This window comes from Euprymna scolopes, chromosome 4, assembly GCF_053919585.1.
Source record: "Euprymna scolopes isolate OS-2025 chromosome 4, ASM5391958v1, whole genome shotgun sequence".
Lineage (NCBI taxonomy): Eukaryota > Metazoa > Mollusca > Cephalopoda > Sepiida > Sepiolidae > Euprymna > Euprymna scolopes.
In genome coordinates, this window is record NC_136485.1 from 139618750 (window position 1) to 139690838 (window position 72089).

The 72089-nt window shown below is 34.4% G+C and overlaps 1 protein-coding gene across 1 annotated transcript; it reads right to left on the reverse strand.

Annotated features, from left to right (window-relative positions):
* Positions 1-2260: 2260 nt before the first annotated feature.
* LOC145269467 (protein disulfide-isomerase A3-like) lies at positions 2261-41721 on the reverse strand. Its single transcript, XM_080125173.1, has 13 exons — positions 41335-41721; positions 33939-34026; positions 30245-30362; positions 24082-24189; positions 16909-17032; positions 15462-15575; positions 11791-11913; positions 9451-9633; positions 8843-8945; positions 6932-7060; positions 4228-4307; positions 3957-4014; positions 2261-2683 (listed from the first exon to the last, which is right to left on the reverse strand). The coding sequence occupies exons 1-13, from the start codon at positions 41475-41477 to the stop codon at positions 2579-2581; spliced, it is 1476 nt and encodes a 491-aa protein (XP_079981299.1). The 5' UTR covers positions 41478-41721; the 3' UTR covers positions 2261-2578.
* Positions 41722-72089: the final 30368 nt, after the last annotated feature.

Sequence of the window (72089 nt, forward strand, 5' to 3'; positions counted from 1 at the left end):
GTGTGGGAGAGAAAGAAGGGTAAAGAGATAGAATATGCTACACTTTCGCCCTGGACAATGCCGGTAGCCCTGCTATAATGCAGTTATTCATGTGTATGTCCAGCTAAAAAAATAAAAAATAACCTACAAGTTCCTCATCAGTGTGGCCCTGGATGAATAATATCTAAGATTTAGAAAAATACACTTTGATCCTAAACTGGCAGATAAAAAAATAAAGGAGTTAATTCCCCAATGTCGACTCGTTCTTTAACTTGTCTAGAGAAAAAAATTGGCTGGGCAAAAGAGGAGGAGGAGGAGGAGAGAAAGTTAGACGGAGAGAGAGAAGTAAAAGTTTTAATAGAAATAGGTTGCACTTTTGCTCTGGGCAACACCAGGTTGCTCTGCCAGTTGTAAAGTAAAAGCAGCAAAATATTTTCAAGGGTTTAATTATTCTTAATATAGTACACCATCTTATACATATAAGAGGGGTGTACAATAAGTGATGATGCAGCCTTGATTTCTGAAGTCACGTCATGGTTGGAGGACCAACCTGGGGTGTTTTAAAAAAACGGTCTCCAGAGCTCCATCAAGCGATGGGAGAAATGCATAACTCTGGGTGGTTCCTATGTAGAGAAAGACTAATAACTGTGCCAAGTTTCGTTGCTCTACTGCTATGGGAAGTGGGTCAGGGGCATTACTTATTGCACACCCCTTGTACATAAAAAAAATTTAAAAATACATCAGTGAAATATGACACTTCAAAATAAAAGAAAATGTATGGATATACTTAGTGAAAATAAAATAGAAAAATTATGAAGTAGAATTTTAATAAAGAATAAAATTTATTTAATATTCAAACACCATTAGCATTCACAAAGATTATCTCCATTCTAATGAAAATTAGATGTGATTTTGTCCTTCACAGTTGACTGATAAATTAATTTTAGGTTTTAAAATTTCTCTCCATAATTTTCGGTATTATTTGGATTCTTCACTACTGTTTTCATCTTGATTACCATTTGCATAACATTTCAGTAGACGTAATCTCTGACCTTCTGCAAGTGTATCTTGTCGAACTCTGAAATCTGCATGGAATTTCAAACGGGACCTTTTATTTAATTCATGGGGCTAACATGCTCTAGTTCTGCTAGCCATGACTGGATAGAAGTCTTAAAAATTCAGAAACGTAATAATTTTAGGTATACACTTATTTTTTCACTATATAAAGTAAATCTAAAGTATAAGGATTTGATTCTGAACAGCCATATTTTGTATGTGTCTCAGTCTCTCCGTAGTGAATGACCATCTATGCATGGCAAAATCACACCCTTCAACAGGTAACCCTGTTAATATGTGCGGGCATAACAGATCTAAGAGTAAACCTCAATAAACAATGCTGTTATTCCAATGGGTAGCAGAAGTTCCTGTGGCATCCAACGCAAATGTGGTATTAGGTCAGAGAACAGCATGGTTGAGCGGAGGATCATAATCTTGGCAACTGATAAGCACAATGGCCCAGTTAGCAGAAAATTATAGCGAGATAGTGTCTCGATGAAATACTTGTCTATTTGAAGGGGTTGGTGTTAGGAAGCACAGTCATAAAATTTCTGCTCCAAATTATGGTTGTTCTAAATAAGTTTTAACAAACAGATGTCCAGACAGTTACCAAAAGGTTTGTGTGTGCAAGCCATGGTAACCTGTCAACAACTGAACAGTCAGTCAGACCAAAATTATTATTTGGAGTTCACATTCTCTGAATAACATTCGCATTCAAGGATATTATCTTCCTAATATAAAGATGTCACATTATCTTGTCTTTTGAAGTTTGACTGAATAGTAAATTTTCTTTTTTCAAATTCTACTTGTTGATTTTCCGTAATTTTTTTAAGTACATCAAAATTTTCACTGGAAAGCTTTTTTATTTTGAATTGGCATACAGTGCAACTCTGATATAAGAGACCCTAATATAAGGAAAACGGATATAAGAGATTTTCTCTGGTCCCAAATTAGAGCCTGTGTTAATGTAGTGTAACCTGGATATAAGAAGCCATGATATAAGTCTAACCAAGATGTAAGATGGCTGTAGGCGGGGGTGGGGGGTTTGAACGAGAAGTCTCATAGCCGGGTTACCCCGTATTTGCATAAATCTACAAATAACTTTCTATTTTGCTTGATTATAATTGTTTTTTCTAAAAAACAATAACATTGTCACAATATAACTCGCACATTTATGTTAACTAAAATATTCAAAACAAGTTGAAAAATTACAACAACGACAGCATTAAAAAAAAAAATGTTTTATTAGCAAAAATTAAGTATACACTTGTATTGTATAAGATCACTTTTCATTCATACCTAGAGTTGGAAATCATCCAAAATCTATACGTTTAATTAACGAACATTTACATCCTCATACCATGAACATTACAGATGGTACTGAAGAATTGACCACCAAATCAGAGCAGATGGAGAAAAAAAAAAAAAAAAAATTAAAAAAAAATAAATAAAATATGGAAGCCCACCCCCAAATGGATTTTTTTAAAGAAATAAATTGATAAACTTAGATGTACTGAGCAGGAATAAAAATAAAAAAGTGGTTCTACAATTCTGGGTGTTTCTTCTTTCCATCCTTATTGAATCCTTTCAATCCACCAGTGGCTTCCTTTGCCAAATATTTGATGAAGTCATCAACTTCACGTCCACCCTGTAAGAGAAGAATGAGAGCTTTTGATAGAATCAAACTAAACATTACTTAATTTGATAAAAAGATCAGTTGCATTTTGTAAAGATTATTACAGTTCTTATATTGAATCTACACAATCAAATTTAATTCACAAAATGACCAAGACATCTAAGCAGAAGTTTAAATTAGACTAGACCAATTATCAATCACAAGTTAGGGTAGTCTGCATAAGATCGTTTAAGGTCTGTAAAAAAAAAAAAAAAAAAAATTACATTATTTAAACAGACAAATTTGTAGTTTTTTGGTTCTTGTTCAGAATTTCCTCTCTTCAAAACATTTTGACTATACAAAAACAAATATGCTTCACGATAAGAAAGCAATGAAAATGTTGATTCCATTTCTAACACATTTGTCACAACAATTAAGATGCTGTGTTTACTTGAAATAAATACAGTTTTCCTCATTGGAGACCAAAATCCAAAATGATTGCAAACAAACAGGAGCATATATCAAAACACTAAAAATGTGTAATGCTTTAATCAACTTAAAAATTTTTTTTATGTTTTAGTTAAATCAGTACTTATGCAGAATATGGACCATGCTGAAATATTTAGAAACCTATTTTTAACATGGGGGAGGATTTTCCTTTTGTTGACTATTCTGTACTTTTTCAAGTTAAACAGATAACTAACATTCGTGATGTATACAAAATCAATTTGCATATGACTCATTGGATTAGTGTGGAATTAAAAGTTGACAATCTAATCACTTTCACTAGATTAGTGTGGAATTAAAAGTCCACAATCTTTAATCACTTTACATTAAACAATGTGAATCTACTTTACCATACAGTGACAAGCAATAATCTGCCACAAAAAAATACTTTCACTTATAAAAAAAAAAAAATTATAACACTAACACTTTACTAGCTACAACCACTATCAACAATTTCACCCACTCTAAGTGCACCTAAATCTAAACAGATTCTATGAACAAAGCTTCTTTCCTAGAGCTACCAGCCTTTGAATCAGTTCTGTTGGCCTGCTTCTTTCTGGCTGACAACAATTGTTTTCAAGTCTAAAATGAACAAGTTCTTGTTGAGCCATTCCCTTAAATAATGAAATTATACCCAATTTATACCCCAAACAATTACTACTAATTAGTACCGGTGACCACTATTCACTCTTAACCATTATCCTCAAGTGGCCTTCGGGCCTTAATCAGTGGTGAATTCCTTTGATAAAAAAATTTTTTAAATTAAAAATTACTATGTATAAAAATAGTCAATACTTACATTATATCTTTGTGGAGATTTCTTAGAATTTTTAGATGCAAAATAAAGGGTAGGGAATCTGAAAGAAAAAAATTGAACAAACATTAAAGTTTAGTAAAAACCATAAAGATAGTTATTCAAATTTATTTGCCACCCTCCCCCAAATATATATAAATAGATAAATATCATTGAATACAAGACATTTTTTTTGCCCCCAACCACCTCTCATAATTATTAATCGTTAATTAAAATGACCGAAAGAATATTTTTATGAATTTTAAATTTTTCTTACCCTGTAACTTCAAATGGTTTTGGAACATCATTGGCAGTTGCATCCATCTTGGCAATAGTGATTCCAGGCTCATCAGCCAACTAAAAATAAAATTTTTTTAAATTAAATTAGGTCACATTTTATTTGAATCAATGAAAGTAAAATTTTTGCTATCATGAAATATATATATATATATATATATATATATAAATAAATTGGAGGAGGAATTAAATACAATTCCAGATGCTTTGTCCAATAATGGGTATCCTTTAGATGTAATTGAAACCACCATTAAAAGGAAAAGAGCAGATTTTTTACGTACTAAACCCAATATGGTGGATAAATGCCCGGTTTATATTCGATTGCCGTGGTTGGGGAAAGTAAGTTAAAAATTCACCAAACAAATTAGTTCAACTGTTGAAGGATGTTATTTTGCTTCAAATGTTCGTGTTGTATATAATACAAAACCATTAATAGCTTCCAATAAAAAAGATGTTTTACCCCCTTATCATATTAGTAATGTCATTTATTCATTTAAATGTGGTTGCGGTGCCGACTACATAGGTCGAACGTCTTTAAAATTGGTAAGTCGCATACAACATGTACCAAGCAACATCAGGAATGGAACATTTCTACCTATTGACGCTGTAAACAACACATATGGATACACTATAATAGAACACTTTATTAAATACCGGGATTGTGCAACAAACTTCAGCATCAACTCTTTCTCCGTATTGAGTCGAGCTCACTCCGTATATCATCTAAAAGTCTTGGAGGCTGTTCACATTCACGTTAGGAAGCCTTCTCTTTGTAAGCAAAAGGACTGCTTGATGGGTTTGAACGTGATCAGCCTCTAAAATCCCCATACGATTGCTCTTGCTCCCGTCTCTTTTTAGATTTTATCATTAAGGAAAACAAATTACTAAAAAATAAATCCCTCGATCCCAATTTTGATGAGGGAGGGCAAAACATGTCAATTGACTCGTTTTTATTTATTTTTTATTTTTTTTCTATTTCCCTACTTTTATTTATTTTTTTTTTTAGTCGCTATCCATTTTCCTGCCATTTTTTTTTTTTTTTTTTGTCTAGCATGATTATTTAAAGGCATTAATGAATTTGTTGTGTAGAGTTCATGAAACATTTTGTAAACTCTATGCAGCAAATATTTATGTTATTTTAATAAACTTTTTTATTCAATCTGTGTCTAAACCTTGACACAAGTTTTACTTAAAGGGATGGTTAGAATCTTAAGATCTATCAGTTGGAATTAATGTAGAAGATGGCGAGTGAATGTTTGCCGTCCAGTGGAATGCCCCATTCCCAACTAAAACAAGCAAAAAAAAAAATTCTTTCAAGACATAGCAACCTGCAACCCTTGTAAAGAGTGGCAACCCATGACAGATTTGAAACAGACGTGTCCACAAAAAGCACAAACATCAACTTAGAGAGGACAGCAGGTTTTCAAATTACTGTGCCAGAGAGTTGCAGTGAAGTAGATTTAAAAAGCCACATTTAATATGCCCATGTAGAGTTGAATGAACAAGCAATGACAAGACTATAGAGTTTGCAGCACACACACAGATCAGTAACCAAAAAATCGTACACCAAAATTCATGTAAATTGATCAGTTTTATTTTATGGTTAATCAATGCCATTTTGAAAACAGCCTGAAAGAATAAGGGAGATAACCCCAAATAATTCAAACTTGTAAGATTATAAGAAAGCCATTCTTGACATGGAAAGAGTGGTATTGAACAAAAATCTTTAAAAATGATTTGCTTTATAAAAATATAACTACTTCAAGATTAATTTATGTAATGTTTGGTGCATGATAGGTTCTTAGTCACAGATATGTACATCATGCAGATTTGTCTTTATTTTTGTTTTTTTTGGGGGGGTTGATATAGGGAAATTCTGGAAAGGTACCTATGCTTAAATTGTACTATTGTATAAAATTGAAGGGCTTTCAGTTTGGAAAAATTAGCAACAAAAAATCAGAAAATTCTACAAAATTTTGAATGTTTGAACAGTCATAAAAAGTTAGTTTTAAATTGTACAATTATTTTGATACACGAATGGAATAATTTTTGTACAGAATTCATCAAAATCTATTGAAGTGAAATTACCTTAACCTGCAGGGAATTTGTGAATTAATTCATTTCTCAACAATTAACTGAATTTTAATTTTGGGTGCTTATTTAAAATTACACTTCGTTTAAAAAAAAAAAAAATCTATGTGCAGAGTCGTTACAAAACAAAGACAACATATTCCAAAAATTATGTAAATTGATCAAGTAGTATTTTTTTCCCTTAAATTAAGAAAATCAAACTTCAGTTTTTAGCAATTAAAAAGTTATTTTAAATACAAACAAAATCTTTGTAGTTGAATTGAATTCTCGTGATTGAATTTTGACAAAATTTAAAACAATATGGTCCTCCTAGGTTCCTCATAAAATTTGATTTTTGGAAAACATCTTCGTTCCATGACGAGTACATAGATCATAGATCTTTTTTTGAAGAAAAAAAAAAAAAAAATCAAGTGTGATTCTAAATAAGAACCAAACTTTGTCAGCCAATTTCTTGGACTACATCGGGAACCAGCAACATCAGGAACTAGCAATTTACACTATCTCTCTCACCACTATGTTCAGAAAAAACTTCAAAAAATTGTGATTATAGTAAATTTTAACAAACAATGTTGACGTAAAAATTAAGCTCAAACCTTTTCTGCGAGTTCTTTATATTTGGGTTCTAAAGACTTGCAGTGTCCACACCAGGGTGCATAAAATTCAATGAGAACATCTTTTTCTTTATTATTTACAATTTCATCAAAATTCTTGGCAACCACCACCTAAAAAAAAAATAAAAATAAAGTAAAAATAATTGCAAAGAATATAATATACTAATACCAATCAGATGAAAACAGTTTATGCCGTTTACAAATTCCATGCATCCAATTTTTTTTTTTTTACATTAGCTACTTTTACATAAAAATTGTCAAATTAAAGCATCAAGATAAATATTTTTCATGGAAAAAAAAAATAACTATCAAGTTTTATTATAATCTTTCAGCATTTATCCAGAAATTAGTCACAAATGTTTATATCATATACACTCAAAAAACTTGCCATCTGGCAGCCATTAATCTAATAAGTATTCTTTTTAAATGTATAACTTGTATTGAATAATGTTAATAAAAATCTTTTGTAGTTTTAAATGAAAAAAGTTTTTACTTAAATTACCTTTTTGCAAAATTAATGGCCATATTTTAATGCTTTGACAATTTAGCCTTTTAAAAAGGAAATTATAGATTTACTAAACTATTACACATATATAGGAAAATAGGACATTTTATTATAAACGGTTTAAAAGAGTTATGCAAAGTAAGCATACAAAAATAGCTGTTTGTTTTCTAAATTAAAACAGTTATATTACTGATTTATAATCAGCAAGCCATTTTAATGGTAACAGAGGTGTAATTAAAAATATTTTAAAAAATTTATCATTGAGATTATGCATATAGCTTTACAGAACCGTTAAAAAGACTACACTAAATATAGTAATGGTAAAAAAATATTAATAGCAAGTAAGGTATACAGAAATTGTTTTGATAAGTGTAGCTTTAAAAAAAGACAATATCCGAAAACAAATGTAAGAATTTGAAAGCCATTAATTGCTTTTATGTACTGTAATCACTATTCAGTTACTAAAAATAAAATTAGCTGATAAATGAGATTTTTAAATATTTTATGCTAATTAAAATAGCATTTTAAAATTCCTTATTTTGGGAAGATTCTCATTAACTAAACTATTTACTAACTATAAATGGATAATTCATAAGTCAAGAAAATATTTTTTAAGCTTAAATGTGTGTTTAATATAGCTAAAATTAAATTTGGTGTTTTACAGTGTAATGAAGACATTAAAAAATGAAAATATAAAAAAAAAAGGTTATATTATATGTATCCGTTTTGAACTGAAGATCTCTGAAAAAAAAAAAAAAAATTTCACTTAATTTGATCAAGTAGCTTGTTTTTTTTACAGTGGAAAAACACGTTTTTATAACAGCACATTGAAGGTAGACATGTTTGAATTTCTTTAATTTTTGTTTGGATTTTAAAAACGCCACGGGGGAGATAACTCAGTTTAAAGCGCCGACACTCCCTCCCCATCTTTAATACTAGCTTTTCTTCCTAAAAATCGAACCTTTTGCTTGGTATCATAAATTGTTTTTTTTCGGTGCAAAACAAAAACTGCTTGATGAAATTAAGTGAAATTTTTTTCCGAATAACTTCATTCCATAACGGATACGTACAATTGAAACTTTTTTTCGATATTTTTGTTTTTTAATGTCTTGATTAAACTGTACAAGTACCTTAAATTTATTTGTTTAAACTTTTATTCTAAAATTAAATGATGCATTTTAAGCCAGATTCTTAGTTTCATAAAACAAAATATACTGAAAAGATTGACATGATTTTTTTATGCCTCTGATTTTATTTACTACAATATCAGCAAAATGTATTAATTACTAGAATTTCATATTTTTCATTTAATCTCAAAAGACAAATTAAAATCCTGCATTCTTCAAAATAGAAACTAAAAAGACAAAATATAAATATGACCCACTTACTTTTACTGGGTCAGAATTATCAGCAGGAACCTCTTCTGATTTTAAGTATGGCTCCAATTTATCAGCCATGAATTCAGTCACAAATTCTTCTAAATTATCCATGCTACAAAATAAAATATTTCATAATTTGACTAAAATAATATTTATGCAGTTAATATCTTTTATCATAATTCAAAATAAATATTAAAAATAATTCTTAAATAACCACGTGAATAAACTGAGAAAGCAAATCATTAAAAAAAAAATTTAGCTGCACAAAATGATAAAGGATTTTGTTATAATACTGTCAATTTTGTCCCTTACATTGTTAAGGTTTTTATTTTTTAATGAATTACGACTTAAATGATAAATTAAAAATAAAATTTCAAAAATACTTTTTAACACATTTAAATAAATTGGTCAACTAGTCAAGGGCAACCCTAAGGCTCCTAAGTCATAATTCTGACTGTTTAGCAAGAAGACATCAAGTAACATTTTTGAAGTCTTTAATATGATTCAATCGAGGGTTAAACACCAAATGTGCCCATTTATCATTTTGTGAAAATCAGTTACTAAAGAGAAAAAATTTCTAAATGTAAGCTGTAGAGATTAAAAAAATATAAACTTACGAAAACTCTTTCTTCATGACAAATTTTCTGTCTTTAGAATCTCTGGCAGTAACAACTGGTTTCGTAACACTCAAATCAGTAATTCCAAATTCACCCAGTTCATAGCTGAATTCATCAATGTTACTAACAGCAAAGTTAACATCCATACCTCCATCTTTTAATTTCTTGGCAACTTTCATTACTCTGCAAAAGACAATTAAAAAAGTTATGTAGAATTTCCAACACAAAAATATTTACAAAAAACAAAATTTTTCAAAGATATTCACTTACTGCAATTTCATAAATTGTCTTGGATTACCAATACTTATAACTTTTGTTCTATTGTGAAATTATGTCATAAAACCTTAAACCCTAAAACATTATGTTTTCATTTTTAAGTAAATGCTTTAAATAATTGTTCCTTAGTCATAATTATTATATCTAGACTGGATATGGATACGATGCTGGGGAGAAAAAAAAAAAAAAAAAACTTGAAGGAAAAAGTTTTATAAAAATAAATTCAACTTTTAGCCGTGTATTATCGTAATATTTCTATTTACTTGCCATCTCATGAGGGAAGAGTTAGACACAAGGTCAGTTTTTAATGAGGGGAAAATCCAGCTCCTCAAAAAGGGGCACTGGATAGGAACAAAAAAAAATAAAAACTGTCTTAGTCATGAAGGATTTTCTCGTCCACTGACCAAGGACAAAAAAGGTGATGCGCAGCATCAGAACAGATACTACATTGTGATCTTGGCATAAAGACCAAGGGAATGAACTATCGTATATTACCACTAGCATCATTATGAAATTCAAGGGAGATAATTCAAACTTTTGGGAGAGAAATCTAAAGGAATTATGGTGCTTCTAATTGTAAGAGTGAAATCCAAAATCGAAATACTGAATTTCAAGTAAAACAAATGGTATTTACATAATTGCCATGCCGCAAATAGTAACAAATTCAAAAATTATAGAAAACAATAAAGTAAAACAACCTACTCGTTTGTAGTTCCTCTCTGGTGCTGCATTTCAGATGACACCACAAAAAAATAGTGAAAAAATGATGAATGTGAGAAACATGAAGGGCCAACGTTGCCTTCACATTTTTACCAAGTTTCAGAAAAATCTAATGGATGGGGCAAAAGTTATGGGGTAAAAGTTATATTTTTGGCCATTTTTGACCCCTTTTGAGCTCCTGGGGTGCGGAATCCCAGTGTAAATGGATAACAGTGCAGTTTCAGGCTGTAACACAAGTATATTTGAGTTGACCACCGTGAAACACCAATATATAATCAAACATATCAAGTTTTTGTTGAGAAATATGAAAAAAAAAAAAGCCACAAAAAGGGGGCATTTTTAGCACTTAAAGTCCCCGGGGATGCGAACCAGAATTTTTCCAGGGTCACCCATACTGGATTTATATTAAGAATAATGAGCTCCACATTTTGGCCAAGTTTCGGAAAAATCTAATGGATAGATCAAAAGTTATGGGGGTAAAATGTCTCATTTTTTACCTCTTTTTAACCCCTAGGGACACAACGGGAATTTTTGCAAAAAAAATTTTTTTACTGTGCACATTTAATGAAGTACAATTTGTGGCAAAATTTCAGGAAAGACTAATGGACGGTTATTTGCCAATCATTCGGACTAACGGATGCCACTGAAAACAGATCCCTCTCCGATAAATTGGGGGACCAAAAATAATGAAAAACAGTTTCGATAAAGTTTTTATGGGGAACAAATTCATCCGGCATTTTGAATTCCATTACATCAGCAACACAACTTGATTATCTCCCCTGTCAACTGGTGTTTTTCCATAAGCAAAATATAAGGATTTTACTCAATTTTCCTTTTTCATTAATAACTATTTTTCTGCCTTATTTTTTTTTCATAATTTTTGGATATGTTACGACATGACAATTACGTAGGTACCATTTTTTTTTTTTTTTTTTACTTGAAATTGAATATTATGATTCTCAAATTTCCCTCTTACGAGATATAGAGGCATCAGAATTACCTCCCTGGAATATCATTATAATGGTAGCAATATTTCAGATATGTCTAAAAGTTGAATTTATTTTATAAACAAAACTACTGGATAAATTTCCATAATTTCTTTTGAACTGTATTCCCCCCACTCCAAGTAAATACATAAACATTTACTATTTTTTTTTATGACATCCATATTTAACCTAAATACTATTCCAATAGTTCAATTGATATCTTAAAAAAAAAAAAAAAAAAAAAAAAAAAAAAACCTTTAGAGAGAAAAGAAAAAAAAATTAATGCTAAATATAAAAATGTTGACATTTAAAAGTAAGACATGATCTATTAAAAACTTGCAAAAGGAATATGAATTACCTGTTTCTCCAATAATTACTTCCTTTTACATTCTTGACGTAATCAACTTGGTAATAAGCGACCACTAATGGCTTTTTAAATTCCTCTGCATTGCTTTGCACTCTGTGACCACAAAGACCCAAACTGTAAAAAATAAAAATGTTTGCATTTTAATGTGTTCAAATATAAAAAAATAAAAAACATTTAAAGTGTAAGCTTACGACAGAAATTCATCCTCATTGTAGAAAAAAGGAAAAAAGTCTTCCTAGTAGTACTAAATTTCTGTAATGTTAACTATTTTAAGAAATTTTGATATTTGCAAACAAAAATTTTTTTTAAATTAAAAAAAAAAAAAAATTCAATATCTTTCGAAGTTTAATTGTGACATTAATTGATGATCACTGCCCTTTTCTTGTTCATCCATTAAACTATTTTAACCAATCTCACAAAAATATCCATGGTATCTAAATATAGAGTAGCTATCTAATATCCTCAGGTCAACATTTTAAAAAAGAGTATTAGGGAAGGGCAGATCAAGATGGTGCGCAAAAAATAAAACCAAAATTTATTCTGAAAAAGTTCAAGAAAATTTGTTGTCAAAATAACACTGTTCTCTCTGAAAATGTATTTTCAGAAACATATAATTGAAGAATACAGATATGACACAAAAGTTACTTGTAAAAGTAAAAGTTAGTTTTAGTTCAATATTTTATATAAATAATGTATATACAGCTATTTAAAAAAAAAAAAAAAAAAAAAAAAAGGATAAATAATAGTGATAAATTTGCAAAAGAAAATATCAAAATTTGTATATTTTCTAAATAATGGCTTAAATACACAAACTGTTTTTTTAATAAATCTCCACTCAAGAGTAAGGGTTAAGTCTGACATGGTGCAGCATTCATTAGAGAAAGATTGAGATGGTTTTATCTAAAGGAGAAAGCCTCTAGGAAAAAAATTCACAAGTGAATCCCAGTCACATGTACAGAATTGTACAGGGATAGATGTTTTTTTTTAAGTTGACTGATGATTATTATAAAATTTAATGAATGGAAAGAATAAAATTTATTATTTATGAGAATGGAATTAAAAATGACCATGTTGTGGCCTACAGGGAAACAATTCCATGGTAACTGTTCTACAGCTGGGAAGTTTTTGGAAAGGAACACTATACTGAAATTAAGTTTGATGTTAAGCACATTAAAGTTCTTTTCAGTCTTGACTAATTTTTGTTGTGAATGTTTTATAAAGAGGAACCAGAAATTGAAGCTTGGCTGAACACCTTTCATAAAAATAATAGAGCAGAAAAAGACTAGCAACATTTCTTAAAATTCATGATTGGTTATTCAGTTTAGGAGTGAATCTTGTACATAAAACATACTTAACTTTCCCCTCCCCGTTTTTTAATTTTTTTTTTTTAGAATTCACCTATACATCAATTAACAAACATTTGAGTTCAATTAATGTTTTTATTTTTTGGTTTGGGGGGGGGGGGGGGTAAAAAAAAAAAAAAAAAAAAAAAAAAAAAAAAAAAAAAAAAAAAAAAAGAAACACACATAATCCCTTAAATTATCCGGACTACTGTTCATCTATTAGCATTATTCACACGTTTCAGCATATGTAACCTCCAAACATGTTTTTTTGTTTTAGATATATCTTGTCAGGAATTACATCAGCTAAACCCCCAGATTAAAACTCGTGAGAACACTGGTCTGAATAATACAAACTTAGAATTTTTATCTAAAAAAAATTCAGAAACTCAAATTCCCCAACAGATCTAGTAGTTTGATAAGTTTGGCCAGGATCAACACATAGTATCTGTTCTCGTATCAAACTTAATCCGTGCCATCCTCGATTCATGAAGGATAGGTTCCTTCTAGACTGAGGTAATTTTTATTCTTGTCCAACTCTGGAATTCCATTTTAGGAAGATTTTCTCCACATTAAAAACCAACCTCATATCTAACTATTCTTATGGGTAGCTAAGTACAAGAAAATAGAGCATTATAATAAGTAAATCATTGCACATAATGATCAGGTGCATGACAATCGCTTAAAAGTGTGTAGGAAAATAATGTGTACAGGTGACGATATGGCACAAGACAATAAGAGGTGCTTCTTTTTACACGTCTTTATATCAAACTTGAGATTGATAATTTTATCAACATTGTGGCATAGTAAGTAGCCAATCAGAACTTCTCTGCTCGTTGAAGAGTCAGCCATCTCAAAATAACCCCGATCATTTAGTAAGAGAAAGCTAGATGTCAAATCACATGAAAACTGACAGCGGTGAGGAGGAGAGTAGCAAATGAAGTAAACAGCCACAGGTAATTTTTTAATTCTTTTTGTCGATTTTTTCTGATGTTAAAAGTTGTCATAAAACAGACAAGTTTTCACAGTGTTGATGATTTAGAAGTTTTAATTTGGGAAATGCAATAAGAAAAATACTTAAAGGATGTCTTGGACACTTATAAAGTCTCCTATTTTCATCCCTCGAGTTAAATTCTCCAGAGGATTAATAATTAATACAATCAGTTATTTTCAGTTCGGACAAACAAAAAATTACAAGTTCTTGAGGATCTTAAAATACAATACGGACTGAACACAAGGGTTACATACTGCTACCAAAGGAATTGAGGCTATCAATGTCAAGTACCTTGTGGCGCTTGCCAGCATAAAATTCCATCCAGGATACTTTCACAGCACAGCCACACCTACCAGGTCATAATAGTACAACATTATGTACATGTGCATAAGGGGAGGTTTAATTTTAGTTTTGGCAAATTTCTGGTAACATGAATTGAAATACATTGAGGACACTGCTAAGACTGTTGCAAAGGTGCACTCTCTACCATGTTAAAAAATTATACAAGAGTATTATATATATATATATATATATATACACACACACCTCTACAAGGCCACTATTCACCCATGCATGGAGTATTGCTGCCACATCTGGGCTAGTGCATCTACAACTAGTCTGTCCCTTTTAGACAGGGTTAAAAAAAAAAAAAAAAAAAAAAAAAAAAAAAGCCTCCAATCTAATAGGTCCCATACTATCCAACATCGGTACCATAGCTGCAATGTTGCAAGCTTCTACCTGTTTTACAAGTTCTTTGATGGAATGTGCCCTGATGAACTCTTAGCACTTGTGCCCCTCTCCAACATACATACCCCCAACTAACCTGACAAGCAGCAAAATCCCGCCCCTTCACTGTCGAGGTCCCTAGATGCCGGAAAGCCTTTTCTCTTTCCTCAGACTGCTAGACTTTGGAATTACTTCAAAGTTCCTTACTTCCCTGAGTATACTAACATGAAGTTTAAATACAACAAACACCTTGATCCCAATTAGTAACCCCTTACAGCCATGTGGTAATACACCTTGCTTTAGGATGAAAAAAAGCATAAGGATTTTAAAGAATACAATGTCTCAGAAGCAAACAACTGATGTAGAAAATTTGTTTTTTGCTCAACAATTCAGAGTACGAAAAGTTTTTCAAAGCCAGTTTTCTGTCAGCATGTCCATGTGTACATGTTAAGACACATGGAAATCAAAAAGTTGCTCCGATTTTAAAAAGTTATTTCTGGATTGAAAAGATTTACTTTTAATGGAAAAATTAAAAAAAAAAAAAAACAATTTACAAAACATTGAAAAAAATAAAAATGTTAAAATCTCAAAAACATACTCACATGCTTCCTTTAATAAAATTCTTAATTTCATAAACAGAATCATCACCTTTGTAGTGCAAAATTGGATCTTCAAATTTACTATGAAGTCTTTTCGGTTGGAACATGATAATAGCACTACAAAAGAAACAAAAAGATATTAGTATTTGATAGCAACCCCCATTTAGTACCGGAATGCTAATGATCAAATCACCTTTTTCTTTTTTCTTTTTTATATAGGCATCACCACACTATCAAGGCCAAGAGGCCACTCAAGGATAAGGGTTAAAGAGTGTACAGTAGAAATTGGACAATATAGTAATCATTAGTAATGAAAATTTGGTAAATTTGATAACTTATATGGAACGGCTCATCAAGAACTTATTTACGTTAGACTTGAACACAACCATATTGTAGTCAGCCGGAAAGCAGGAAAACGGAAGACAATTCCACAGGCGTGCAGTTCTAAGAAAGAAGCTTTGTTCATGGAATCTACGTTTAGGTTTAGGCACAGATAAAGAGTGGGGGGAATTATTGATAGTGTTTACAGCTAGACGAGTGTTTCTTGTGAAAGTTAGGCGAGGGGGGACCATAGACTGAAGCTCAGTTGAACACTGAAAGTCGATATTAAATGCTGAGAGCAGGTTGGGAAAGAGTCTAACAAATATTTTGTGCAAACAAATATTAACATAATTAGATTAGGTTTTCAAAGTCAGACTGAAATAACATGTAAGCTGACAATCATCATGTTACTAGACATTATAATAACTGACAAGATATTTAGCTAAAATTTAAAATTTACTTATTCCGGTTGACTGCTAATATAAAGCATTTTTAAAATTACCTAAAAATAAAAATCAGCAAGAGGGATAACTCATTTTTAGATTGAACATAAAAATTGGGTTCTTATCCAGAATTCCCCTATATTAAAACAAAAATAAAGAAAAATCTGTATGATGTACGTATCCATGAATGAATCACTTTTGCTGATCTTGTAAGTTTGAACTGTAAACTTATATACCCGTGTTTTTACAAGATGGTGACCCACAGCAGTCTTTTTGCTTACTCATAAAATTTGATTTTCTTAGTTAAAAATAAAACTACTTTTATGTGTTATTTGGAATATGATATCCTCATTCCGTTGCAGGTACGTACATCATAACAATTTTTCTGTATTTTTTTTTTTTTTTTAAACTAGACGTGGACTTGCCCTTCCAGATCAATGCCAGATAGGTTGTGGTAGTATACATAAAATGACTTTATGAAAATATCCAGAGAAGTTTCAATAGAAAAGTTACAAATGAAAGCATCAAGAGCTCAAATTAACAGAAAAGTCTGAAAAAAAAAAAAAAAAAAAAAAAACACACACACAAAACAAAATCCAGTTTAAAGTTGCATTACAAATTTGAATGTTCCATTTTAACTTTCAGAATATTTCAATAAAAACTTGGTCATTTGAACCAAAACTTACTCTTTATAGCCATATTTGTCCATTATAGACGTCTCAAATGTGTGAGCAAATCTAAAATCTGTACTAAGTGTATCTGCAACTTTCTGGAAAACCTTGGACATTTCATTTTCAGCAGTGAAGAAACCTAAAAAAAGAGATAAAGGATAAAAGGTTTTTAGCATTTAAAGTTTGAGCAGATTTAACACTTATGTACACATATCACTAATTATATATATAAACATTAGAAGTATATGCTGTATTTTTATGGACAACGGCAATATTACATACCTAATGTGCTTCAACAAGTCAACTTTTTTATTTTGGGGTCAATTTTTAAAAGAATTATATTGATGGAAAGAGACTAGAATAAACATTCCAATGATGTGAATTTATTTTGCTTTTATGTGTTCAATGTTTTTATGCTCCAAGTTAAAAATGAAAAAACGGTAAAAAATGATGACAGCAAAAAGGGAAACGTTTTCAATGTTTACATTTCATACGTTATGTTTGGATACAAATGCGTGAGGTCAAATTTAATTGAACATGGCTGAAATTTTACAGGTTATATAAACAAAGAAGTCCATTTCTACTGGTCTTTGATTTTTTTTTTTATGACCGCAGGAAGCAAAGTTACGACCAATCAAAGTTGACAAAGAATATTTCAAAATTGATAAGAAATCGGTATATATCATTCATTTCCATATAGATAATAGTTTCAGAATTATTTTCATGTATAATATGTAAATATTTAATTATAAATTGTGCAGAAATTTCTTTAAAATGTTATCTTTTATAGAAATTACAGAATATAGAATTTAACAGAAAACGGCTCGCTATGCGCTAATGTGTTGACTACAGTCAGCGTATTAATGAGTTTCGTTTTGTATTTGCTTAAAAATAAAGCTGTTTTTTCTGCTTTCAAAACCAAAGCAGAAAAAAGTTTCATTTCTTTATTCCGAATTTGCCAATTTAAAAAAATTAAGTTTTTCAAATTTTATTTCCAAACAATATTTTGTTTTTAATGTTTTTAGTACACATGTACTAAAAACGTTAAAAAAACAACAAAATGAAGTACATGCATTTCTGTTATTGTTGTGTTTATAACTTCTTACTTGTACTTTTAGGTAGAATTGTTTTTTAGTGGTCAAAAAAAAGTTTTAAATAAATGGTACCATGCTGAAATAATATTTAGAAACCCATTATTAACATGGGGAGGGAAGGGTGTTTTGTTAACTATTCTGTACTTTCACCTAACAATTAAATAAAAAAAAAAAAATTAAAAAAAAAAAAAAAGATATGAAACTTGAAAATACTATTTGAAAAATTAGCACAGTAACCTAAGTGCGTAAGCACCCAAATAAATATTACCAAAGGCAAGATAAGTTACTCTTCTAACTAGTTGGAAGAGTTTTTAATGTATTTATTTAATGTAAAATGTTTATTTCAGCAATTAGTGTTACACAAGCACAAGAAAACTAACAACATGATATCTAATGTCTTTGACATCTCAACAATGACTTAAAAATATACAAAATGCTGTTAGAAACCCAACCAATAAATGTCCTCGTGACATTTATTGGGTGGGTTTCTAATAGTATTTTGTATAATCTTTTTCACTTATTTTTAACTCATTGTCAAGACCATTTTTTCAAATCTGTAAAACAAAAGTTTTTTTTTTTTTTTAACTGAGGATATCTAAATAATAATAATAATTAGGCAGTTCGATAAAGAATTTCATTGATACATTTTGTAAATTTTTACCTTGTTTTCACCTTAACATTTTTCTTTAAAGTGACTACCTTTTAAGGTTTTCGGGTATGCTGAAAACGAATATCGCATTTAAATTTTCTGCAAATAAGTAGCTTTCCGGATATTAAGCAATGTCATTTCCTATGGTATTGCTGGTGGCCATCTTAGTACGTGTTTGCGTATAGTTTCTCATAGTTGCACGCTCCAAAATTTAAGAAATTATATTGCTTAATATCCGGAAAACTACTTATTTGTAGAAAATTTAAATGTGATATTCGTTTTCAGCATAACATAAAACTATAAAAGTAATCATTTTAAATGTTAAGGTGGAAACAAAGTAAAAAATTACCATTTAATTTCTTTGTTTACATTGTTGTTTTACTGAAAATTCAACGGAGTAAAGATGATGAAAATTACCATCAACTGGTGAATATATAGTTGTTGTTTATCAGGATTCTTGGTATCCTGATACTGTGGAAGCTATACTCGAGGATTCATGTAGAGTACGATTTATGGTTGCATCTCAGAAAATAGGGGGTATATTTTGGGCCAGATAGAGAGGATTTACAAAATTGAAAATTGGACTAGTCCCAAAATGCACAAGTTCTGATCAACTATGGGAATTTCCATCTTTTATAGAAATCCAAAAATCTATATGAAAAATTTAATTCATTTCCGAGATTAATTTATATCTACTCAATTTTTTCTTTTCTTTGAGGGGAGTAGTAAATACCGGCCATAAATGCTCTTTAGGCATTCAATGGCTACAGCCCAGATTAGCTTTCCTTTGGTGGAGAGGCAGGTAAATACATACTCTCAATAAGGATATATTTAAATACCAGTATAATACTTAGTTTTGTTCATGAAAAGACACCCACTGTCTGACACCATGCGCCAGTTTAAAAAAATTGAAATTTGTACATCTGAATTTATAATTCATGGCTTATGGTAAAGAGATACATCAGATTTGACTGCATAATCAGAAAGAGCACACAATTTTACATAAGAGTGCCAAGTTTCATGAGAATAGCTTGAAAAATAAATAGTGGCAAAATTACTGAATTTCTTGAAATGTTGAGGTCCGTAATTTAGCCCACTTTTTCTAAAAATGTCCACGGAAAAGCATAAATTTTGGTACTTAAAATTATAACTTTTGAACTACTGATGGTATTTGCATAATTCAAACGGTTTTAAGCATCTTTTACATAGCTCTTTTCATGCAAGTTGATAAAATAACAATTATCTAAAAACGAAAAAAAAAAAAAAAAAAAAAAAAAATCAACTTTATATATATATGCCTTTAACAAGTTTGCAGACATTTTTATGCACATTTTAATTGATAGTACACACATGAAACTAGTCTCCTTCAAAGTAATCTCCTCCAGCTGCTATGCATTTGTACCATTCCAACAATTTCTGAAAGGCCCCATGGAAATCCTCTTGTGTGAGCAGGTCAATGACCCTTGTCACAGTCTCCTTCCTCTCCTCAAGTGTCTCATAACGACAGTCTAAGGTTTTCCTTGAGCTTAGGGAATAACCAGAACTCATAGGGAGCAAGGTCCAGACTATAGAGAAGGTAAGGAACTGTCTTGATGCCCAAACAACTATATACACATATTACTATATATATATGACAAGGATGAAGTTGTGGACTGGTACATTGTTCTAGCAGAAATGCCACTGATCCAATTTGAAGAGTGCTGGCCTCTTCCGACGAAATCTTTTCCTGAATTCCTTTGAAAACTCATAGTATTCTTTGTTAACTGTTGCAGATCATCAGAGCATCAAGAACTGCGAGATCTGAATTGATCAGCTCAACCATCTTCCTTATCTTTGAGCAATCTTGGGACAAACGTTGCGCAAATCTCCCGCATCTTCAGTTCCTTGTGAATAATTGTATGAACAGTTCCCACATTGATATCAAACTCTGCACTTATCTCACACAGTCCTTATCCATGAAATTCTTCATTTGGCCAATCAACGCTGGTGTTCTGACTTCCTTACTCCTCCCACACCTCTCACCACCTGACTCCCTGCCTTCCTTGAATCTCTCATGCCACTCAAAAAAAAAAAAAATTGATGCTCGATTCATGCAAGATGGTGCAAAAGCAGTCTGAAGCATTCTATGTTTCTGTGGCATTTTTTTCAAGTTGAAAACAGAATTTTATTGCATATCATTCTTCTAAAGTGTCCTCACATCTAGACTGCATTTTTTTTTTAATTCACCAGCTGTGACAATCAAGCTCTAGCCTATTAATAATACTGTATTTTAATTTCTGAGGTAGCTGTTCATTTGAATTCAAAAATCATAAAAATTGGTCAGTCATCTCATAAGATGTATAGCATTAACATACTGAATTTTCAGGAATCTATAATAATTTTGCCTGTACAAAAAAAAATTTTGGAAACTTATTGGAGGCACCTCATATATGTGTCTGTGTGTGCGTTGGTATGATTAATCAGGAATCAGAAAAATCCTAACTTTTGAGGGTATCAGAAAAAAATTGTGCATATTTTCTGATGCCAAAAACGATTCTTTTAATTGTATTTCTTTTTTAATTGCCACTGCTTATAGTAACAATAAAGTGATATCGATTTTAAACTACCAGTGAAATTAAAATTTGTAAATTCCCTACAAGTGTATTTTTATGTTTGAGAAAATATCTGCACATTTAATGTGTTTTCACAATAATCAAAGACAAATACCAACTCTATAGTAATATATTTAGAGATTTATAATGGATCAGAATCAATAATTGTATCAAAATCAAAAATACTGGAATCACCTTATCACTAATCTATATATCAAACTACATATACATGGCTACTACTATAATATATCCAAAAATTCCTACAAGTTAAAACTGAATTTTTTACATGTGTATTAGGTCTTTGCAAACCAGTATTTAAATACTGATCTATATATAAGTCATGAAAATTAGACCATGTCTTAAGAGAAATACATTTTTTTTGTTTAAGCTTAAGTAGTTTTTTTGTATCAACTCCTTTGGGGTTATTTAATGCCAAATTCAGTAGTTTTATTAAAAGTTAATATTCTTCAACTTCTTTGTATTTAAATATTTATTCATGGAGTTTGGTATGGTTGTTAAACACAAATAATTGGTAGTTTTGTTTCCGCTGAAGAAAAAGAAAAAATAAATGTCTGGTGCATTTTTGGTCAGGAAGCCAGTATCTTAAGATAGCCCCATCTGGTAATACCAATATAGATTTTTAAACATGGCGATACACGTGAGAAAAAAAAAAAAAAAAAAGATTTGGTAAGCTAAATATAATACTGAATAGAATTATTTTTCTTTTTAGGTATAGACTTGTAGCATAATTTACTTAACTTCATCTCACTCAAACACAACCATGACATAAGATTCTAAGATATTTTTGTATTCTGCAAGTCTAATTCATGGTTATAGTTTCAAATGTGGAAAAATTTAAAAAAATAGAGACTAACTCAAAGAATACAAAAATGCCTATGGAGCCAGTAATTTTTCTCTTTTCTTTTCCAAGCAACAATCAACTGAAGATGGACGAAAGACAACCCAACCAAAACGTTGCACGAATAACACTCACGATGAGAACAATAGTCCGATCAATACATCTAATATAAACAATCCGCCCTCATCTAAAAATTTCAGAACTTCTATAGAATATTTCCTAGCATACATCTCCCTTTGCTGGGCCTTTTTCCTTAGGGGTTTCCTTTAGACTTATCACCAGCAGAAGCTTCCAGTGCTTGTCCCTGATCTATTTCGACTCCTTATATAATTTTCTATCTTTAAAACCATTTTGAGTATCACCAGTAAAAATTACCTTTTTTTGGATAGAATTAAATACTAGTATTATATTTCTTTTATTTAAATGAACTTTATCTTTTGTCCATGTGTGAAACCTCCATCTAACCTATCCTAACTTGGCTGTTACATAGCATAATCTATATTTTTTTTTTCTTTCTATCAGTATTTTTATGGTAAAATACTTTCCACTCTGCAAATCTACAACTCTAAGAATTTAGTTAACTCCTTGTCCCTACCTTATCTTCATTGTGTATTTACATATTTCTAAAACTATTTTTATTCCTTTTTAGTTGTAGCTTCATTGATGACCAATAAACATGTCTAAAAATTATGCCTCAGTCTTGATTGTCACCAAGAGTTTATGCTATCAAAGGTTTGCGCACATTTCCACAAAATACACGCATCTCAGAGACAGTATACCAATCATTGTAAATGACTTATCCATAGCCGAATGAAATTGACAGCAGAGATTGTATGGGACAAGCTTTTCATTTTAACATTTCGCTTGTTACTTGTAGCCAGGTTTATAGTAGTCACGTCCATACTGCAAAGTTACATATGAGTGGCTGGTGCTACCAAATCAGGCTGTCTGAAGATTTGAAGAGCAAAAGATCCTTCTCATGTTGACACAAAAAAAATTATGTGCCGGAATGCTTAAAGATTCAATATTTTTATGGAGCAATTCTGGTTTCTGATTGATTGCTAGCAGAACATGGCTTAATTTGACTTATTTCCTATCGGCAGCGTTTATAAGTAGAATCTCACAATTTTCAATGATCATACCCTCATTATATATAGAAAATATTGCGACAAATGGGCATTTGTGTGCATCATAAAAATCTCGCAAATTTGAATTATATTGAGTTATCTTCCATGTTTCTTGAAACTTTTTTGGACCGTCATAAAATTTGATTTTCTTGTTAAAAAAAAAAAAAAAAAAAAGACTACTTGATCAATTTACATATTTTTGGGGAATTCAATATTTTCTATCATAGAAACATACATAAATTTTTATTTTTGTTTTTTTTAAATATAGGGAGAATTCTGGACAAGCACCCAATAATTCTTACACTTCAGACATGACTAGTTTTCATTAGAATCAAATGAGTAAGAAAAATCTCAAAAAAATGAGACGCATCATTAGTGTAAGTTTTTAAAGGAATGCAAGTAGTCAATTTGGAGGGAGGGAGGTAGATATTCACTTGTATGTTGGTGCGGACAAGACAGCATAATTATGGTCTCTATTTTTGGCATTTTCCAAAATAATAAATCAGTTTCAATGAAGTCAAAAGTAAGAGAAAGGCTCAAATTATGCATGAAAAGGGAAGAGAACATTAATTCATTCTTTGAGAAAACAAAAGTCATCTAACTTTGCTATTCTCATCATGAATTGTTCGCAGTCTTCAAGTCAAAAGTTAATATTTTCAGAGAAAACTCATGATAAAGGAAAAATAGAAAAGAAATAAAATCGATTTAAATAGCAAGAAAAAGTCTATAATAATTTGGCAGAAAAAAAGTTTTTCAACCAGAAAAATAAAAACTGCAATTTAAGAATCCATTTTTTCAATTATGAAATAAAAAATTATATTCCTGTTTATAAAAAAATTTTCATGCATATCCAAATACTTAGGCTTACCAATTATAGAATGATCCATATTGTCGACAAATTTTTCAGCATCAGCAACGGAAGTGAGGGTTTTTGATGAAGGACCAGCTTGGCTTTTCATAAATTTTACAATGCCATCTAAAAGAAAAAACAACGAACATTAGAAAATATCTTCCAAGTAAAAATGTTTTACAATTTTTGTTGGGAGAATATATCCAATATTTATATTTATTATTATACTAAAAGTGACATAAGTTCCTGTTCCCCTACCCCGCTATATATTTTAATGTTAAATTATTCCTTGATTTGGGAATAACATTGAAAAAAAAAAAAAAAAAAAAAAAAAAAAATATCCAGTTCCCGAATCCATTTGAAGAAACCACCAAATAAGCAAGTCACAGAAAATCAACCCTATCAATGATACCTACAACTTTAGCTCTGTGGTTATCTGTCAAAAACTATCCAATCTAATTCTAGTATTTCTGACTTTAGGGAAACCCTTACCATTGTTGAACAATTCAGGTTATCAATGGAAACAAGATTTTCATCCTATCTAAATGATAAAATTTTGTGTATGTCTACTTTCCTAGACTCATGATGCAAATATTAATTTTAAAAGATTGGCATAGGAAACGTTTAGAATTGGATTCTACATCGACTTTCTACTGATGATCAGCAGTATACACTATCCTGCTGCGGATGAAGAAGCACAAACAAGTCTAAATTACAGCATTGCAACTTTGAAACCAACTGACAAAAAAGTAACAAGTAAAAATGTCACAAAAGATGCTTTCATCACTCCTAGAATAAGAAGACAAAAAAGTAAAAGTACAATTATTTCTAATTCAATTTCGGCCTTTTATTTTTTGAGGTGTGAAAAATGAACATTGCATCATTTATAATAGCAAAATTGCATTTATGGACAATTTTTAAAGTGTCATCAAATAAAACTGAATTAAATGGAAGTAAATATGAACTTTCAATATAAATTTTATACATAAACGGTTATTATGCCTTTTTTTTTTTTAACAATTCCAGCTGCCACTTCATTATAAGTCGATAAAAATGCTGATGTGTTTAATTTTGGTGGCAGAAATAACGTACCAAATGTCAAATATGCTAATTTCGAAATCACCCATCACAAAACTGTTAAAAGATACAGATCTTGAATATTGCAGGTATAATCAATACATATTGTAGAATGCTATATCCAAATGTCAGCTCTTTACACCATGTACTTTTAAAATAGTATCCTGAGGAAAATGTAATAATTTTATGTAGTGTCTTTCACTTTGTTTATCATGGCGATGTAAGTAAACATACATGTTCAACATCAATTTAATTTTAATAGAAGGGAGAGTTGCTTGTTATCAAAGATAGAGTTCTTTATACAATTGGTATTTCTATGCAATTGTTAAATTCTCCGCTTGGCATTGATCACATTCGTCCATTTGAGGAGGTTCCCTCAACCTCTTCCCCAGTTAAACACATACACAGAAAAAAACTTCAGTTATCCTTCTTCAATGCTTGTGGCACAAATCACTTGTATTTTTTTTTTTAATTAATTGTTAGGTGAAAGTACAGACTAGTTTGAAAAACACTTTCTCCTCCACATGTTAAGAAATGGGTTTCCAAAAAGTTCTCTGCATAAATACTATTGCTTTTTTAGCGTTTTATCTTTATTTTATTTTTGTATAGGCTTTGAAGTTAATGCTGTGACTGTTTACAACTGATTTATTTCCAGTTTGTGCGGACCATTCTGCTTTACATTGAATGCCCATAAAAAGTCCCTTCTGATTAATATTTACCAGTTTTAAAATAAAACAAAATTAGCTGTTTTTCAGAATATCAGAATATTTTTAACTGGTAGACATTAATCTGAAAAGAACTTTTTCATGGTATAAATGTAAAACTAGAATTTTTTTTAATAAGAGATGCGTTCATTTTTTTCATATGAGAATTTGTAATGTTATACAATTCCTACCTGAACAACTTGCCATTGGGGACTTGTTCAAAACATTGTCCAGTAACTGAGTCTATTTAAAGAAATCACTAAAGAAGCAAGTTACAGAACTTCAACCATATTAATGATAATACCTACGATTTTAGCTTTGAGGTTATTTCTTTCAAAAGCTATCTAATCTAATTGATATTTCTGACTTTAGTGGAATCATTACTATTGTTGAACAATTCAATGAATCAATGCAAACCAGATATTCATCTATAAATATAAAAACGAAAATGTGTATATTTATGTATGTTCGCTTTCTGTGTATGTCCGCAAAAGGCTTTTTTCCGCTTGGTTCTCGCTCGGCTCGTTCATTCTTAAAGGTTTTTATATCACGTGTAAATAGTAATATCTAAGAGTTAACAATGGCTGGAGAGGGGGGGGGGGTAACCTGTCTATTTAATTTGCCTGACGTTGAAAAACTAAATATTCCACAATTTTGGATCGCCACGTGTTGAGTCGGCTTTTTCGTATAAAAGCGAAACTAAGCTTAACACATCGTTCTCGGCGCGACTGCCGGGAACGTCCAAAAGCAATCAGCTTTGATCAATGTGGAGTTTCTCCTTATATCAGACAATTGCTATTCAATTTGGACAATCCCTTTTTATGGGGAGCTGGTTTCCCCCCCCCCCACACACACAACATCTTGGGGGGGGGCCCCAAGAAAAAACTGCCCCACAGTGAAAAGTGACCTCATTAAGCCATTAAGTACAGGCACCTGCCAATTCTTACTTAAATTAATTCAAGTATGTTTCCGTTACTATTTCTGGGTGGCCGATCAGTTAACGTTGCACTTTTTTTTCACACTTTATTTTCCAACTTCGCCTCAAGGCTTCGCGGGTTTGATCCTTCCTACTTACCTACCAACACTTTTTTAAACCCCCCCCCCCCCCGACACAAACACTCGGGCAACGATTTTTTATTTTGTTTTGATTTACCCAAAACCACACACACCGGTAAACACCCGGGTAACGCCGGGTACCTCCCGCTAGTATAATAATAAATACGAAATCTGCATTAATCAAAATATATTTAAGCATATTTTATGATCGGGCAATGCCGGGTAGCTTGCTAGTCTATAATATAAATCTCACCTGTCTGTTTAAATATGTGTGTCTCACTAGAACTTTGGCAGAGGCGACGGATTTTCACAAGATCGGCATCGTTTTGAAGCTCAAGCCTTCGGACGATGAATATTGAAAAAAATTGGCTAAAAACATTAATTCCTTCACCCTCAGCTGGGCAATTTTCTACAAGGAGGGTCGGGTTTTTTCCATCACCATTTTTGCAAGTCATCATATCAGTTGGGATAACTTTACTAATTTCAACGTTCCGAACTTCCGGCCGCGTCATGGAGTAGGGGTAAGACGTCAGGTTTTCTTTCACTTTCTTTTCCGCCTTCGCATCACGGGTTCGAGCCTACTTGCCAACTACTATTTTATGTTTTTTTGCTCAACACACACCTCCAAACACCCGGGCAATGCCGGGCACCTATGCTAGTCCTATCTAAATGATAAAAACTGGTGTCTACTTTCCTAGATCCAAATTTAAATTTCGAAAGAATGACATGTAAAACACTAAGAATTGGATTCTCCATCTACTTTCTACTGATGATAATGAAGCAGAATCAGCAGAATATACTTCTTTAAGCTTTGTTGAGGCTCAAGAAGATCAAAGTGAAAGTAAAACTCTTTCAAACCTGTTTGATGAATTAGCTTCAAATATGCTACAGTAACAAATGAAAACTTAGAGCAGGTAGAAGCAGAGTTAAACCTGAAGATTCCAACTACAACAGAAATACAAAATCAAACTTCTAAACTCAAAAGCAGTAGATCCCTAGTAGTGCACAAAAGAACTTGACCATTACATAGTTTTACAACTACTCACAAGAGGTGATGATCCATTTCAGTAGTGGAAGAAGCAGACCTTACTAAAGTAAACTGGCTTCAAAATATTTAAGCGCATCATCTTCATTTGTGGAGAGTGAGAGGCTCTTTAGTGTAAGTGTTAACGTGTATGAACCTATGAGGAACAGGGTGTGTCCTGAGAATAGAGAAACTCTAATGTTTCTACATTACAACTTAAAAGTACTCAACTTTAAATATTGAGGAGATTATGAAAGCAGAGGAGGCAGGCAGCAAGAATAGAAGAGGAAATAGAGCAGCAGCAAGTGCTGGACTTCAACTTATAGTTATTCACTTAAAGAATTACAATTTGTACTTTGTAGTTGGTTTGTAATTTTTTTTCTTATCTAATTGTTTAATTATATTCATTTCAGAATTGAAAATTGTACTTTATATTTTGTGATTTTAGTTAAGGCAAAAAGCCATAATAGTGACCAGACGATTAAATGTTAAGTTAAAATAGCAGTTACTATGTTAATGTGTCAAAGCTATCTGATGAGTCACTTGGCAGTGATGAAATGGTTTAAATTTAATAGGAAAGAAGTTAAAATTGCCCAATTAATCGGTACACCCCTAATAGTAAGATCAAGTCTATACCAAATATGCAGAGGAGTTTAGTAGACATTTCACACACAAGGTCATATATATATATATATATATATATATAACTATTTCATTTATTCACATAAATTTACTATACGAAAGTATAGATTTATGCGTAAACTTTAAGTATTTACTTCAAAAGTGCTCAATACGTAGGTAAAGCTAGTTAGTAATTTATAAAATATATATGGCGATTAAGCTACACTGAATATTCTGCGTTTCATCCAACTATAGGATTCGTCAGGCTTATGCGCGAATTCTGTCGTTGCTTTTTGTTTTTATACATGTTGAGGATTACTAGTTGGCCACCCAGCTTTCTAGTATCCACCGCGCCCCTTCCTACCAGCCAATGGGCATGCATTTTATCAAACAAAGGATCTGTTTTAGAGCTAGGTTAGTGGTTTTAGGTGGCCGTTCTACTTTTTTTTTTTTTTTTTTTTTATATACATATAAATATACCTATGTGTACACAATAATGCACATATATATATACATATAATAACAAAAAATATTACATAGGCATGACTTCCTTAGATTTCAAAACCCGATACTATGACCACAAAAGCACATTCAAAAATAAAAAACACCGTATAAAAACAACACTAGCGAATAAATACTGGGAACTCAAAGAAAGCGGACATTCGCCGGTAGTCGAATGGAAAATAATAGGACAAGCTACCACATGCAGACATTTAGACGACCCATGTAAATTATGCTTCCATGAAAAATTTTCTATCCTGTACTTTAAAGAACCTCAAAATCTATTAAACTGTAGGCGGGAAATAGCAAACAACTGTGTTCACAAAATAAAACTTACTCTAGGATAGCGATACAAAATAGCTTTAAAACTAACAATAACAATAGAAAACAAACAAATAAATAAATTAAATAAACATGAATATACATAAACGATCACACGCATATATATATATATATATATATATATGTGTGTGCATTATTGTGTACACATAGGTATATTTATATGTATATAAAAAAAATTAAAAAAAAAAAAAAAAAGAAGTAGAACGGCCACCTAAAACCACTAACCTAGCTCTAAAACAGATCCTTTGTTTGATAAAATGCATGCCCATTGGCTGGTAGGAAGGGGCGCGGTGGATACTAGAAAGCTGGGTGGCCAACTAGTAATCCTCAACATGTATAAAAACAAGAAGCATCGACAGAATTCGCGCATAAGCCTGACGAATCCTATAGTTGGATGAAACGCAGAATATTCAGTGTAGCTTAATCGCCATATATATTTTATAAATTACTATATATATATATATATATATATATATATATATATATATAAAATGTTTATATAAAATATCTGTGCTAGAATGTTTTCATCCTAAATTCTATGCAACTATGCACAAACTATGCATAAATAGAATTAAGCAGTAATAGTTAAATGAAACTAATAACCATAAAAAATGAATTAATGAACGCTGATTTTTCAAAGAAATATGCAAATTAGTTAACATTAATGAATTTGCTTGTATATCCATGACTGAGTATCTCTAGTTCATTTCAATAATTTTTAATTAAAAAAAGTAGGCCTTAACATCAATGTCAGAGTGTGAAAAAACTCAATTTATAGGTATATAGATCAAGGCAACATAAGTTAGGTACCAGAGAAAAGCATTTCCAGTTTGTCTTGAATATTTCAAGAACTTACCTGTTTCTCTTGGTCCTTCATATTCCTTAGAAAACTCTCCATTACGGAAGATTTTTAAAGTAGGATATCCTGTTACTCCATATTTTTGACATAAATCTTGTTCTGTAGTACAGTCAACCTAAAGTAAATAAATAAAAAAATAAATAAATAATCAAATATGTATAAAACAAGGATTAAGTTGCCATTAATATAAATTTTCTAAAACAGCTCAGATTTATCACAAAGAGTTTCAAAATTAGAATAAATATGATGAAAAGTTTTTGTTTTTTTTAATCTTATGAAAACATAGCATTGTCATGTGCAAATGATATTCCAGAAGTAACCAGTATAATTCAACATTACAAATTAGCCATTTTTTAGTGTGAAAACAGGTAAAAATAGTGAAATTCATTAAATTTGTATTATCTCCTTTAATTTGAAGTTATTTTGATCAAATTTAAATATAAAGAAAGTTTAATTCTTTCTCTTTATAAGTGTACAATTCCTTCTCGTATCATTAGTTTTTTGTAACCTACTTTTCAGTGATGGGCAATTTATTTCTTAATGTCGATATTTTCAAATTTGGTGTACACATTAAACGTATCTATGCAGATTACGATTTAATATAAAAGAAAATAAAAATTTGTTCATATGGTGAAGTTAATATTTGGTTTTAAGCGGTCTTTCATAATGGGGCAGATTGCTGAAACAATCTTTCACTTGGTGCTTGTATCACTAAATGAAAGATTCTTATGGAATATTGAGATAACCTGCCCCACTATCACAAAAAAAAAAGACAAGCTGAAAACTTTAATAAATTTGGGCCCTATTACAGAATTGTCTTTCCAACAGTTTTACATGGTCACAATCAGAATTTTTTTTTTTTATATATATATGGATTTACTATTTAAAAAAAAAAAAAAAAAAAATCTAGCTTCATCTAATATTAACATTCAATGTTTTAACTTGTTGAAATGAATTCATTCTTAAAGAGTCAAAGTTGCACTTGTCATTTTTGAACATTTTTGGAGCGATAATAAACTTTTGCCTGATGTTTAAGCTGGTTTAATCAAATTATTGCTTCCATTTTTAATTAAAATTTTTTTCAATGATACCATTTTATTTGGAACGATTTTTCATTTATTCAAAGGCTGCACTTTGGCTTGCACGTTAAAAATTGACTTTCAAATGAATAAAACTAAAGACAGCAATTTTTTTTTTTATATAACAAATAAACTTTGAACAATCAGAATTCGATAGCTAATTATGCTACCAAAATAAATTTGATACCATTGTTTGTTTCACAAATATTTGTGCCATTAAAATATTTTTTCAATATAATGAAAATACAAACTAAATGTCTCACTGCATATCCACACTTTTGACACAAAGTCAAAAAGGCAAATTTTAGGTCCGAGCCTTAACCCTTATAAAAGTTTTACTTGGGTTTGATGATTTTGTTTTATGGCATATCAACAATTTTCAGTTTATTTAATACAGAATCACGTAATTTTGGAAAAGTTTCACGTTCTTTATATATTCAAGTATTTGTTCATGGTCTGGTTGTTGTGTAAAGGAAAATATTTTGTTTTTGACTTTGCAAAACATGATTGAGTTTTGCAAAAGGAAAAAAATAATATCAATTCTTGGTGCTTTTTAGGTCAAATCAGTATCTTCAGACAGTTCGATCTGGTAGACATAGGAACCTGGGTACTTTTTGGAGGTCTTGACATTTTGGCTTTTTTTTTAAACAATTCTTACAGCTAACACAGCAGAAATCAGCAACCTTATACTAGTTTTCTACCAATCAGCACATCAGCAACCGTCGACACCTGAAGTCCAATCCTTTCTCATCATGGTAGGCGTAAGGTCAGAGAAGGTTTTGCTGAAAATCCATGATTCAGTATCAGGATGTCAATCGTTAGTTATCTCTGCCTTTGCATGTGGCAAGCAATGTATTATCTCCTTTAATTTGAAGTTATTTTGATCAAATTTAAATATAAACACAAAACTAACAATTCATAGAGTTCTGCACAAGCACTATTCCTTTGTATTCTAAGCAAAACCTTCCTTGACTTTGTATGCAACTGCTGAACTGAATGTCAGGATAAGTACCTGCAATTTTTCAGGTCCCTAACAAATAGTTATGACTGACAGCAAAGATTTAATGCAGACAAGACAATCCTGAGGCAGAATTTGATTCGTTCAACAACCTTTTAATATAATTAGTTGCAAAACTTTTACAGAGACAAAGTGATTCAAAGCAGATTACATTATCATGACTTTAGTTGTGATTGATAAAATCCCTGACGTTGAGTCAGCTCAGATAAACAGTAATTATCGTAACTATCATTGCAATCCAAGCTACACAATTTAAACTTTTTTGTGCCACTTTGAGACCATTTTTCTCTTTCATAAGTTCTCTTCTGTGATTCTTGTTTTCACAAACTTGTCACTCACTTCTAGCAGACAAATTTATCTTTAGTTGACCTTTGACAACTAAATATTTTCGTTTACTAGCCAAACCCATGATTTTTAGAATATGACATCTTTGTTCTGTGACAAGTATGCACATCAAAGATTTTTCTGTCTTTTTTTTTTTCATAAGTGTAATTCTAAATATACAACAAATTTTATGTTGATACTTGAAGGTATAAACATTCTAATTTCTTCAGATATTTTTTTTTAAACAGCCTTCGTTAAAAAAAAAAAAAAAAAGTTAAAGATTTTTCACTCAGTAGTGAGCTTTGGAAGATTGTCAGTGAAAAAATACAATCACCAAAAGACAACTGTTTCATTATTTCTAGTTGCCACTTTGAAAAATCACTCGCGAATGCGACTGTTTCACTCGCAATGTAGAGCCCTGTCTAGCCATACTGTCACCACAAGATCTGATCAAACCCTACTCTGCAACAATAGATCAAAATGAAGTAGTTATTGTATTGACAATAACTGATACAAAAATATTTCAGAACGAATTTGAAATTTGTTTCAGGATGATGAAAAAAGTTGTTTCAAGCTTTTTTAGATGAGGATTGATAATTTAGATTATTCAGAATATTGTTCTCGTCTGATGTTATATTTTGAATGATATAATCTCCATCCTTCAACTAAATCTTATCAAAGTGAGGAATTGGCACAATTTCCAACAGAACCCTTTAATTCATGGGAGTAGATTGCTTTCATTTCATCATCCATGACTGACTAGAAGTTTTTTATTTTAGTATTGCCTGTACTGAGGATTGAACCTTCACACCTCAAAAGAATGGATTATTTGTTAGTGCTTATATCCGTTGCTATAAAGTCCTTGCATAGAGTAAATAAAGGGTTACATACAGATTCAGAGTTTTACAAGCTGCAACTGAAGGACAGAGGTATCATCGGTTGAAATCTTGAGAATAACATCCAAGATGAGAACCATAGTTTGAATAAAAATTGAAAAAAGACTGAATTCTTGTAGAATCGACTGCAAACGAGCAAGGAAATTGACCTATACTATGGAAACCAGTATTTCTAACTGTACTTGTCAATATTCTTTTATTGGTGTCATTTACTAGAAAAATAAAAAATAAAACCAGTCTTTTCCTTAATAAAAACTTGGAACTCAACTTTAGAATCAATCGTTAAGAAAAGACAGCAAGGAAAAATAAGTTTAATACTGCTATATTATTTTGACAAACGAATATGATGTACATTAGGAAAATGGTAAACCTACTTTAGCTAAAACAACGGGAGGATCATTTTTTTTTAATGTGGTTGCAGCTGCTTCATAATGAGGTGCTAGTCTTTTGCAATGGCCACACCTGAAATAGAAGAGAAAAAAAAGTTAAATTGAAAATCAGCATACAAAATAAAATAAAAAGTTGTCATTCAACACAAATATACTTCTTGGTTAACAAAATTTGTTTAATTTTAAAATGAGCCAACGCCTTTTTCTTTTTCAAAGCTAGAAGAAAAATTTTCAAAGATAAAAGTTAATGAGATAGTCATTATCATTCAACTGTTAATCTATGAGAGGCTTGAAAATTTTTACACACTAAAAACAAGTCAACTCAGAAGAAAGCAATTATTCCCGTTTTATCAGAAGCATCATTCATGGAAAGTAAAGACTAAAAGGATAAATTAGACGGAGAGGGGCAAGAGTGATGAGGCTGCTGAAAGTAAACACAAGGTCCACTTTTTACTCTCCATGTTCTGATAAAAATAAAACAAAACTTCAGTTAACAATTGACTAAACGAATCTAGTAGACTCAAACATTAAAAGAAAATGGCTCAAGTTAGAACTATAATTATGATGTAAGCTTCTTTCTCCGCCCAGTATCACACAACTTTGTTCCTTTCAAAAATAATGAAACATCCTTAATTTCCATGAAGATAATACAAAAAATTCATGGAGATCATAGAAATATAAATTTAAAATTAACGTGTTTCCAAAATGATTATTAGCGAAAGCATAAAAATCTCCTCTTAACAATCTAATAAAGTCAACCGACTGAAGGGCATCTGGCCTCATCATTCCTGAGCATATGGAACAGAAATCCTGTGACCACCACTATCTGCCCGTTTGACTAGAGACAAAGTGTAGTATCTATCCTGATACTACACTTAGTCTATTCTGTCCTCAGTCAGTAAAGGAGAAGTCCTTCTTGACTGAGGAAATTTTTAATTTGTGTTCCAAACCAGAGTGCCTTCTTTTTTTTTTTTGGAGAGCTGGATTTTCCTCACATTAAAAACCGACATTGTACCTAACTGCCATCATAGGGAGGCAAATAGAAATACTGTTTAACTTGCCTTCCAATTGCACATTCGCCATACAGCAGTGCATGGCTAGCAATCTTGCCATTGAACAGGAACTTGATTACGTCAGATTCACTGTTGCCTTGCACACACGTTAAAAAGTTTGCAGTATTCAGAAGTGTTACCGTTGTCAGCCAATCAATATATATGGACTCCAATGTTTCACGTAAAAAGAGTACTGGCAGATTTTGTAGACATCACTCAATTATATCAGCCAACAGGCCCTAGAAAACATTGCTGGCTTCCAGTGGATCCTCAAATGAATCGGCCTTGACAGAGAGGATAGCAGATGGCTCAATGGAGTTTCCCTTTACAAACAACCAGTTGCTTATATGAGATGTAGCTTGTGTTGACACTTTTAGGCTATCTTCAGGATGAGAACTGACAACAAACTCTGGGCATACATCAGCAGCAACCGTCAGCAATCAAAATCTGACGATCTTCGACAGATTTGTATTCCTAGCTATCAATGTTGAGACAAGTGGAGCGATACATCTGGCAAAATGAGACTTCCTCCACAACCTTAGTCACTTGATGCACCACACTGGGGACCATCATGTAGTGACTTGGCTTTATGAGTGCTTCTTCATAGCTACTGTTTGTAGAAACACTACATCTTTGCCTGCCATCCAGCAAGACATTAAATAAAATATATTAAATTATTATTATTAAATATATATTAAATTGAGTTTTAGAATAAATTCAGTATAATAACTTAAATTTTCTTTTGGCCACAACTTCCTATTAAAAAAAAAAAAAAAAATCTAAAAATATGCACAAATAGAATTAATAAAAGGGGAAAAAATTCAAATTTAGAAAAAAAAAATGTATATTAATGAGATGTCATTTTGCAAATCGATATGTAAATTAGAGATACGATCATGTGGACATGTTCAATATAGAAGATTGGAGTTATATTTTGTATATGAAATTATAGTTTTCATGTCACTGATTAATTTAACTGAACAAAGAACTGATATATGACTCCATTACCCTACTGTAACTGATTACTATCAATTAAGCACCAAATTTTCAAATAAAATAAATGAAACAATTAGGATATTTCGTTTTTTTTATGAAAATTTTTTAAAAAAAGTTATTTTTACAATCAATTTTAGACCAAAATACTGTTTATAAACACTTTTGTTGGACTTTTGAACGAATACACCAAGTGGAGAGTGGGGGTATGTTACATTAAATTTAGATTTAAAACTGTGTCCCCCTCTCTCAAAAAAAAAAAAAAAAATTGAATTTCTAAAATTTTCAAAAATCGTTATAATTTGCTAAAATCAGAGGACACCAACATTATTTAAATAAACTAAGTCAAAACAGAATGGTTACAGAGTTTGACGTGTGTTCATCTAAAAATGAAACTGGAATTTTAACTCAAAATGATTCCTCATTCAATATTTATTAATAATGTAAATTAATATACAACCATTTTTAATTCCTAAACCAAAATTTTCTCGCATTTTTCTGACTGCAATCTTTAACTGAACAAATTAGTTTAAAATGTTTATTTTAAAAACATCAAAGTCAGAATTTCCATTATGTCTGATTGAGATAGCAACAAACATAGAATTCTGCTTCATATACATTTTAGTCAATTATTGGTACAAATTTCCAGAAATGTTCTTTTTAGTCTTGTTTGAATTTAGATTTTTAGATTTTATCCACTTAATAATTTCAGCGTGGGAATAAGAGTGACCATCCCCTACCTCCACAGTGATCTAATATAGAAAAGGCTGTCAGTATATTTGTCTGTTTCCATATTTTCAAACTATCTCTTCCGAAACTAAAAGTCACAGCAGTGCTAGGAGCTGCAAATGATTGGATTTTTTACGGACAATTCTTTTATAGGTCTTTAGCCGGTTAAAATAGTTTTTAAGGGATCAAAAATGGATCCAAATTCTAAAAAATAATTATACATTTTTGTACATTCATTTTAGTTTATTTTTAATCAGTTCATATGCGTGTCACGTTGGTACAGTGGTAACATCACCAGCTTTGAATGCTACAGTTTTGCTTTCAGTTTCAATTCTAGCTGATAGCATCCAAATTTTTTTTTTTTTTTTTTTTTTTTTTTTTTTTAAATCACAACTATAATATATACGAAATCTGGACAAATTAAAATATTATATATAAGCATATTTTAAGACCGGGCAAAACCGGGCATTCCCCAGCTAGTTTAGGATAAAACGTTTGGTGCCTAATTGAGTTTTAGAATAAGTTCAGTATAATACTTTTTATTTAATATTAATATTTATCTTGAAATTTGATCGACGAAAAAACGTTTCCTTTGAATCAGACTCACATGGGCTCTGTCTTCTTCCATCAAGAGCTGTGAGAAAAAAATTAAATCAAGATGAAAGGTTTGTAAAATTTATCAATTTTTTTTGCTTTCTGATTTCTATTCAACAAGACGAATTTTGAATTCCTTATAGCATTGATTAAATTTAATATTCATTGTAAAATTAGCCGCATTTAACCAGCGATACCTGGGTGTAGGATTGACAGTAAAATAATTCAAAATATAGTCATGCTCACTTTTCTAAGTAGGATTTTTTTTTAATTAGTTTTCCTGATCTTATTTTTCATTTGATTAAATATTTGATTAATAGTGAACAAAATAATTCAATGTGCATTTATCAGAGTTACATATAAGCAAGAACAAATAGTGTTTGATAGTTGTAAAGAAATGGAATTTTTTTTTTTAATTGTTTTACAAATGTGGTAACATAGCAATAGTGTAATGTTGATAAATTTCAAAATGTTTACACAGAGAATAGCAAGTTTGTTTTAATTTTAGCAGAGAAATTTAGGTAAACATAGGGTCCTAAACTCCATACTGACAAAAATTCAGACATCTATATTATTATCATATTATTAACATTGTTCATTGTTTTGCATGCTTTTAACAATTCTCTTTCCTTTTATTACAGCCTATATACCTGTACTTCTTGATGAATAAAGCCTTGTTCACAGGTTATCATTTGCCTTCCATGTTGTCCTCACCACAATTATATTTCTAACTGTTCGTCTATTCCATGTTTTCTCAAAAACTATTGGGCCAATCTAGCTGAAATTTGATATGAACCTTTGTTATAAGGGTGCAGCCAATTAAGTATTATGACATCTGGTTGATGCATAGTTAGGATAACAGGTTAGTATTTAATGTAAAAATGAGCAAAAATTTAACCATATTCAACGATCAATTTCGTAGAAAACACTCATTCTAAGTCGACTTTTGCCCATTTTTAATGGGTTAAAAAAATCTAGTTAACATGATTCAAGTCTATTATGTTGCCATGAACTTGCATGTAGAATCTGTATAATTGTCACTTTTCGTTAACCCAACAACTAACCCTAAGTCTTGGATAACAATTACAATTAATCCAATCATTATCTTAAGTTCCAGATGCCACCCTGTACTTAAGATTGGATTTTTGGTACGACAAAAAAAAAAAAAAAAAAAAAGTTTTTTTTAATTATTACTAAATTATTTTGCCCTTCTTTTAAATGGTACAAAAGTTATATTGATAATATTAACTTATAATTGTGAGATATTTCTTCTCACCTGTTTTTGCTTCAAGTCAGAGGCAAAAAATTAACAATTATAACAAAGTATACCTCTAAAACTGACACAAATTTTATTTGTTCTTCGTTGCAAAAAAGGAAATGCCTATTTTACCTCTAAATAGAGCTGGTAACACCTATCTTCAGCAGGAACTGGAATTCGGGTTCAGCACTGTTTGAAGATCGGATTAATTACAGCCATTTGAAGGAGCTGATATGATGCTTTTTGATGAAAGATTCAATTCTCGACTAGAGTAGACATTACAGAAGTTCATAAAGAATGTTCATTTGAAGGAAAAGTCATTAATGACAGGTCAATAATTCTGACCTTAAAAAGTCTGAGAGACATGATTTAGCCTAATCATTTAGCTTTAAAATAAAGTCTCAAAGAGACGAAGGGTAGAAACGCCCAAATGCCCCATATTCAGAGAGTTGAGTTCTATATTTCTTCTCCGGCTGCTTGTCTGGAACTGCCAGAAAAAGGAAAAGGCATTCAAAAGCCCGTCAAGCCCATCGCTCGGTGGTTAAAATCTCGACCAATCTGATTGGTCTAAAAGACGGTGGCCAATCAGCCAATGATGGGCTTGCTTATAATTGTAGAATTTCTCACATAATATAGTTACGTGTTATGTATAGGGGAGGGGGGTAATTCTGTCATGAATTTTGGAAGTGCCTAGCCATTACAGGGGACATAACCGTCTCCCTTTTTCGCTATTTTAATGGCAACGTTTTGTTTTAGCCGATAGCGACAGGCTTTTTGGTGCTTATGCATTTTTGGTATCGCGCTATTTTTAAATATTTTTTTTCCAGTTAGATTCAAGTCTCACGAGATCTTTTATTAATTTTAAATTGTGAGGTGAAAGATCTTTTATTATTAAATTGTTACATGAAAGCACAGAATAGTTACAATGTTAAGAATGGCTTTCAAAATAACATTATTTTAGCACGGTACCAAAAATGCACAAGTACCGACTTGTGTTTTTTGTATAAAAAAAAAAAAAAAAAAAAAAGTTCTACTCCATAAATTTTTGTAATTTTTTTTTTTTCTGGGGGGGGGGGGGGGCTATATTATTTTCGACATGACAAGTACTGTCTTTTGACTTAAAACAACATTTAAAAAACTTGATCTGTCGACTATCTTACCACGCACCCAGAATATTAATCATCTAAAGTGCCCCCTCCCCTTTTTAAGGAAAGGCGTGATTTCAAACTGACACCTGAATTACGTGGGGGGTCCTGTTTGCCTACCCTTAGTTAATAAAGACCCTCAACCCCGCCGTAAGGCAAATTAAATAGAATACCGGTTTTTAATCTAGTGTGAAGAAAAGAGAGGTTACTTGATTATTAGAAAGAAAAATTGCAATTAGCTAAGGCTTCTCTTCGGACTAAACAGATATTACTCTTTTGTCTTGTAAATAAATCGCCCCCTCAACTACTGAGCGAAGTTAAAAAAAAATAAACTCCAGACACTTAAGATTGGCCAAAAAAATCTTGAATTAAAACTAAAAACTTATATTTCATTGTTTAAGGACATTAAAATTATCGCCTTGTGATAATGAGTGGCAAAGTTACTGACGGACGAAAAACTGATCGAAAGTTGACGGTGTCCCGGTTTACAATGCCAAGTTCAGGATTGAACCCCAAACGTTTCGCCCTATAATTTAAAATGTTGCGGTCGAGGGTTTAAGTTCAGTTTCACATTTAAAAGATATTGTATGGAAATCAGAACAGCTGCAATTTTCATCTCGTGTTCGTAAGTTGAGACAGGAAATTTTTGCTCAATAAACACCGGCCGCAGTCAGTCTCCATTTTTATTTTAGTTTTTTTTTTTTTTTTTTCCTACTCAAGCTTTAGTAATATAACTTGTGTCAAATACACCTATTCAGATATTGGGTTTTAAAGAGGGGATATATATAGTCAAATGCACCTATTCTACCGTGCTGAAATAACGTTATTTAGGAAGCCATTTTTAACATGAAGAGGGGGGGGGTATTCTGTACTTTCACCTAACAATTGAACTTGTAAATACTATTTTAAAATATATATATATATATATATAGCGCGGTACAATAAGTGTATAAGCATGATCAAATAATTAAATGTCAGTTACTTTTCAGGTTTTTAGGTGTTTTTTTTTTTTTTTTTTTTTTTTTACGAGAGTACCCAGCGTAGTATAAACACCCCCCAACCTCCCCATGTTAGGAACGGCTTACAGAAATAAAACCGTCCATGTTAAGAACGGCTTTCGAGGTTGGGGGTGTTTATTCCGAAAGCCGTTCTTAACATGGGGATGGGGAGGTTGTGGTGTTATACTACGCTGGGACGCTGGGTACTCTCGGAAAAAAAAAATAGATTTTTATTTATGTATTCAAACGACGTGATTTGTACTTATAAATACTTTAACGAGCTCAACAAATTTTAAGCTTTTAATTTAATTAAGAATAAAACGAACTTGAATTGTTTATTTTAATAAAGGGAGAGGGGGGTCTTCTACAGAATTCGATTCTGTTTTTGTTTGTTAGTTTGTTTTAACTTTAAACTAAGTTTGAACCTTAGTTTGGTTCAAATCCTGTAGAAGCACAAAAAGGGGAAATTTTTTTAATATATATTTTAAAAAAAAGGAGAAAACGAAACGTTTCACAGGGATTTAGAAAGAAAAAAGAATTTAAACATTCAATATATAAATTCATTTTTTTTTTTTCGATTATCACAAGTAAATATGAAGTTTATATTCTTACCAAGGTGCAAAGAATTCAATCAACATAATATCATGAGGATCCACCTTGCTTGCAAAATTCGATGTTTTCAGATCAAGAACGTCACTTGCCAAAGACATGCCGGTCGTACATAGCACCATAAACAGCACGGCGACATGCAACATGATGGAAGGTTTATTTGCGGCCTTTTCGGAAGGAATTAATATTATTACAAAAGAATAATCTACTTTTCTTGGCAGCTAAGCTATCCAAGAAAAAGAAAAAAAACCTACAACGTTGAAGACTAAACGTAACAGAAGAGTTGAGTGAATTAAAAAGCTGATAAGTTGGAGTAGCTCTTCCTTTCCCTCTTGTTGTTTGCCTTGCTGTCCGCCTCTGATTGGTCCACGTTGATCAACCCGACAAACTACTTCCGGGTCAAACAGCCACCAGAGGTCAATAAAAATCAAGCGTTTCTCTTGACGTCATGAAGCTAACTTAAACAAGAAAAAAAAAAAAAAATTAACTACCTGTACCCGTATTGGCCGGCACGAGCTACGGCGTTTAGGTCTTGACTCGTTGTTTGTTTGCTTTCATTTTTGATACTTCTGGAGTTTACGGACCGTGCTGAAATAACGTGATTATTTAGAACCCGATTCTTAAAATGAGGTTTTAGTGAGGATTCGGTGTTTACTTAGCATTAAACCTATTATAAAAATTAAATTGCAGAAAAAATCTTTTGATGTAGATACCCGTCACGGAACAGAAGACGGCGTCATACTACAAAAATCATACATTGATCATGTACTTTTTTAAATATATATATATATATATATATATATATATATATATATATATATATATATATATATATATATATATATATATACGATATCAATAAATTGTATCCATTACAAGGCTGGTTTTGATCGCGATACTTCGAATTGAGTTGTCTCCCCCTTTATTAAATATGCCGGATCAAATCATAACATCTCACTTCATCATAAAATTTGATTTTATTAGTTAAAAAAAAAAACCTACTTGATCAATTTACGTGATGGTACTTGTACAGTTTAATCAAGACATTCAAAAATGAAAATATCGAAAAAAAAGGTTATATTGTACGTATCCGTTTTGGAATGAAGATCTCATTTCATTTAATTTAATCAAGTAGTTTTTATTTTACAGCAGAAAAACACGTTTTTATGAGAGCGCGTTGAAGTCAGCCATTATGAAATTTGTTGAACACGCCACGGGGAGATAACTCCAGTTAAAGCGCTGACACTTCCTCTCCATCTTTATTACTAGCTTTTCTTCGTAAAAATCGAACCTCTTGCTCGGTATCATAACAAATTGTTTTTTCGCTGTAAAATAAAAACTACTTTATGAAATTAAGTGAATTTTTTTTCAGAGAACTTCAGGCTATAACGAGTACGTAAAATATAACTTTTTTTTTTCAATATTTTCATTTTTTTAATGTCTTGACTAAACTGTACAAGCGCTTTTTTACGATATTAATAAATTTGTATCCATTACAAGGCTGGTTTTGATCGCGATAGTTCGAATTGAGTTGTCTCTCCCTTTATTAAATATGCCAGATCAAATCATAACATCTCACTTCCTCATGAAATTTGATTTTATTAGTTAAAAAAAAAAAAAAAACTACTTGATCAATTTACGTGATTTTGGGAATAGAACATCTTTGTTCCGTGACGGGTACGTACATCATAAAGTTTGTTTTTAAGATTTTTCTGCGTTTTTGTTTTAAAAAATAGGTTTAATCCTTAAAGACAAGCAGCAAATAAACTATTTGTGCCCGAAATGCCTGGACACAATGTCTTGATCCATTGTGTTTTTACTTTCATTTTTAGGTAATTCTGCAGTTCACAATTTTATGAAATAATAACTTTACTATTTAGAAACCCATTCTTAACATCGAGGAGGGGGGGATAACTATCCTGTACTTTCCCCTCTCTTGGTTACCCTACTCATTTGTGACCTATTTGCATTAAAAATATTTAATAGAAGTTATAATCATTTTAGATGAAACTAATGGTATGTAGCTTAGTCAAATCAAATGCAGAATAGGTTCAAGAAGATATTAATAATTGATGTTTGGTAACATTTTAGAGAAGGCGGTCATTAGTTTTTAGGGAATGTTCATACCGGTTGTTGGAGTGTTACTTTAAGGTGTTTTGTAAAGAGAGAAGTATTTGGGGGATGAGCTGGATTCAGAAAAATATTTCCAGTGAAAAAGATTTGCAGGTTTTATAATCAAATGTAAGAAAAATAAGATACATTGTCATACACAAAACAAAAAACAAAATAAGTTATGAAGGCATATATTCACAAAGGAGATCATTTATATATGTTTAAAATGGAAGATTTACAGCAATAGGATAGATAAGTATACGCTATTTTGATACCATTTCAGGACGACATCACAAATGACAAAGATCTGAAATACACAGATTCATAGAACTAAGTAAACAAAATAGTTACGGTCACATAACATAACAGGTATAGTTATGGTACATATTTCTCTGTCTTCCCCCAAATCATAGATACATCCTCCGATGGATGGGGCAAGAACTGATTGTAAATGACTGTCAATATACAAAGATGAACACACAAAAAATTTCACACTGTCTGGTCAGGAAATAGTGAAAAAGAAAGAAACAGAAACACATCATGGGTAGACTGGCCTGAGAATTATTCTGCTCCAACTGTTTGAACATAGTCTTTCAGTCATAGCAGCTTCATTTTCTTTCAATTCAAGCGTCTTGATGTCACAATTCTGCTGACAGGCACAGGCGTCTCTGGCTGCTATTGGTTGGTGGGTTGTCAGAATTGATGGGATCATAGGTGGTGACGACTAATGCAATGCTTGTTGCAATGATGGGGAGGTCGATGGATGGTCATTGACGTCACTGCTAGGTGTGAGCACTGACTTCTCTAGATCTGATTCGCCTCTCTCAGCATGCACCGGTGTTGGCATGGTGGAAGCAGGGGTGTGCTGTTTATCATTAGGTGGCATGATATCATGTGGTTGTTTGGTTGTTGTAGTAGCACAGTGACCAGATGAGGGCATATCTTGGGTTGATGGTTTTTGCCGGAGCATCAGGTTGCTGTTGATCGTGACACAAGTCACCTCCCAGGACTTGTGTGTAACAGCGAACCATCTGAAACTGTTCTGAAATTCAAAATGGCTTACACTTCTAGATTATCTCTGGGAGCTTAGATGGGGACATACTTCTGGAAGAATTTTCTGTTTCAGAGAATCACATTACCCGATCCATCAATGCATACTATATATTGATTGAACTGGCGCATTTTGATCACCTGACCAGTTTTGCCCCATCTGAATAGCTGGAGCCACTTTGATTTTGGATTCTGACCAAATCCCTCACAACCAGTAGCTCGGCAGACTTCATATGCCTGTTTCTCAGTGCTTCCTCCCATGACAACAATGTGTCGCTCCACATGTCATGTGATCTGTAACAGCCAGGTAGAATGAGTGTGAAGTTTTTTATGGCCTACGGAAGATGCACATTGCAGGAGATAATTTGGTATCCTTGTCCTGAGTATTCCTGTATTGCAGCATTGCATGCTGGAATGCATCAGTGTTGAGTTCTCCATCTGAGCCAGTATTATCAGTGAGCAGTCGTTTAATGGTTTTGACATCAATCTTGGCCCTGCAATTGCTGTGGGGGAAAGCAATGGATGATAGGTGATAATGTACACCCTAGTTTTGTAGGAACTGCATGGTGGCTGGTGCAGTGAACTCGGGTCCTCCATCAGAAGACAGTTCGTTTGGTATACCAAATGTGATGAATTCCAGAGAGAGTCTATTAGCCAGATGCCCCACCAGAGGTTATTTCAACTGTGCGCTAATTGGAGTATCTATCAGCAATGACTAAGTGGTTGATACCTTTGTAGTCGAAGAAGTCAGTACATACACACTGAAAGGAGTAGGCTGGAGAGACAAGTGTTGCCGGTAGTGAGCTGGGTTGGGAGGATGCAATACACTTGCAGTGATTGCAGTTGTTTCAAGTGGCCACAACAGCAGAAGTGATTCCAGGCCAGAAGATGGATGCTTCAGCACTCAACATCATGGATGAGATGCCTTAGTGTGCAGAATGAACTGTCTCAGTGCAGGGGGAATGACAATACGCTGTTTGTATATGATCACACTGTCAACCATGTAAAGGTCCTTGCAAAACTGGTGGCGCTCACGCAAGGACACAGGTAATGTATTGTGGGATTCTGGCATTCCAGATTTGATAATCTCAACAAGCTTCACCATGTTTTCGTCATGGTTGCCTGTATCGAGTTGATGGATGATAGAGCACAGTTCTGGAGAGACTCTTCCACATCAGAGTGACACTAACCACTATGTCGTATGGAGAAGAGGATTGTGTGGCTGAGGTCAGAGAATGGTGGCAGACGAGAAATGTGTTCCTCATGATTGGAAACAGATGCGATGTTGTCCATCAATGGTATCTGTTAGGGTTGGAGAACACTGATTGGATGGCAAGAGATAGCATCTGCTGCACAGTATTTGGCACCGGAATGTGAATCATGTGAAACCTGTAGTGCAAGGTCTTTTCTTTCAGGTTACGCAACTGAGCATTGAATATGCTTTCAAATGATCTGTCACCAAACACTTTCAGTAGTGGTTTGTGGTACACGGCTATTGTAAGGTCATCACACCCGAGAACGAAATACCTGGTTTTCTTCAGTGCATCAGCCACCGCTAGCGCCTCACCTTTTATTGGAGTGTAACATGATTTGGCTGAGTGTGTGAGATGGCTCCCAACAAAGGTGAATTTCCAGCCCTCATGATAGCAAAAGGGCTTTTCTTTGGGACAATGACAATGCTTTTGGAAGAGTCAAAATCCAAGACTGTTCTTTGACCAATTGATGGCAAGGCAGTGGGATTGGACTTGTCAAAGATACAGACACCCTTCTAAATTCCACTGAGTATAACTGCCTTGGATTCCAGGAACAGGTTGTCAAGATATGTATTCTATGCAAATGACATTCTCTGCTTCAGGAGGTGGCGAAATGATTGCATTTTGTCCACCATGCTGAATGCATAAGACACCTGGTTCACCAGACCAAACCATGAGCATATGTCCATGATGTTTTTTGGTGCTGGGAAGTCCAAGATAGCTTGCAGGTATCTCTTGCATGGCCGAACGTTGTCAAGTGTGATCTCAAATCCAGCGAAGTCCACTATGTCCTGGGCAAAGACAAACTTTTCAGGGTTGAGAATAATGCCATTTCTGCTGCAAATGTCCAGCCATTGGCATGCTTGGAAGGAGTTGTCTTCAATCTTGTGAAACCACAGGAGTGTGTCATCAACGCACTTCATCTTGCATGGCACATCAGCAACAATCTTGTTAAAACGCCACATGTAGCTATCCCCAGAGACAATACACCCCTGTGGGGCAGATCGATATCTGTATCTCCCCCAAGGGGTAATGAAAGTTGTGAGGTGTTTATCTCTGTTACGGATTGGCACACTGTGTTAACTGTTCCAGGCATCAAACACCATCTTTTTTTTTTTAGCATGGGGCACAGACCTGGCTTGATGAAATGGTGAGTCTCTCTTGCCGCATGAGCATTGAGAGGTTGAAAGTCAACAGTATGCCAAGGTTTTTCATTCTTTTTTGCACAAATGACCATTCTATGGCACCACGTTACCAAATCACCAATTGGCAATGGTTCGATAACTCGTAGTGTCATGTCTTGATCCAGACTTGCCTTTACCTCGTCTTGCCAGTGCAGTGGGATGAGGATAGGTGTGTGGTAGGCCACAGAAAAACCATTAGCTTCATAGATGAGCCCTCCATGAGGGGGAGAGGCTGGTGCTCGCATGTGTTGAATGTACTTGCGTTGTATAGATTGTGCAAATGCTCCTCCAGTTTTCTATGATTTTCTACTGTTGCGAGGTAGGGAAGACTTGAATGAACTGGTGGTGAAAGTGCGCGTTTGGGACAGTCACATCCAACATCATTGTGATTCTGAGGCATGCGAGTTTCCTTGATTAGTGTCTGTTGCGCTGACAGCACCATTTCTGTTGTATGTCTCTCACCAATTGAGGGAATATTCTCGATAATCAGACTAAGTGTAACACAAGCTCTCTGCTAATAAAAGATTTGTCCACACTGTCAGTAATGTACACTATCTGACATGTTTCTACCCTGTTGCCTTCAAGGTTTTGTCGGATAGTCGGAGAACCGTTGCGCCAAGAATGTTGATACCTTTATCATTGGTGGCATGTATCCGCATGGTGACAGGAACGAGGTCATGCTTTCTCAGTCCCAATTGATGGATTATCTTGATACTAGCTAGGCAACTTTAACAACCAGTATCAGCCATGGTAGCAACAACAGCCGTTTTAGGCTGAGATATAAAGGTTGAACCAAAGCCGAGTTATTCATATATCTCATGGGTGACTTTTGTCATGACATTAATAAATTGTTGATCGTGAGGTTTGGTTGATCCCCATGTCAGACAGCTGATTATAGAGATGGTAGTCCAGGGTCAATTTGCATGCATTATGGTGTCCGATGTAGCTGGATGCCACATATAGAGTGTTAAAAAACGGCTACTTCATGTAAAGTACATGATTTTGGTGATGTTTCTAATTGCCATTTCTTTCTATTTTGTTGCAGCACACACTTTCATGGTGATTTTCACGATTACATCTTTTGCATACATGTCCGTAGGTGGAACATTCCTTTTGTCAAACACTTGCAAAGGACTTTCTGCCATGTCCAGTTTCTCCGCATGTAATGGCATATTTTGGATCTGTCAGTTGTATTAGTGTTACAGGTAGCTGCATTTTTCTGTCGTCAATAAGTGTAGCAGCTGTAGCACTGTGAGAATCATGAAGTTGGGATGCTGAGCGTTTTTTGGCTTCTTTGGCGTCAAACAAATTGAACCCCCCCCCAGCGTCAGGTCTTGGTTTTTGTCACCAAGGAGATCTAGCTAAATTTCTGTGTCCTCAAAGCCATGAAAGAGTACATCTCGAAGGATAGTTTCCATGTAATTCATCTCCTCATCCTAATTTGAACTCTTGATAACAAATTTGCACACTCCAGCTTGTTTTATCACAATCCTGGTGCATGTTATATAGAGTATCACATGACACCATGATGTTCTCCTTTGACTGCGAGGACTCGTATTGTTTTCAGCACATCTTCTGTTTGTCAGTTAATGAGCCACCTGCAGTGCAAGTTAGGTCCTTGCATAGGGATTCATTGCAGCATTCTAGCAGTTGCACGATGAGGTCCTTTCTTGGTTGCAGCAACATAGTTTCTCCATCTAGTGATGAAACAGAACCAGTCTTCACTTAAACCAGCTGGGAATACAGTAGGTCGCTTCACTTTCTTGACTCTTGCAGCAACTGTGCTGGTAGAGGCAGCTGTGCTGTGAATGGTTGTGTATGTCTTCAGGAGTGCTGCAACCACAACAACATCCAAGTTGGCCGTTTTATATTCACAGTCCGCGATAGGGAATTGTACCACAGACATTGTGCAATTGGTCTACTGGTGGATGTGAAGGTGGTTGTAGGATGGGTGTGTGCTTAGGATCAGGTTAAATCAATCTTCATTATAGACTATTATATATACACTATTTTATATACACTATTTTGATACAATTTCAGGATGACATCACAAATGATGAAGATCTGAAATACACAGATTGGTAGAACTAAGTAAACGGAATAGTGGTAGTAACATAATAAGTATAGTTATGGTACATATTTCTCTATAGGAAAACACAGAATGTCCATAAATATTTTAGAGTTCATTAGCTGAGACATTAGAAGAAGTCTGGATTGATTAATTAAGAACCGTGAGTTTCAGGAATCAGGAAAATTGTTATCAAAACTTCTCCACTGAATTAAATAAATTATAATTCATTGAAAGTTGTTGTCAATGTTCTTTTGTTTTTATGTTAGTAAGATATTTCAGTGATAAGGTTTGGGAATATTTCAATTGCTGAGTTGTTTAAAATGAGCAGATAACATTAAGGGATTCAAGCAATCATTGTGTGCGTGTGTCACATTTTGGAAGTGTTTTTTTTTTTTAATTTTCTTCCTTTGAAGATGGTAACACTGGGTATGGGGCAGCCAAACCAGCTGCCAAGATTGCTCTGCCAAAACCAGATGCCAAGATTGCTCTGCTTTTTATTGAAACCAACCGAGAACTCTTTTTAGTATCCTCGCTGTTCCCTTAAGTGCAATTGTCTGGATCTCTTTTGCACTTGGTTCACCAGGAATATTAGTTAGGTTATACAAGTGACAGTGTATGATTACATGAGTTGAGGATTGTGGCGATTAAGGAGACGTAGCACTGTCCGAATTTTTGGTTTCAACTGTTTACTGAAAAAACAATCTGTCCCTTTTAAAGAGTTTAGATTTAGATGGCTCCCAGAAATACCAATTCCAATAAATTCCGAAAGTTCTCTGATTGGTCAAAATATAATTATTTGTTTATATTAATTCAAGCCTACACAATGTCAGTGCATAGAAACGAGTTTGCACACTTTGATTTTGGACACCAAAGATTAAACTTTAGTGCTACACCATAATACTTGATGTATGTGCCCTTGATATGAACTTCCTACCTTTGCATTGGGGCAACTCTTCCAGACAGAGGTTAACTGTCATGGAAACATAAATAAAGGCACTTACTTGTGTCAAAAGTTAAAATTAAAATATAGTGCCGTGTTAACATTTCTACATGTAATATTTCATATTCTAATTATACATGGTGTCCAGAGGTAGGATTATTAAAAAAAAAAAAAAAAAAGAAATCAGGAATGCAACAGCCCATCCCAAGTCAAGAATGGAAAAACTTATGCAGCAAAGCCAAGACACGTGAGTGAATTTGAATATCTCATACTTACACCTAAACCGTTCATCAATTAATACCTCATACATTTTACGCATTTTGACTTTTTATCTACTACAACCACTGAAAATGTCTAGCCCTCGACAAAACAGACCAAAATCGACCTAGTAGTGTTCAATGCTATGCATTTTATGGCATGTTTATTACATACTGAGCAATACGCACCCACACCATTTTTGCGCCACTCACACGTTACGCCTGAGCACCCAATCATAGAACCAGGCTTATCAGATAATAAATTGATTATCTTCAAAGATGTATGGCTCCACTACAAAGAAATGCCACAGCTCACCGACCCCACAGAAACCCAAAATGAGCTACGGTCCGCATGCAGTTCGTCTGTTAACGAAATGTTGTTCAATATCAATGGTCCAGATGCCCCAAATAATGCCACAGAGGAACAACTGCTAGGATACATAAAATCTGTTGCAGTGAAGTCTATCCACTCTGAGCTGTACTGGCGACAATTCTTTGTCATAAAGCAAGGTGATGGGGAAACTATCACATTTTTCAATGCCTGATTGCGTCTGCACTTTTGAAAGGGCAATGTGATTGCAATAACCAATGATGTACAACCTCATTCTGATCAAATTCTAAATCATTGCTGGCTTACATTTTCCACCAAAGTAAAATTTTGACAAAGATTAATTCCCTGCCAAAATCAAGCGACCTAACTGAATGCCTATTGATTCTAGAGTTTACTGCTGGAGCATCGAACCACTTTCAACTGACAGAGACTCCACAAATTGTCCCAATAAAATCTGCATTGCCACAAAAATTCCTGCCATAGAATAAGACAAGTAATGGCACCAAATGCAAAGGTTGCAGTCACAAAGCACACCCAAAGGGTCGTTGGCAATGCCCCACTTGGGATAAATCATGCCACAAATGCAGAAGAGAAAACCATTTCTCAAATACATGCCACAGCAGAGCATTATCCAATGCCATAATGGATGACATTTCTTTCATATCAACCAGGAGTATGCAGTCCAGATGACTAAAGAAAAAAAGAGAATTCTACATTGTGCATGGACCAACAAACCAGTTGATACCAGACCGACCAGAGCCACCTCCATTCATTAATATTAAAGCTACATTGAATACATGAATAAATGCCCACAAACACTTTGGACATTTGATGCATACAGATATGAAACCATGAACCACTCAATTAGCTGCCATGGCAGATACTGGGGCCCAAACCATTATAGCTGAAGAGGATATATTAAATGATCTCAAGTCCACTTCTAAATATCTATTGAGCACTAGGCATCGATTACGTGCTGGAAGCAACAACAATCTGTCCATAACAGGAGCTCTAATCACTATGTTAACACTTGGTGATGTGACATGCTTGGAGATAATTTACATATGCCCAAAAATGAAGAGCCTATATATCTCACAGATGGCCCTGAAAATCTAAGGATTATCAACAACTTTCCAACATAAATTAGAAATCAGGCAGCCACAACAAAAGTAAACTGCAAACCAGCTAACAGTACATTAACTCCTTGCGGATGCCAGCAGCACATTCAGCACGTGTACACATCAGAAGTTGCAGCCTATGACAGGAGAACCATTCACCATTACATTCTTGGACAACTACCAACACAAGGCCGTTCACAAAACAATCCCTGTTCCCCAAACACTGAAAAGAAACTGTCAAATCCCAGCTAGGCGCTGGTGTTGCACTGAACATAATTGAACCAGTGCCAGCTGGGAAACCAACAACATGGTATTCCAGAATGATCACAGTTCCCAAAAGTGACGGCAGTCCTTGTAGAACAGTCAACCTGCAGAATTTGAATGCACCAACAAGACGACAAGAGTATGGCACAATCACATTGACACACCGGTTCTCGCTAGATCACTGAAGTTAAGCAATGTTGAACCTGGCCAGTACCAGATGAGTGACCATTTGGGACGGCTAGACACTGTATGTACCTTCTGGGAAGGTTGGGTGTGGGGCTAACACCCTCACCCCGAAAAAGAACTCCTCGCTACAAAAGCATCTACAAAGTTGTAGATGGCCCATGCCTCTCCAGGGGTCAAGGTTATGGGAGTGGGGAACACGATATGAGATATCCTCTTCATTCAACCATGTCAATAGGATAACCCTAGGAAAAAAGAAAATCATCCTCGATGCCTGGAATGGATATCACAGTGCACCCCTTGCTGTGAAAGCACAGGATGCCACCACTTTCATCACAGAGTAGGGCAGATACCGATATTTTTTAACTCCCCAAGGTTTCCATACATTTAATGATGGCTATGCAAAGAGATTCGACACCATTACAGAAGGTTTCCCTCATGTAACCCATTGTGTGGACGATTCCATTTTATAGGAGATGATGTGGCACAATCATTCTTTGTGCTAGAAAATCAGATCGTATTCAACCCAAATAAATTTCATTTTGTGAAAGACAATGTGAAATTTGTTCGTTTTAACACCAGTCTAACAGGGTATAAACAATCTAAAAACTCATCAGAAACTTTCTACCCCCCCCCCCAAATATAACAGGAGTCAGATCTTTCTTAAGTTTGATTAACCTGGTCCCATATGAGTTTGCCCAAACACTCATGATGTCATCTTTCAGGGAACTGCTTAAACATAACAGTAGTTTTTATTGGGATGATACATTGGAGCAACAGTCTAAGGATAAAATCCTAGACATCATCCAGGATGGCGTTCAAACATTCGAGATAAATCGCCCAACATGCCAGACAACAGACTGAAGGATTTACTCTACTCCAAAAACACTGTGAGTGCACATCTACAATGGACCACTTTTGTGGGCCAGGACACTGGAAGGTTGTATATGTTGACTCCTGATTCACTAGATCTGTTGAAAGCTGTTTGTTTTGGGCTGCCCCCACCTGATACTCGCTATTAACCACTCACCCCTCATGCCAATATTTAATGATCATGACTTAGATGAAATTAAAAATTCCAGGATATTAGAAATGAGAGAGTAGACCCTGATGTCAATACCAGGCAATTCTAATAGTGGAGCAAATACTTTGTCTCGTATCTCTGCACCTACCACCAAAGTCACAGCAGCTGAATCAGACAAGATGGAAGAAGCATTGTAAGCTGGAATCCCGGTACAACCAGGAAACATCTCCCATCAAAATGGCATGAGTACAACAAGAGGCTAAGGTAGATCACCAATAACTAAGCCCCATGGATACAATAGAAAATAGGTTCCCTGAACATAAAGATCATCCAGACCCAAAAATTAAAGAGTTCTGGAATGTGCAGAATGACATGTACAGCCCGTAGTATTCAAGGAATCTATGCAGTGAACTCATTGATCAGCTTCATATTGACCACCAAGAGGTCAATAGTATGAAAACCAATGCTAAACAATGTTTTTGTTTTTTTGCATTGTATGCATGCACAATTACAAGAAATCAATGCAAACACTGTAACAACATTGCCCCATCAAACCATAAGGAACCCATAATCGCATCTGCCCACTCAGACTACCCTTTCCAGCCAACAGTCACAGATATCTTAAACATGGCTGAATGGAAAGATATAATATATAAGATCAAACAGATATATCTTTAATGCAACAGGATGCCTGAGTCTACACAGTATGCAATATTTTATGAAGGTACTTTGTGAATTATGGTGTGCCAGAGGAAATTGCTTATGATGGTGGGCCGCCATACAACTCTGATAAATGGAAGATGTTTCTAAAGACATGGGGCACATATCTGCGAGTATCATCAGCCTATTATCTGCAAAGCAATGGCAAAGCTGAAGCACCTGTCAAGTACATGAACAACAAACATTAGCTCACTGGATATAGACAAAGTGGCAAAAGCACTTCTACTGCACCGCAACATCACCGACACCTGACATAAGTGCGTCACTAGCAGAACTTCTGTTTACTCATCCCGTGAAGGACCATTTACTAAACCTTACAAAATTCTGCTGCAAATGGTTGCAACTTACCGACATGCATGAAAAGGCCATCAACCAGTAATTCATCAACAATACAAAACACACTGAGAAGAGGCAACAACTTGACCCATTAAGTATTGGGGAACACAAAATCAACTTGGACACAAACCCCTGCAGTGGGACAATATTGGCACAGTTGATTAAACCTTCCCCCACTGACAGTACCATATATTAGTTGATGGCAGCAGAAGAACCACAGTCCAAAACCACTGTTACTTCCGCAGGATAAACACAGATACCTGCAACCTGGTCCATGATGACTCCTTACCAGAGGCCTTACCAAACAACAAGATTGGCAACCATGCCCACAATTGCCTGTCCTACCCAAACCAATACACCTAGAAAGCCCTCAAACACAAATAACACCAACACCACCTGCCACCCCAAGAACACCAATAGGGAACAAACATCTACAAATGACAGAGATAATATAAAACAAAGAACTAGAGACTAGGTCTAGACCTGTTCATAATGTCGATTTAAGGACTTCCAACTAGGATGACATTTTCTTTCTTTCTTTAAAAAATAAAAAATAAAATTTTTTTTTAAAGATGTAAGTAGTAAATGTATCTGACCTTGATATGAACTCCCTACTTTTGCATTTCCAGACCGAGGTCAACTGTCATGGCGACATAAATAAAGGTACTTATGTGCAGCGTAAGTAAATATCAAAATATAGTGTCCTGTTGTCATTTCTGAATATGTAATATTAGCTGGCCACCCGGCGTTGCCCGGTTGTACAATACGCTTAAACATGATATTTTAATTTATTCATATTGTGTACGTATTATTATAGGATCAATCCTCTATTGATTATTATATATTACAAGAAATAATTTGTCCGGTGGACTTATTTTGATAATGATAATGTCGTTCATCAAATTTTGTCTGTGTTTGTTTACAATATCATGTCAGCTGATATTTGGGTTTGACGATCTTAAAAATAGTCTTTCTTCTCTTATAGATAAAAAAGAAGAATTTTTTACAGGGGATTATTTTACGTTACACCGACTAAGGTTACACCAGTGTAACATAAAATATTTCCCTGTAAATATTCTTTTTTATCTGTAAGAGAAGAAGACTATTTCTAATGACAGCCAGTATGCGAGTCTACTAGACCTTTTTCTCACAACTTGCCCTGAACTATGTTCAGTTTCTGTTCTGTCTCCTCTTGGATCTTCCGACCACTCTGTTGTATCAATTAAAATAAAAATGAAATGTAATAAGTCCCCACATGTACCTCTCCATCGTACAGTATATCAATACACTAATGCTGACTGGGATAGCTTCCGTACATTTATATTGGATCTACCTCTGCGTTCCATGTTTAAAAAGGATGTGTCCTCTATAGTATCAGACCTGACGGAATGGTTAGTTGTAAGTATAGACCGTTTCATACCCTCGAAACACTTCCAGCAAAAACCTAACAGCCAGCCATGGTTCTCTCCAGAATGTGCTGCTGCCATTGCGCACAGAAATCATTTTTTCCACTGCTTCCAATGTAATAGATGTATGGAAACTAAAGTCGCTTTCAGGACTGCGAGTAACCATTGTAAGAAAGTAATAAAGAACGCAAGAGAGTTGTATGCTCAGTCAGTCAAGTCAAAAGTAGTTGAGCAGTGGCTTGGTTCCCACCAGTTTTGGCAAATAGCAAACAGAATCCTGAACAGAAGTGTGTGCTCTATCCCAACTACCATCAATGGACCTGAGGTAATCTCGTCAGCATCAGACAAAGCCAAACTCCTTGCCAATAATTTTGCAGCTAATTCTACCCTTTGTGACCAAGGCCGCCAACCCCCAATATTTCCTCCTGTATCAGAAAACATGCTATGTGATATATGTATATCTGTACATGATGTTGCCAAGCTAATCAAAAACCTTGATTCCAGTAAAGCAACTGACCCTGACGGTATTCCAATTATAGTACTCAAAAAACTTCAACCAAAACTAGCGCCCATACTTACAAAACTGTTCAAGCGTTGTTTTAAGGAGAATAGTTTCCCATCACCCTGGAAAATCTCATCAGTATGCCCTGTATTTAAGAATTCAGGTGATCGCTCATCCCCCTCTCAGTACAGGCTAATAAGTCCCCTGTGCGTCATGAGTAAGTTACTGGAATCTGTGTTAAATACAGAAGTAATCAACCATCTCAGCAAAAATAACCTTCTTAGTGACACACAATATGGTTTCCATTCCGCTAGATCTACAGCAGATGTGCTTACAGTTATATCTCATAGGATTAGTGAATCTCTCGATGGAGGCAACCTTTCTAAGGCAATTGCTCTTGACATATCTAAAGCCTTTGATAGGGTATGGCATAAAGGTTTACTTCACAAGATCTCTACCTATGGTATAGCTGGAAATGTCTTCTCAATTATTAAATCATTTCTTTCTGATAGGTTCATAAGAGTAGTAGTTGATGGGCAAAAATCAGAAGCTCACAGTATTAATGCTGGAGTCCCTCAGGAGTCCATCCTGGGCCCAACTCTTTTCCTGATCTACATTAATGATCTTCCAAATCACATCCTTACATCATTTGTAGACATTTATGCTGATGACACTACCATTTATGGTAGCACATCTAAGACAATAAACAACCAAGTTCTTTCCGATTCTCTCTCCTCTGATCTTGAGCACGTGGTACAATGGGGAAAGGAGTGGCTGGTTACTTTTAATGCATCTAAAACCAAGCTTCTCTCTTTACATCATCAACGTTCTGATCCCCATCTGGCATCAGTTGAAATGAATGGCTCTCGTCTTCAGGAGGCCTCAAGTTTTGACAAGCTTCTGGGCTTGACCTTTACTCCTGATCTTAAATGGAACTCGTACATCAAATCTGTTGCCAAGGCCGCTGGAAAAATGGTTGGATCCTTCTATCGATCCAGTAGATGTCTCACTGCTAATGCAATTCTCTATCTATATAAGAGCCAGATATGTCCAAGGATGGAATACTGTTGCCACATCTGTGCAGGAGCTGCTAGAAAGGACTTGTCCTGTCTTGATAGAGTTCAAAATAGACTTCATAGCCTCGTAGGAGATGTCCTTTTCTCTTCCCTGCAACCTCTATCTCACAGAAGAGATGTTGCGAGTTTGTCTCTGCTGTATCTTTATTTTCATGGAAAGTGTTCGACTGAGCTTCAGTTTATGGTTTCCCCTTGCCAAACATTCACAAGAAACACTCGTCTAGCTGAAAACACTATTAATAATTCCCCCTACTCTTTATCTGTGCCTAAACCTAAACGTAGATTCCATGAACAAAGCTTCTTTCTTAGAACTGCACGCCTATGGAATTGTCTTCCGTTTTCCTGCTTTCCAGCTGACTACTATATGGTTGTCTTCAAGTCTAACGTAAACAAGTTCTTGATTAGCCATTCCACTTGTTAACAAATTAACCGAATTTCCATTTACTAACGATTACTATATTGTCTAATTTCTACTGTACACTCTTTAACCCTTATCCCCCAGTGGCCTCTTGGCCTTGATAAGTGGTGATGCCTATGTAAAAAAAACAAAAAAAACAGATGGAATTTTTTCGCTTTTCAATACTTATCTGATGAATTTCTGTACAAAACATATCTAAGAACACTGCCAGGCATATAAATTACCTTTGTGTGAAATTTGCAAAAGATAGGTTCAGCCGTTTTGGAACCAATAGGGAAGGAACTCACACACACAGTGACTTTGACTATATATGCAGAGATTTTATACTATAATTATAGGTGCTTGTTAAGATAGAGTCGAAAGATCGATATTTTAAATATGTTGTTTTAAGTAAAAACAACAGTACTTACTTAATTATCATGTCGAAAATAGTAATCTATCCAAAAATTACGAAAATTCATTGAGCAGGATAACTTTTATTGTATTTTTAGTAAAAAAAAATCTATCACTATTAAATAAAACAAAATGTTGACCATTACAGTTGCAAAAAGGAAGGTAAGTATTTCCCTGTATTCGCAATATTCAAGATGTTCACATCTAGGGAAAATGCAATCCCCCCCCATTTTCAATAAAAATTAATTTTAACTATAAATAATTTTCTACTCTATGAATTTTCATAATTTTTGGATATATTACTATTTTCAACAAGTACTGTTTGTTATATCGCATATCCCTCCATATTTACATGAATAAACCAGAAACCAGCAGGAGCAGCAACGGTGACAATAATGGCGATGCTAAGCTGAACTGAAATAATCACATTAAACACACACAACAACATCAAAGCCCATTTTTTTTTATATACACACATCAATGGAATAACTCACACCTCACCTGAACAAAGAAAACCGCCAGAGGAAGCCGTACATCAAAAGAAAAATCAAAATATAAAACACAAACATCACAGCAGATGCAACTCCGGCACCATATAAACACGAATAATTATTTCATGAAACATTGAAACAGTACAACACCTTCTAGAACACATTCACAACTTTCTTAGCTTTAAATTGATATAATACATGTATACAAACATCAAACAGATGACTGCGTACAATACATTAAAACACAAAAAACGAACACAAATAAAAAGCAAAAACGACGACCAGTGATAAAAGCCACCTTTGTCTACAACTACGTCTGCAACATGAGTATAAATACGACAGCTTTTTCGACAAGCAGGCAGATCGACAGCGTGTCAAGCTGTGAACCGCATTCTGTCACCAGCTAGCAGCCGTTAATCCCTAGCAACAACAGCTATTAAAATTACTATGCTCCTGCTGCCGCACCGCCACCATCCCACTCGTGATACTGGACAGCAAGCCTTGAAGACTACCTCTTTTTTGCCGCTGCCGCCACCAGATCACCACAGCTCATCAGACAGGGAAGATCTTCACGGTAAACTTTGTACAAGGAAAGCTAAGTTCTTTGGGCTCTCGATGACTTCGTGATGCAGGTTGTACAACTTAAGTTCATTTAGATAATTTCCCAGCTAGGAACAAGAGCCTTTCAATTCATCTCTTATGGGGGTTTCCTGCCCCTTAGGCAAGAGCCCAGGGACAATGTGTTCTCTTCAATGGCAGCTAGCCAAATCTCTCCTATTTCTAAAAACACAATGGTTTTACCAAACGTAATTTCCAATCATCCTTCTCTTAAAATTATTCTGTTTTCCTCTCTAGAGATTAGTCTTTTCTTTCTCTATCCCATTATCTTATGTTCTTTTCCTTTTTTCTTTTCTTGTGAATCTTTTCTTTCTTTATCTCTCTTTAATTCTCTCTTTCCATTTTCCTCTCTCTCTCTCTTGTCTCTCCTTTCCAACCAAATATATGCTAAAGTCAATTTATTTATCCATCCAAAGAAACTAAGCTATTAGCTAACTTTTGCATTTTTCCAGTTTCGTTTCCACTACTTACTTGGTGGTCTGACACTTAACTAGACCAGGTGGCCTATGACAATATTTCCTAGATGATAGAGCAGACCTCTCGTCAACTTCACGGCTCTTTTCTGTTTATCATATCGGCAATAAAAACATATTCTAGACTTTGGAGAAAAGAATGAATTCCTTAAACCCCATGTCAAACACCCCACCCAACTCTTAGCCTGTAAGCAAGGTAAACCGGTGTTACCCGAGCATGCAACATCGTTACAATACTTGTAAAACAGGTACAGTGGTGCAACGTTGCGGCAATGGTACAAGGATTCGAGTTTGTTTGATAATGCAAGATATATTAGGTTGGAAACTCTTTTTTTTTAGTCTTTTCTAAGAGGGACAGACTAGTTGTAGACGCACATGTCCAGATGTGGCAACAATACTGCATGTATGAGTGAAAGGTGGTTTTGTAGAGATATAGCATACTCTCAGATGTAAGTAATTTTCTAGCATGGTAGAGAGAGAGAGAGAGAGAGAGAGAGAGAGAGAGAGAGAGACCACCTTCTTGCAGCAGCCTTAGCAACATCCTCAATGTAATTGTTCCAACTCATGTTGTCTGTGAATGTTATCTGACAACTTTGTTCACCCTAAGATATACAAATCTTTCGTGTCGACTCTTTTGCTGGGGTAGAACAGTGATGCTTGGTGGTGTCTTATGCTTGTTTCTGTAGGAGCAAGTCATGACTAAGAAACTCCTTAGTGATAAAGTTTGTATCTGGTCAAGAAAGTGCATCAGCTACAATGTTCTGGTCACCTTTTACATATTGTATCTCAGTTGAGAACTATGATAAATAGTCCAAATGATGATATTCTATGGAAGAGTATTTATCTTGTTATATTGCATACCTCTCCAGTTTTACAAAACGTAAATAGCAAGACCAACAAAATACAGAATTAGCAGGAGCAGCGATGGTGACCCAATGACGGCACTGGAAATGAGCCCTGCTTATTGACATAAACAAATCGGGCATATTTAACAAATACAAGTGCATTAAAGACTATTTTCTGTATCCACATTATCAGTTCAATTTATTCAATTCATTTTAGCAAGAAAAATACTAGAAAGGACTACCCGGCTTAAAGACAATCAATTCTGAAGTGTGAACATCAGAGTTCAGAATAATTAATTCAAAGGACAAAGTGAGAGTATAGTTTTACTTGAAATTTACAGCATTAATCCGAAATGAACATGTGAACATACTCCCTAGACAAATAACTCCTTACCATGAGTCCAAAACAGAAATGAGCACGACTCCTACTACCCAAGGCTCTAGTGTCTTTAACTACATCTGTGTGCAAAGTATAAATTCGACCTAGTACCAAGAGCTGCAGTAGTGTGTACGCAAGCCTCAAGGAGTGTAATCATCATCGTCAATATTTCCGCAACTATCAGCAGCAGGGTCTCTGCCATTGTCACCATCTTCTCAACAATCAGCAGCAAAGTCACTGTCAGCAGATGTGGCAACAATACTTCATCCTTGGACGTACCTGGCTCTTATATAGGTAGAGAAATGCATCAGCAGTGGATCGATAGAAGGATCCCACTATTTTTCCAGCGACCTTGGTAACAGATTTGATGTATGTGTTCCATTTTAGATCAGGAGTAAAGGTCAAGCCCAGAAGCTTGTCAAAACATGGAGCCTCCCCAAGACGAGAGCCATTCATTTCACTTGATGCCAGATGGGGATCAGAGCGTTGATGATGTAAAGATAAAAGCTTGGTTTTAGATGCATTAAAAGTAACCAGCCATTTTTTCCCCCCATTGTACCACATGCTCAAGATCAGAGGAGAGTGAATCAGAGAGAACTTGGTTGTGTACGGCCTTCGATGTGCTGCCAATGTCTATGAATGATCTAAGGATGTGATTTGGAAGATCATTAATATAGATCAGGAAGAGAGCTGAACCCACGATGGATCCCAGCATTAATACTATGAGCTTCTGATTTCTGCCCATCAGCCACTACTCTTATGAAGCTATCAGAGAGAAATGATTTAATAATTGAGAAGACATTTCCAGCTATACCATAGCTGGAGATCTTGTGAAGTAGACCTTTACACCATACCCTATCAAGAGCCTTTGATATATCAAGAGCAATTACCCTAGAAAGGAAACCTCTGTCAAGAGATTCACTAATCCATTGCGATATAACCGTAAGCACACCTGCTGTAGATCTAGCAGAATGGAGACCATATTGCATGTTATTAAGAAGGTTATTTTTTGCTGAGGTAATTAACTACTTCTCTATTTAACACAGATTCCAGTAACTTACTCATGATTCACAGGAGACTTTTTGGTCTGTACTGAGAGGGAGATGACTGATCACCTGAATTCTTAAATATAGGGCATACTGATGAGATTTTTTCAGGGTATTGAGAAGCAATTCTCCTTAAGACAATGCTTAAATAGTTTTGTAAGTACGGGAGCTAGTTCTGGTTGAATTTATTTAAAATTAAAATAACTCATACCAGGGATTGAGATACAACAACTGGTATCATTATAATATAACAATCTGATTGTGAAGATAATGCATATTTTAATGGTTTATGGTCTGTATAAATGGTGAATTGTCTGTCTTCGAGCACATGCTTGAAATGTTTGACTGCAAAGCAGATTCTAACGATCCTTAGAAAATGTGGTGTATTTGGACTGTGTTTGGCTGAGAAGAACGATATGGGTGTTAATGTAGACATTGGTTACCTCCCTTGCTTCAGTTACATGGTTACCTCCCTTGCTTGTGGTGATATAAATAGGAGTCGGCCATCTTGGTTTAGTCAGTTCGTTCGTACAGTTTAGACAGATTACAAGTGTCTTAACAAATGGTAGCAGAGATATCCCTCTGTGTGCGACAAAACGAAAAAAAAAAAAAAAAAAAAATTTTTTTTTTTGTACAGCTTGTCTGTAGCACTAGACAGATCGGATATCGGATATGGCAACTTCGAACAAACAACCTCCATTGTTGGAGGGGGAGGATGTTTACGAGAACTGGAAACAAGACGTTGAAATGTGGTCGTTGTTCACGGATCTTTCTGAGGAAAAAAAAGGGCCAGCAGTGTTTTTGACACTACCACCGAATATTAGAGAATGTGTCCGTGAATTGCCAACAAGTGACATCGGCGGACGAGATGGCTTGAAGATCTTAATAAAGAAACTGGATGACATATATTTAAAGGATGAACACACGCGCGCTTACATGACTTTTAAGGAATTTTACACTTATAAAAGATCGTCAGGTACCAGTATAAATGACTTTCTTGTTCGTTATGAGTTTTTGTACCAAAGATTAAAAAAATTCCACATTATTCTACCGGAAGGAGTGCAAGCTTTTCTTGTTTTGAACGCGGTTAACATATCGGAAGAGAACGAAAAATTAGCGCGGACAACGTGTTCTGTTTTGACGTATCAAAACATGAAGGAATCGATAAAGAAAGTATTTGGTGACATTTATCGTGATGAAAATGTACCGGCAGTGAAATCAGAGCCCGAAATCGTCAACTATAATTATTCTAAACCGGGTAACAACAAAAGGCGTTTTCGTCGAGGACAATCTAATCCATGTGACCGAAGTGGAAACGTGTTGTTGTGTTACAAATGTCAGTCTCCGAACCATCTAATTAGAGAGTGTCCTAGAAATACGCCCAGGTTTACGGAAGTGACAGAACAAATACACATTACGTTGTTCATTCAAGAAAATATTTATTTGAACAGTACAAATGAAAAAATTTCAAATCTTGTAAAGGAAACATTTGGAATGGCAGTTTTGGATTCTGCTTGTACTCGCACACTGGCTGGCGAAGTGTGGCTTGATGTTTATTTGGATACTTTAAATGAAAGTGACCTGCAACTAGTGAAGTATACGAACTCAGACCGGAGTTTTTGTTTTGGTGATGGAGTGGCTGTCACAGCAATTAAAGTTGCTAAATTTCCGGTTACACTCGGAGGTATAAGAGTTTATATCGAAGCAGATATTGTGAAAAACGACTTGCCTCTTCTATTAAGTCACAAATCAATGAAGACAGCAGGAATAGTGCTAGATTTCCGGAAAGATATGTGCTGGATTTTTGATAAATGTATTGAACTAAAGACCACAACTTCAGGGCACTATTGTCTCCCCTTAACAAATAAGTTGTTGGATCATAGTGGTACTAAGAACATTGTATTACATGTTCAGAATTTTGGTCAGTGTTCTTTCACAGAAAAAAAAAAAAAAGTAGAAAAACTTCATCGACAGTTTGCTCATGCCTCGAAGGAAAAACTTGTTTCCTTGGTTAAAAAAAGTGGCAAATTCAATGACAAGGAATTTATAAAGGCGATTGAGGAGGTTTGTGAAAACTGTCAAATTTGCCTTCGATTTAAAAAAGCTCCACTGCGACCGGTTGTGGGATTGCCTCTTGGCAATAGATTTAATCACACAGTTTGCATGGATTTGAAAGAGTTCATCCACAATGAGGTGTGGATACTACATCTCATTGATGCCGCTACCAGGTATTCAGCGGCAACATTGATCAAAACAAAGAAGAAGGAGGAGATCATCAAAAACATCTTTATGATGTGGATTACCTATTTCGGATCTCCTGTTCGTTTTCTGAGTGATAATGGGGGTGAATTCAACAACGAACACTATAGACAGATGAATGAAAAACTCAACATAGTGACCTGTACTACTGCCGCAGAAAGTCCATTCAGCAACGGTACTGTAGAACGTCATAATTTGATAGTTGCTGAGGCAATGAAAAAAACAATTGACGATGAGAAGTGTGAACCTGAAATTGCCTTGGCATGGGCTATTTGTGCAAAAAATGCCCTCCTCAATTACTCTGGACACAGTCCAAATGAACTTGTATTCGGTTTCAATGTAAATACACCCTCAATTCTGACAGACCAGTTACCTGCTATGGAGTCCTCTACTACAAGTGACATGGTGAGAAAAAATTTAAATGCTCTCCATAGTGCAAGGAGAAACTTTTTGGAAGCTGAGTCCAGTGAGAGAATTAGGAGAGCTCTCAGGTCTAATGTCAGAACTTATGCTGATGAAGATTATGCTACCGGAGACCAAATCTATTATCGGAGGCAGGGTTTTAAAGGATGGCGTGGTCCAGCAAAAGTGTTAGGCAGAGAAGGCCAGTTTGTCTTAATCAGACATGGCGGAGCATTTTATAGGATGCATCCGTGCCAATTGATGAAAGTGAATAAAAACAACGAAAAAAGAACAAAAAAAGCTGAAATGCTGGGAAACACTACAGAAGGGAAGAATGAATACCTTTCAGTTGAGGAGGAGGAGTTGCAGAATCAAGTGGTAGAAAGTGAAGATATAGACAGAGAAGAAGTTGTTGATAGTTCTACCAGTTTAAGAGATAAGACTGAAAAACCTGGCCGAAATAAGACCATAACTTATAAAATAAATGGAAGTGGGGAGTGGAAGAAAGGAAAGGTTATGTCAGTACAGCCTAAATCAACTGGCAAATATAGTCATTGGATCAATATAGAACCTGAGGATGAAAACGAGGATCAAGTTTGTATCAACTGGAATCATATTGATCATTGGAGAGAAGTGCCCCAATATACTGAACAGGAAAATGTAGTCCTGCTCACCGCTGAACAAGAGCAGTCGAAAGCTGTAATGGATGCCAAGCATAAAGAAATAAAAAACATGAACACCTATGAAGTATTTGAATGTGTGCCATACACAGGTCAAAAAACAATATCCACAAGATGGGTGATTACTGAAAAATTCAAGGATAATCAGAAAACAATGAAAGCTCGCCTTGTAGCACGAGGCTATGAAGAAAATAGTAATCTGAAAACGGACTCCCCAACATGTAGCCGTGAAGCTATGCGAATGGTCATGCTAACCGCATCAATAAAGAATTGGATGCTGCAGACCATAGATTTTACCTCAGCCTTTTTGCAAGGTGGTATTTTAGAGAGAGATGTGTACCTGAGGCCACCATCTGATGTTTGTCCTAAATCTCAAGTGTGGAAATTAAAAAGATGCATCTATGGATTGAATGATGCTCCACGGGCATGGTACAAGAGAGTTACTCAGGCTTTGATTGAATTAAAAGGAGTAGCAAGTGCTTATGATAATGCATTGTTTTTGTGGCATGATATTAAAGGAAATTTGACTGGAATTCTTGCTATGCATGTGGATGATTTTGTTTTCTGTGGAAACACAGAGTTTGAAAGGGATGTGATTGCAACATTGAAAGAAAAATTTAAGGTGGGATCTCATGAAAGTGGAACATTCAAATATGTTGGACTGAATGTTAATCAACAGGAAAATGGGATCACTGTAGAACAAGATCTATATGTATCTTCCATATCTCCAATAGAAATAAGCAAAGGGAGGATACTGAGGAAAAATGATGAACTGAATGAAGAAGAAAAGCATGAGTTGAAGAGACTTGCAGGTCAGATGATGTGGGTTTCAACTCAAACACGCCCTGATATAGCTTTTGATGTGTGTAAAATGAGCAACACTGGAAAGCATCCCAAAGTAAAAGCCTTATTTGAGGCGAATAAAGCCTTATCAAAATTGAAATCCAAGAAGGGTTCTATAACATTTCCAAAATTGGGAAAGCCCTCAGATTTACACATTTTGTGTTATACTGATGCCTCTTATGCCAGTCTGGAAGATGGATCTTCACAGGGTGGTTTTGTTGTCTTTATTGGAGGAAGTACTGACAAAATGGCCCCCATGTGTTGGGCGTCAAAGAAATTGGACAGAGTGACAAAAAGCCCATTGGCCTCAGAGACTCTTGCTCTGAATGAGGGAGCTGATGCTGGTGTTTTGACTGCGGTTATGATACAAGAGGTATTTCAGTTATCTAAATTGCCAGACGTTCTCTGCAAGACAGATAATGCATCACTTGTGGAGACATTGAATTCCAACAATCTGGTAAGCGATCGACGATTGAGAATAGATGTAGCAAGGCTGAAGGAAATGAAGAGTAGAGGAGAGATACAGATAGAATGGATCAAGGGTTGTGATCAGGTCTCTGATTGTTTGACCAAGGCAGGAGCTTCGTCTGAGCTTCTAAGGGACTTGTTAAATCAGAAATAAATTATTCACTTGAGGACAGCAGCAATGTTAATGTAGACATTGGTTACCTCCCTTGCTTCAGTTACATGGTTACCTCCCTTGCTTGTGGTGATATAAATAGGAGTCGGCCATCTTGGTTTAGTCAGTTCGTTCGTACAGTTTAGACAGATTACAAGTGTCTTAACAATGGGTACCTTAATGCTATCAATCTTCTGATATAGTATTCAATCAATCAGGTGGCTCAGGTTTTTTCTGCTTTCTTGAGCTATTATGTATCCCTCCCCCTTGTGACAACGTTGACATGTCAGAATATGAAGGGCCAACGTGAAAATGATAATGGTGATAAAGGAACAGGCTTTGAAACTGCTAAATGGTCAAGAAATACATTTTCCAAACAGGGCACATAGTAATTATATAATTGGTCAATAAATGTCATGGAAAAAGTCTGATTTGAGATCAGTGGAGCAACAATACCTATCCCAAGTGGAAAGCCAATTGGAGTACCAAAATGCTTAAGAATTGCTGCTCACTAGGTTATTTTTTTTTTTACAAGGGTGTCACCACTTATCAAGGCCCAGAGGCCACTCGAGGATAAGGGTTAATAGGTATACATTAGTCATTGTGATTTTAGCATAGTAAACAGTGGGAATTTTGTAACTTGGATTACTTAGGGGGACGATTCAATTAGAACTTGTTCACATTGGACTTTTTCTTTTTTTTTTTTTTCATAGGTATCAACTCATTATCAAGGCCAAGAGGCCACTCAAGGATAAGGGTTAAAGAGTGTACAGTAGAAATTGGACAATATAATAATCATTAGTAATGAAAATTTGGTAAATTTGATAACTTATATGGAACGGCTCATCAAGAACTTATTTACGTTAGACTTGAAGACAACCATATTGTAGTCAGCTGGAAAGCAGGAAAACGGAAGACAATTCCACAGGCGTGCAGTTCTAATAAAAAAGCTTTGTTCATGGAATCTACGTTTAGGTTTAGGCACAGATAAAGAGTGGGGGGAATTATTGATAGTATTTACAGCTAGACGAGTGTTTCTTGTGAAAGTTTTGCGAGGGGGGACCATAGATTGAAGCTCAGTCGAACACTTTCCATGAAAATAACGATACATCAGAGACAAACTCGCAACATCTCTTCTATGAGATAGAGGTTGCAAGGAGGAGAAAAGGACATCTCCTACGAGGCTACGAAGTCTATTTTGAACTCTATCAAGGCAGGACAAGTCCTTTCTAGCAGCTCCCTTCAGCATCCTCACAGAAAAATTTTAAATGACAAGAACAAGAGAAAGGCTCTGACATGCTGAATCCAGAAATCCCAAAGTGGCAGCAGCGAGGATTCAAATATGATTTGGCAGGAAACAGAGCACTGAAGGGGAGTTGCAAGTGATGGAAGAGAGGTTGAATCACAAAGCTATATTAGAGTCAGCAGCTAAAGGTAAAATTGGATTGGGTTATGTCCCTTACTTTCCCAAATCAACAAAGCTAAAGAGAAAGAAAGGCACCAACTTATCCAGAATGAAGTGAGTGCAGAAGTTACTGTAAAATGTTCAGTCTTGGTCAGCATGGAGCTTAGACAAAATGAGAGAATATTGTGAAAAAAAAAAAACCCCTGGTCAGCAAGGTTTGTTTCTTTATTTAATCAATGTATGATGTCCTGCTGAACCCAACGAACCTACACATATGAGGAAAGAACGAGAACCCTAATTGCAAACTACGCGCAAAGAAATGATCTTTACAGCACATTTAAATAGTTGCCCCAAAGCTTTAGGTGATGGTCAGTAACGTTGACGATATGATCAGGTCTTCGTAATAATTGTCAACAAAGTGAGGAAAGCAGTAAAAGCTAGCAAACGTCAGCCTGGGAAGACATAGAACCTGATCAAGTTCGTCAAGGTTGGAATAACACAACTGAGACAAAGAAGAGAGAATGAGCCAGTTCTTTCCATCACTGATTTGAATTCATTGATTGACTTAAAAGTTCATCTAAAATTCCACATAGCAAGAACATTGCATTCAGAAAAGAAACCCCAAAAAAATGCATAATCAGAGAAATCAGTGTCACGGGAAGAAATCATCACATTAGCTAACGAAAGGAAAAGGACTAAATTCTGGAAACTGATTAAGCAATATTGGGAGAATGGATGGAGGATTCACTACAATCTTCTAGAAGGTGATCACGGGGGTATCATATCATAAAATACATTTTGTAAATGCTGTCAATTTTAGGTTTTGCATCATATTAGCTCAAACAGTGACCCTAACCTGATTCCAGACACATTAGGTCGCTTCTTTGAATGTGTTTAGCTACGCATATCGACAAAACAATAACAATAAATATTACATATCGACCGACTCACAAAGTGGGTCAGACCTAATGTATAGCACTGACAAAATTATGTATAATGAGAACGGCTAGAGGACATAATAAATATTATACTAGCCATATCTAGACTAAAAAGATAAGAGCCCTGGAAAAAAAAAAATTGTAGTATATAGGAGCAAAGGACAAACACACGAGTAATATAAAAATTTTATTTTCGTAATTAATCAAAAGTGACATGTTTATATGTTTATTTTTTGTTATCGTTATTTATCATATTGATATGTTTGTGTATGTATTTTTTTTATTTTCACCATCCATCATGTTTATGCATTTATTATTTATTTTTGTTATTTTTTATACACAAATTTGAACAATGTATAAAACTGAGAATTGTTAACATGTGTGTATAAACTTACATGTCATCATCATCATCATCATCATCATCATCATGCAGTTCATCAGTCTTGACGATGACTAGTCGGGGCCTCAGTGCTTTATCCCTCAGTGTTGACATAGTCCTCTTTCTGTGTGAAACGTCCAGTCACAGGCACCGCATATGTGGAGTTGTGTCATCGATAGTGTCTCAGCTCTTAAGCTTCTCCAATCTTTCTCTCTATTTCTTCCTTCCCTTTGTGGAGACTGCTCTGCCAGCTACTCCTTTCTTTGGCTTGTTCCTCCCAACTCTTGACAGTGATGTTCTTTGCCTTCAAGTGCCGCTTTGTTACATCTCCCTTACTAATAGAAAACAGGTACGCTAATATATGCACACATCTACAATGTCTAATTCATGGACGTACACTGTAACAGGTAAATGCACCTGGCCCTAGCCGAAATAAACAAATTTACTCAATTTCTCCTCACAAACAAAACGACTCCTCTTTCACCTGGAACGTTCTTGGTCTCTTTGAACTTTCGTTCATTGCTAACACTTTATTTTGCATTGTCTTTAAAAAAAAATCAGTGTTTTATTATTCTTTCTTTTGATAATGTTTAACAATTTCATTGAACAGATTTGTTCATCTAAAGGCAGAAACTGGATAGCAAATCATAATATTTATCTTATGTTTCTCTTTGCCTGTCTATTTGTTCGTCCGTTTGATTTTTTTTGTAGAAATTACTGGACCCATCTGACTGAATTTTTGTATAGACCTTTGTTATGATAAGGTGTAGCGAACTAAGTATTTTGGTATCCGTATGATGCACAGTAAATAAGTACTCACTTTCACCTCAAACATGACATATCACCACTGGGACGTAAGGAGCTACTAATTAGGATTATGCCTAAGAAAGATTAACAAGATGTTTGTTTAGTATTCAATGCAAAAGTAAGCACAAATTTAACCATATTCAACTATCAATTTGGTAGAACACACTCATTCGAAGTCAGCAGTTTGTCTGGATATTATCTTTTGTTATTATTGGAGATGAGAATCGTACAGAAATATATTTACACAGAAACTTTCTGCTTCGAAGTGTAAAACACAGATGTGGATCATATCGTAAAACACATTTTCTAGATGCATCAAGGTTGATTTTCAGTGATGCATTGTTCTCATTGCTGATTTTGGGTTTCGCATGATATCAGCTTAGACAGATGTCAGGTCGCCTCCTTGAAAGCCTGTAACCTCCTGCTCCCTGTTCCAGTGTCCATTGACACCCAGCTCTCTGTTCCCATACCTGTCAACATCTGGCTTTCCATTCCAGTGACCGTTGATACCCAGCTCCAGGATCTAGCTTCCTCACTTCCATTCCTGCAACCACTATTCCTGTTGACCCAGCCCTTAGTCACGTCTATGTGAACTGGACTTATCTGAGGTATTTCATCACACCTCAGGTACATCCATGTTAATCTCCTTGTGATGTTATTCCATGCTGTCCAGAATCCAGTTTTTACATCTCCAGTATTTCCAGTTAACCAGCATCCAGCATTCCTGTCCATCCAATCTCTACTGCTGCCCAGATTCAACAGTTCTTATTCTCTAACCTTCCAGAATCTTCATTGATCGACTTTCTCCAGTTCTTCTACTTTTTTTCTTGCATATTTACAGTTTCCTTTACAAATATTCATCTTCGTTTGCCATTTGTTGTATTTTGCCTGTGTCTACAAATAGCTCCACTGCCTTGTGGATGCCTTGGGAAAGGTAAAGGCGAAGGGAGTAAACCCTGACAAAAAAATCTGATTTGGAGTCCTTACAGGCGGATGGTGGAGCACTGCAACAACTTTCTGGCAACTCCTGCAGCTGCGCTGGCTCCAACCGTACTGGCTTGCCTTTCTATCAGACTTTGTCTGCAATGCCGAGATAGGGACCCTGGCAACTGGACAAATCTAGGTCTCCTTATCACACACCCAGGCCTGCTATTGGAATTATTAAGGAGTCACTAATGGGGTGCCCTGTGATTGGATGAAAAAACAACCAATCACAGACCTCCCTTTTTAGATTCCTCCTAACCCCTTGAGAGCGGTTATTTCGAATTCTCTTCCTCTTTTGCTTGTTGAAGCCTTGAAGACAACACATGTTTTTCAGTCTTCTCCGATATTTATACCGGACACATGGGAAAACTTTTGACAGCAATTGCAGCACCAAAGAATTCAAGGCTTCCCTTTTTTACCTCAACCTGGCCAAACTCCACAGGAAACAAACAACGTTAAAAGGACGATTCATAGATAAGTTCCGCAAAAGCGACTGTTTTTGCAAAGAAACATTCTTTCTTTCTTCTCTTTCCTATTAATACAAGTTTTCTTATAACAACTTCACTTGTGTTGTGTTTCTTTCTTCTTGTCGACGTCACATTATTTTTGTTACCGTCTATAGTTGGGAAAATCCCAATACTGCATCCAGAGAGCCAATTCCAGCTTCGAACTGTATAGTCACAGCAGATGTTGCAGTGCACCAGACTAGATGCAGAATGCCATTGTCTTATTAGATAGAAGGTTGTTATCACTTTCTTAGTTGTATGGTCGATCAGTGCCCAACCAATATGGCCCCCTGCAACAGATATATATGGGCATACATATAATAAAGAATATAAATGAAACATTGAGAGAATAGAAGGGTCACCAGTTAGTAAGTGCAAATTAAAACATAAACAGAGTTTTGTAAATGAAAATTTGAAAAACAAAAACGAAATATTATAGCAAAACA

Excerpts from the sequence above, each read along its gene's own strand:
- LOC145269467 (XM_080125173.1), bottom strand. The coding sequence starts at position 41,477 with ATGTTGCATGTCGCCGTGCTGTTTATGGTGCTATGTACGACCGGCATG. Across the intron at positions 11,914-15,461 it reads AATTTTATTAAAGGAAGCAT|TTTGGGTCTTTGTGGTCACA; the intron begins GTGAGTATGTTT and ends TATTTTTTACAG. Across the intron at positions 9,634-11,790 it reads AGTAATTATTGGAGAAACAG|AGTAATGAAAGTTGCCAAGA; the intron begins GTAATTCATATT and ends TGTCTTTTGCAG.